The sequence below is a fragment of the Sebastes umbrosus genome, chromosome 2, assembly GCF_015220745.1.
Source record: "Sebastes umbrosus isolate fSebUmb1 chromosome 2, fSebUmb1.pri, whole genome shotgun sequence".
In the NCBI taxonomy this organism is placed as follows: domain Eukaryota; kingdom Metazoa; phylum Chordata; class Actinopteri; order Perciformes; family Sebastidae; genus Sebastes; species Sebastes umbrosus.
The window spans coordinates 18,352,635-18,415,329 of NC_051270.1; the positions used below are offsets into that span (position 1 = coordinate 18,352,635).

Consider the following 62,695-nt stretch of genomic DNA (forward strand, 5'->3'; position numbering starts at 1 on the left):
TGTTTTGGTGAACACTATTTAATCCCCATCTGATTTGTACAATGACTTGTTTCTGTTGGTGCTGTTATGTTGGCTATGGCTGTTTTTGTGCATATATAAATCAATTCAATGTAAGCTGAAATCTAAAAGAATACTTATAATTAATTACAGCGGACAAATGCTGGTGGTGTAAATTTACTGAAATGAACATTTGTACTGTCTTTTTTTAATGTTAATAAAACATTCAATATCTAGTCAATCTGCCCTCTAGTTGCCTGTGAGTTATTATGTAACATGCAATATTGATTAAGTGTATCTATTTGCATTTTAATTTGTGTAATTGAAAGTGAATTCAATTTATAAGTAGAGCTTGGTGAATGAATATAGAAGGACCATCTGCCTGAAGACGGTGGTGTCAGGATGTCAAAATGTCTGTCTACGCATGTAGTATAATATAGTATAGTAATAGTACTATGTCTGTCCGTCTATCTGTGTTCACATCTACTCAGTGTGTATGAATATTAATGTCGTGATCTCCTTACAGAGCCTTAATCCTCCCGGGACAAAGACACCAGTCCATAATCCTGAATCTCCTCCCACAACACCACACAGCAGATTGACTGAACACATCTGATTACATTTCCAATAGTGCTAAAATGCCCTGAAACTATGTGCCGGCTATATTCTAAATTTGGCCCAAATCCTGTCAAACAAATGAAGACAGCACTATGAGCTCTGTTTTTAGTGACGTTCCAAGTTTGGGAATCACAGTTTGAGCGTTTGAGGTGAATTACCCTGGCTGAATAATTTGAAATCTTATTTTAGAAATAAATTAAAGCCCACGTCAGCTATGGACACTTGACCCAGGTAGAGAAGCAGTCCTGACTTTACCTCCTGCTTCCATCTAATAAAGCCCCCCCACCCCATCTACCCCACTGCCCCTGGTCTCTATTTCTCTCTCTCTCTCTCTCCCTCTCTCTGGTTATGTAACACTGCAGTTCTGCAAAGCTGCTGATGTGACAGATCCAAGTACCTACACTCGCACACCCATGGCCTGTGATCAACCAGATCATGCTGTACTCTCTGTGATTGCTGTCCTTGATTCTGTCATCATTATTGATTGTGACATTGATTGCTGTTCCTAAATTCAAACTGATGTAGTGTCATTGAATCTGAGCCACAGTATTTTCCACCAGACCTCTACTGGTATGCTGCTTACATTCCGCTTTTATGTTGTCATCATTTTTTATTCAGTCTGTGTGTTATATTGGATGTCAGGCCAGAGCTAAAGGGAAGGGACAGAGGGAAGAGGGAGACGGAGAGAGGTAGCTGATTTACACCATGTGACCTCGCCAGCTGTTGCTTTATGCTGGTGGGAGAAACAGAGAGGGAGGTGAGGGGCAGGAACAGGGGAGAATGAGGCAGGGAGGGGTCGGGAGCTTGCCGGCACACAATGTGACTGGTGACAATCCCTTCTGCAGGGAGAGAGAGAGAGAGAGAGAGAGGCAGCAGGGGATGAACACACACATACACAGGCAGGGATGTGAAGAGGGAGCTCACACACACCTCTCCTGATTCAGCGGAACAGATTTATTCGTCACCTCGCCTGGCAAGCCTCACGCTGCGAGCCGGCTGCAAAACACAAGACAATCCCAAACACAGCGGCACCTGCCCCGTCCGTCAACCCATCTGTCTGTCTGCGCAGATTAACGGCTCTGTTACAACTCTGACTGCGTGCTTACTGGCGTCTACTGCGTCTGAGAGACGGAGAGAGGGGGGACACGACGTCCAGAGAGACGAGCGGCGAATGTGAATGATGGGAAAACTAAAAAGCGACAACTGCATTGAGGATGGGCCAATGGGTAAACTGCGGGACAAATAGATAACCAAAAAAAAAAAAGACGCTCTGTTTCTGCATCTCTACCTTAGGACCCCCCTGCAGGGATATGTTCATCATTATGGGATAGATGCACAGGTCTGCCCGTTGCCATGGATACCAGCACGCGAAAATTCACAGTGCGGAGATGGTTTTCTATCTACTTGAAGAACAAGGCGGCAAGGAACAAGAACAACACTGGCTTCTGTCAACTAGAGGTGAGTCAAGCTGTTTAGACACCCACGCAGGAGCAGCACAAACTTCTATCAACTAGAAGAATAGTGTATGTGTGTGAATGTGCACGTGATGGGAGGGGGATTGCATCACAGTTGCACCATGCGTGTGAGTGTGTGAATATTAAGGCCATAAACAGCAGCCGTCTCATATCAACAGCCGAGGAGGATGAGTGTGAAGAGTCTGTGCACATGGGAATGGGTGTGGGAAGAATGTCTGTTATTTGGTTTGTTGTGGAGAGGTTCAGGAGTCATTGCAGCATTGTTACAGCTGCTCCTCTGCTTGTCTGCCAAGAATACAGAAAACAGAGGGGCAGAGAGATGCTGTGTTTTGACTATGAGACAGACAGGCTACATGGAAATACAGTCAGAGAGATAAAAAACGCTAACAGGCAAACAAGCAGCCAGGCAGGCAGGTTGATAGATAAATGAATAGAGACAGATTGATTCAGTGGACGGCCACAGCAGTGGAGGTCTATTTATAGCCCAAACAAACCAGCAGGGAAGAGAGAGAGGCAGTATGCCGTTTGCAGCACATCTACCTGTTTGTTTGAGATATAAATAGAAACTCTCCCCTCCCCTGCTCTGCTCTTCGTTGTTGTGACCGTGTGCTGATGAATCATCTTGACAGGCTATCTACCTGTTTGTGTGATTGTTAGTCATTCTGGCTGGCAAGTGTCTGTCTGCTTGTGTTTGTTTACCTGCTTGGCTGACTGTCCACATCTGTAACGGGATGCTTTGATGCGCCATGTGGGGAAGATCTCTTTCACTTCCCTCCCCTTCATGGGAAGGTCGAATATCAGGGTCAGCTCTCGATCTGCATCCTGGTACTGAGGCCTTGAACCTGTGTCCTTCTGGTTGATGGACATCACTCCTGCTGCCCTGATTAAAGAATAAAACAGCAATTAATCGCATAGGGCAAATTGCTACTGCACTGCTCTCTATGGGCCGAAATTTGACAGCATGTTACACTTCAAGCTACGCCCCAATCAATGACATCACAGCAGGTGATTGCTGTTGAAAAAACTATATTACAGTAGCTTTGACTTTACAGTTTTAGTATTATCTTTAAACCCCAAATAATGTGTTACACTCACATGCTATAGAATATAGTCATCTCATATTAACACTGTGCTCAAAAACTCGAATAAACTCCATGCATGATGTATTATCTAATTTACACAAGGTAATCACTATAAACTGATACAGTTTCACATACTGCAATTTGAACCTCTGATCAGAAGTATTACATTTTGTGCATTTCTACAAATTGATGTGAAAATTGAGTCAAAGCAAGTGTGAAATATTGTGATAGAAAATCTGTTGACATCCCTGACTGTTACGTTGGGTGTGGATCTGCACTGTTGCTATGCTGTCATGTCAGCAGGTGATATGCTGTCAGGTTTGTTTCCTCCCTTGTGGAGGATAAATGTGTAGCTCTGCTTGGTTCTGCACTTCCTTCAGGATTTAGACAGCAACAAAAATCTCTATTTTAGTAATTATCTCCATTATTGAATAGCAAAAGGAATTGCCAACAGAGTGAGATCATTTCATTTGTTTCCAATGAGTGTTTTTTTTGTACATGCCATTTCTATGATCAAATGTAATTTTATTGATACAAGTGCATCAATCTAGAGATTCTGACTCTTAATTTCTACAAAAGTCACGATACAAGGGAAACTGTGCTGGAACAATTGGAATAATCTCTCCCTCTGGTGGAGTTTGGTCTTGTTGTAATCAAAATGAGTCTCGAAGGCTGAATTTGAGACCTAATAACTTCCTTTGCTGCTTATTATTTGGGTAAACTGCAACTGGAAAACAAATGTGCTGTGTTACTCAAAGACTCAATAACACTCTCACTACAGAGAGAGCCTCAAATAACTTGCTGTCTCAGCAGAAACAGATCTAGGTGTCAGTTTGATTATTTCTAGCTTTATATGGACTTTGAGTCTCAGATCTTACTCTACTTCCAAATCGAACATTGTTTATTGTACTGATTTCTTCCTAAGGCCTCAAAATGTTCTGACAGTAGAAGGCAACAATTGTACAAACCTGTAAGATATCTAGTAATTCACACAGTATATTACCGGTACGTAAATAAAGCTTTAGCTAAACTACAAACCATATTTGTAAAACTAAAATACTGATGTGAAGACCTATGTGATTGTGTTAAAAATAAAGAGACACACAAAAACAAACAGAACAAACCAACCAACAGATCAAATCAGACAATGTGCACACGGATATGACAACAGTATTAACCCTCAGTTCACCGCAATTTTTTTACCATTTTTCAATCATGTCAAGCTGCACATGTGAATGAAACAAAAACCTCAGGGAAGGCAGTACCACAACAATTAACTAAAGAAAATTGAGATTATCTGTTTTGATTTACAACCATTAACGTTCTGGTTTTACTAACTCCTGTAAGCATTATACTTGATTGAAAGTGGGGTGTAAAGCTCTTAACTTCTAAATGATAACTTAACAGAATTACAGTATATTGTTACACTGACCAATCTAAGTCGTGCCTCAGGTTGGCAGTTGATCATTTGCTTCACTGAGCAGACTGAATAGGCTGAAAAAGGCGGCTTACCCTGTGCATCACTGCCGTGACCTCGGCCCATACCTTTCCAGCAATAACCCAATGGCTCATAAAAAATCCTATGTCTTTGTGTGTATTTATAAGAGTGATTTATGTTATTTTAGGGGATTGATATTGATGTTACATAAACAATATTTCAACTGTCGTTCATCTCATCTTGTTCATGATTCACCTGTCTCTGTCCTTGTAAATAACAAACTAATAGTGACGTCTGTTTCTCTTTCCTCAGGATGACAGTATACTTAAGGAGATTGACATCAGCCACCATGTTAAGGAGGGTTGTGAGAAAGCAGACCCCTCTCAGTTCCAGCTGCTTAAAGTGCTGGGACAGGGCTCCTATGGAAAGGTACAGGATACACATTTTAACCATAATCGCTGAGACCTGAATATCTCAAACGACATCACATGTAAAAGGAAATTAGAGGGAGAGCAGGTTTCTCTCAAATCCATTGGATCACCCTCATGTCTTAGAGAAAGACAGGATGTCAGTGTTGTTGACACTGTAAGGCAAAAGATAACCCATGACACTAGGCCCAATGCTGACTACTGCACTACCTGCAGGCTTACTGTACAGTACTTGCCTGTCTGACCCCGCAGGTCATTACTTAGGTTAGGTGCTGCAGTGGGTCAGCACTTCTTCACATGTACTACTAGTCAAGTCAATTTTATTTGTATAGCCTGGTATCACAATCCACAAATTTGCCTCAGGAAGCTATACAATCTGTACAGGATAAAACACCCTCTGTCCTTTACAGTACGACCCTCTCATCGGATAAGGAAAAACTAAACCCCAAAAAAAACTTTTAACAGTGAAAAACATTGAAGAAACCTCAGGAAGAGCAACAGAGGAGGGATCCAGCTCTTCCAGGACGGACAGACGTGCAATAGATGCTGTGTGTAAAGATCAACAACATAATGAAATTACAACATAGACATATCCAATAGTATTAACAACTTGGATTGTCTGTAAAACGTGACTACAACAGTTTCACTAGACTTCACACATACACTTAATGGCCAAAAGTATATGCACACTCATGTGTGATTGCTGAACATCTCAATAATATGCTGTTACAATAGCCTATAAGTCTTTCCAGGAGAGTCTGGAACCAGACTACTGGGACTTGTTCCCATTCAGACACAAGAGACACTCGGTCAGACCATAGACTGTATCGTACACTGATGTTGGACAATGAGGATTCACAGTCAGAGTTGTAATTAATCCCAAAGGAGTTGGATGGGGTCGATCAGGGCTTTGTTTGGGACAGTCAAGTCCCAAAACGTTTCTTTAAGGGCCTTGCTTTGTGCACAGGGGGTATTGTCAGCTGAAACAGGGAAGAGTGTTCCCCAAACTGCAGCTACAAAATCAAAAGTGCAAAATAGTTTGAAATATAATTATGTGCTCTTGCATTAGAGTTCCCCTTAACTGGAACAATGTGGCTAGCCCAAACTGTGAAAAACAGCCTCAGAAGTACACAGAAGTATCGTATCGTAAATTCGTGAGCCTGGTTTGATAGCTCAGGGCTTGTGCCCTTTTCTATCCATAAGCAATCATATGAGGGAGGAGAGAGGAGATGGAGGAGGAGCCCAGTTGGTGTTGAGGCAGCATGGCCCATGCCCTGCCAGTTGAGGAGGTTTTTTTTTTTATTTTATTTATTTATTTATTTTTAAATATATATATTTTTTCTTTTTTTCCCTCTTTTCTTTCTTTCTTCCTTTTCCTCATAAGAAAATAAAATAAAATGAAATATGCATAAAACAACATGGAGAGAAAAATAAATAAAAAAATAAAAAATAAAAAAATAATTAAATAAACAAAGAAATAAACAAAGAAATAAAGAAAACTTTAAAAAAGCCAACATAGCTGGGCAAGATCAATATCATGTGACTGTGTGTGTGTGTGTGCGCAGTTCACAGTTCACAGTGCAAATCAAATTAAGGCAAGATTAAAACGAATAGTACACAGAAGTTTGTGGAATGGGATGTCCACTTGCTGTTGACGACATACTTTGTGTGTGGTGGTGTAGCCTATTGTCAGTGTTGAAACCATGCATCATTTTCCAATTACAGATTAGCAGTATGACAACTCATGCCACAGTTCACTAGCTTATTTAAATTAGTAAAGACCAACTGAATTGTGAGTGTCACTGTAGATAAGAGGTCTGCACATGGGCAGACATGAAAACACAGCAGATGTTGGTGGGTGGATGTAAGCCACAGGAAGGAGGCATGTGAGGTCAGTTTGCACAGAGTGTGACCTCGGATAGCATGTATAGCTTAGCTGGAGTTTGGTTACTATGTGTAAATAATAGTTGTTGTTGTCTATATCACAGTGAAGAAACGTCCATGTGAATCTTTTATGAAAAGTGAAAGTAGCTAACTTGCACTTACCTCTGCTGGTCGCCTACAAATACAGTGTGAGGGTGGGTGTAATGTTAGCAAAGAGCTTAGTGTCTGAGGCAGAAAGCAGCGAGAACAGGTGGACGGGGCATTAATTAATTAATTAATTAACAGGTGCACATGGCGCACATGGCGCATGCGCAGTAGAGTAGGCTATGTTAGCAACACCTAGAAGTCAGGGGTCAGCAACCTGTCTTTAGCTCCTCTGCAGTGGCTCCCTGTGGACTTTTAAAAATGTAAATGAATAACAGTTTTTTGTTTACATTTTAATTTCTATTTATCATTGTTGTAGGTCTGTGGTACGACAAGAGTATAAGGGCCACATTGAGAAAAAAAAAATACATCTGAGATTTTGAGAATAAAGTCATAATATTATGATAATAAAGTCAGAAGTTTAAGACAAAAAAAAGTCATAATATTATAAAGTAGTAATTTTACATGATATTACAATTTTTTTCTCGTAAAGTTATGACTTTATTCTTGAAATCTCAGATTTATTTATTTTTCCTCAATGTGGCCCTAATAGGCCTACTACTAATACTATAGTACCATAGACCTACAACAATGATAAATAAAAATGACGTAAAGTTATGACTTTATTCTCGTAATATTACGACTTTTTTTTTCTTGTAAAGTTTTTACTTTATTCTCGTTATATTATAAAAAAAGTCTCGTAAAGTTTCGACTTTATTCTTGTAATATTACAACTTTTTTCTCGTAAAGTTATGACTTTATTCTCGTTATATTACAACTTTTTTCTCGTAAAGTTATGACTTTATTCTCGTAATAGTACAACTTTTTTTCTCATAATATTATGACTTTATTCTCGTAATATTACGACTTGTTTTCTCATAATATTATGACTTTATTCTCGTAATATTACGACTTGTTTTCTCATAATATTATGACTTTATTCTCGTAATATTACGACTTGTTTTCTCATAATATTATGACTTTATTCTCGTAATATTACGACTTTTTTTCTCATAATATTATGACTTTATTCTCGTAATATTACGACTTTTATTCTCGTAAAGTTATGACTTTATTCTGTAAATCTCAGATTTCTTTTCCCTCAACGTGGCCCTAATACTCCGTAGTACATTTACACTTTGGCCCTCACTGCATTAGACTTATATACTATATACTTAAACTATAAACTGTGTTACCTTCATCACAATGCTCAAATGTTTTGCGGCTCCAGACAGATTTTTTTTGCCTTATATGGCTCTTTTGATAGTAAAGGTTGCCGACCCCTGACCTAGGCTAAACCCGCTACTTGTGTTTTATTTTTTAGCTAATGCTGTTACACATAGGGTCTTTTGAAATGTTAGTGTTGTGAATTTTTACAAACTGTTACAAAACAGTCAATCTCAGAAAACGTGATGATGATGATGATGATGATGACGATGATGGTGATGTTTCCAGGTGTTTCTGGTGAGAAAGATCAGAGGAGTGGACAGAGGACAGCTGTATGCCATGAAGGTCCTGAAGAAAGCCACACTGAAAGGTAAAAATGAAAAGGAAACTATAGCGTTATATTAGAATCAGAAATACTTTATTGGATCCTGGGGGGGAATTTGGGACGTTACAGTTGTTCTTATGTAAACATAGATAAAGAAAGAAATAAAGAAAGTAAAGTACATAATGCTACAATATATAAAACAGTATTTGTAGAGCAATACGAATAGATAATAAGAAATATGTGCATCAAACACATACAGTATAACCAAAGTGTAAATAGAAAATGCTGAGATGTGGGCTCTATTAAGTGTGCTATTACATGTAAATGCATGCGTAATATAAATAAGACTTAAATAAGAATATTTCTTGAAATGTACAGTTTATGTGCAGTATTAATGCCAGAGTAGTGCACAGTTGAATTATTGCACAAATTAATTGAGAAGTTATTCTTGAAATGAAGAAAATAGAACAAACTGTCTTAAAAAAAATCCTTATATATTATGTTTGGAGGCAAAGAAAGTCCATAGAGGATGTTTTTCTTGTAATGCTTATGCTTCTTTTCATTTTCAAATAGTACTTTTCAATACTGTTGTTTAACCAATTTGTGTGTCTGTAGCATCTAAGAATGTAATAAATGATGAATCTTGACTGAGACACATTACGCTGCAATAACAACTTTGTTCTTTATTGGAAGCTGAGTGGTGATTTGTAAAGATTAATATTGGTTATGCGTGGGAGTGATAATACATGATTGTCAGAGTTCTTGGAGTAGCCTACATTCAGGAGGATTTTGGGAAAAAGAGGTTAGTTTGTACTTTTGGTGCAGATAAACTGAATGGGATTATTGTAAACGAGGATGCACTGTAAAAGCAGGTTGAGATGTCATGTGCTGATTTAGTGTCTTTGTACAAGCTTTAATCCTCTGGAATTTGAATAGTCCTGGTCTCATCCTATCAAGGAGACAGATGCTGTAATAACAGTTATTGTTGCTATAGACTATAGACCAGTAGCACCATGGGGTGGTTTAATTAAATTTGTATGTTTCACTTAAGTAAAAACAGTTTCATCATACATAAAACATTCTCATGATATTCGAGGCTTGATGTGATTTATCCGCACGCAGATAGGAATAACTGAATATTATGTTATTAAACAAATTCTTCTTGACCCACTATTTCCTTCTCAGTTCGTGATCGCGTGCGGTCTAAGATGGAAAGAGACATTCTGGCAGAAGTGAACCATCCTTTTATAGTTAAACTGCACTATGGTAAGTCTGACTGTCTGATGGTCTTTAATTTAGGTGTTTATTTGAATATCTTTCTCTCTGTAATCACAATTTATCCCCATATATAACAACATCCTCTTTTTTTGACAAAAAGAAAACCTGAAAAATAAGTTTAGATAACTTTTTTACGATGCCCAACTTGTCTATTTATGCTAGTTGGAATTAGGTTTTTGTAGGGAAGTTCTTGGCCCCAATACAGCAATATAGCCTCATATAACTTGTGTATAACTGTGTGTGTGTGTGTGTGTGTGTGTGTGTGTGTGTGTGTGTGTGTGCGCGTGTGTGTGTGTGTGTGTGTGTGTGTGTGTGTGTGTGTGTGTGTGTGTGTGTGTGTATGTGTGTGTGTATGTGTGCACGCGTAGCCTTCCAGACAGAAGGAAAGCTCTATCTGATCCTAGACTTCCTCCGAGGAGGAGACCTTTTCACTCGTCTGTCAAAGGAGGTAGGTTTGCTCCCGATAGGCTCCCTGGCTCTTTCCTTTTCGTCACCAAACGAATTACAAGCCTTTAATTTTCAAGGTCTATTAGTATAAAACTTATGTACATCACCAGGAGTGAATATATACTCGCCATCATTCTCCTTGTGAACGCTGTGTTGAGGTGACCCTGGCCTCTATTACTCTCATGCTGATGCATTATCAAGAACAAACAAATGAACAGACCAACTAATTAATGAAAGAAAGAAGTTTTGGTTAAGTGCATATTTAGTTTCACCAAGGAGCCTATATATTTCCCTATTGGGAAACTCTCGCAAGATGGTCAATGCCGAACATTGACCTCAAATGATTAAGGTTAGGAGGTCAACAGGCAGCCGTTGTTGTGAAAGTTTTGTAAGTCTCAGATTTCGCAATTTGCAGGTTAGACACGACCTTATAATCACATTTTGGAAGATTCACAAGGGTATTGTGTTATTTTATATGATGGTTGTGACATATACAAGGAAAAGGTGTATGCACATATTTCTGAAGAGTTAGGTTTAATTAATTTGTTAATTTAAATACTTTGACATGGGAATGTTGTGGCAAAGTGAAAAAATACCTCATGGTTATTTAGAGTTAGTTTCCAACATGGGCCATCCTGCTGCTTTTTAAATATTTATATTTCCTATTTTATGATCTTTTTTTTTTAACCACCTGTCTTTATTTGTTCTAGGTAATGTTTACAGAAGAGGATGTGAAGTTTTACCTTGCAGAGTTGGCCCTGGCCTTGGACCATCTACACAGTCTGGGGATCATCTACAGGGATCTCAAACCTGAAAAGTACTAAACGCTGATTTAGTTATTTTTCTAATTATTTTAAAGCAGCTTTTAATGGGTTTTTTTTCCCCCAACAGTATTCTTCTGGATGAAGAAGGAAACATTAAGATAACTGGTCAGTGCATCCAACTACAAACAATCTTCCATCTTGTCTTTCCATTCATCTTTTACTTAAAGTCAATCTCACCTTGTTCCCCCTTCTCTTTGTCTCTCTGTGTTTCAGACTTTGGATTGAGTAAGGAGGCCATCGACCATGACAAAAGAGCATATTCCTTCTGTGGAACAATAGAGTACATGGCTCCAGAGGTGGTGAACAGGAGAGGGCACACACAAAGTGCTGACTGGTGGTCATTTGGGGTACTTATGGTAAGAATTATTTCATTTTAAAACAATCTTTTACTTTGACTGCCTATTTTCAATTTCAATGTGCACTTGTGATCAGAGCACACGGACACTTTTTCTACTGACTTGCAAGTTTTGTCTGATTGTGCTGTCAACAGCAGCAGGCAGGAATTTCCATGTGAACCAAATACTCAGTTCTTACATAATGTGCCAGTGTACTGGGTTCTGAATTTGGCTTTCTTCTGGTAGTAAAGCTGCTTAATTACCATATCTGGCAGATTAGGTTTCATCACTTTCTGTAATCGTGCATCTGTTGGATTTTGCTTGTTTTGTTTGCTTGGTGGCTTATTTTTGCTAATACTGAAAAGGAGGTTAACATTCACTGACAGCTGACAAACAGATAGCTGAACATTTCAAAATACTCCCTCTGGACTATACAGATTTTCGAAAATACAGTAGTGGAAGGAGCCTATTTTATTAATTAAAAATACATAATTCTGATTATATTTTCATTTAAATCATTGTAATATAGTCTTTGAGGCTAATGGTCAATACCATTAAAATGGTGCTGGAAAGCTGGTTTCCATTCATCAGACTGTTTTACGCCATTGAACACGACAAGTTATCAATTTTTCTGTAAACATAAATAAAGAAATAAAATAGAAATAAAGAAGGTAAAGTACATAATGCTACAATATATAACACAGTATGTGTAGAGTAAAATGAATAGATAATAAGAAATATGTACAAATATCAAACACATACAGTATAACCAAAAGTGTAAATAAAAAATGCTGAGATGTAATTTAAGTGTGCTATTACATATAAATGCAAGAATCATTATGTGAACACGACAAGTTATCCATTATTCTGTATTTTGATTTCTGGTGTTTTGATATTTCTTATATAATAAAAGTATCCAGTCCATAACTAATAATGTTCATATCACAAAATGTATCATTATGTTGCATTTCGATAGCTGGACAGACTGATGTAAGATTCATAGGTCAACACTATGAAATTAAATACAATTCACAAATTTGTAAACAGTTATTACAAACAATTTGTTATTGGAATATGTGTAAATGCGTTATGATCTACTGTTATCTCTATAGGATTTTTCTCTTTGATCATCATTACTGTGAAAATATTACTTTACTGTTCAGGAGTAGAGGTTTCTGAGACATGTCGGCACATACAACTTTTCCTAAAGTTGTTGTAGTTTTGAAGTCACTGAGGTGGATTAAAGTCACAGATTACTAATTGTAACATATGGTTTTGTACTGTATTTTTATACAGACGTATCTATTTCTTGTCAGTATTAATGAAATGTGTCCACTAGCAACATGTTACAAAAACAGGCTGATGATGTGATGGAGCTCATACATATAGTGCACTCATTAAAATAAAATATTAAGGCACAGCTTTAACATTTGTTAAAGTTTATATTGTCAGCATTATCAATTAAAAGAAAGTCTTGTTCTTATGCAAGAAAGTAACTTATGAAACTTGCATTGAACTCAAAAGCTGAGAAGCATCCACCTCTACATTACCTTCCACTGGTCAGCTGCCAGGTGCTTTGACAATTGTTATCTGTTTTCCAGTTTGAGATGTTGACCGGATCGCTACCATTCCAAGGAAAAGATCGGAAGGAAACAATGGCTCTTATTCTAAAGTAAGACTAACTCAAACTGTTAGCATTTATTGTTGTTATTCCTTAGCTTTTTATTTCTGACAAAATCCTTATGGTCTAGGTATTTTTTGCCCACTTTTTTTCATGTGTTACTGATGTTTCATTAGTGTCTTAGTTTCTGTGTACTAATTATGTAACAGTGGTTTTCCTCATATACAGTATGTACAGGATGTTATTGCATTTCAGTCATTCTTAAGTTCTTTCCTCAAAGTGATCAGCTTTTAACTGTTCTATAGTCTGTCTAATGTTTTAAATAATAATTAATTTCTCTGTTATGGTTCATTCAAGATAAGCTGCTTACATAGATAGATAGATAGATAGATAGATAGATAGATAGATAGTAACTTTATTGATCCTGAGGGAAATTCAAGTTTCCAGCATCACAGTTCCATAGTGCAAAGATGTTAGTAAAATGGCACAAGTTAGTAGTACAAAGTACAAAGTATAAAAAATACACCAGATATAAAAATACCAGGAGATGAAGAAAACTGTTAACAATGAATATAGTGCAGGGTAACAACAGAGATACGTACAATTAAAAATGTGAATATAGTGCAGAAGAAACATGTACCTTCTATTATCAATCTCAAAATAATCTACTATACCTAAATAAACTGAATAATAAATGTGTTGCTAAGAAACTGATCCAATACTACTAACAATGTTGATATATGACAGCACTATCAAACATCTGCGTGTGCATAAACGTGTTCCTTGTCTTTTGTGTGCAGGGCTAAGCTGGGAATGCCACAGTTCCTCAGTCCTGAAGTGCAGAGTTTATTGAGAGCGCTCTTCAAGAGGAACCCCGCTAATCGACTAGGTACTGTATACGTACAACTTGGAAAGTGACAGGCAAATATGTTTTCAGAATAAAGGTGGTACATCTACATGATTGTGCCGCCTTGGCTTACTGACTGTTGAGGTCAGTTCTTATATGCAAAATATACAGAAAGGGACAACAAGGCTGCAGATGATAGCAGCAACCTGAAACGAAGTCAGTAATTTTGAACACTTTGCAAAACAGTTGAGTCGGTTAACATGAGACACTTCACACATACAAACCTGGAGAGGTAATGCTATTAAACCTCATCCTGATGTGGTAAAATAATATTCTACAAATCAGGTTTGTTCATAGCGAGCAGTAACCTTGTGAAATGTCACTTTAACTACAGAAAAAATGAAGCAACAGCATGATTTTCACAGCTTCCACAGTCTTATGCTTATAATGTTAAACGATACCATTTATGTCACAAATGTCAAAGCAACCAAACCATCATGGAGGACTGTATTCATGCTCCTGGCATGTTTTATTTAGTTTCTAATTAATATGTTTTTTTTGTCATGCTGTCTGTTTGCCTGATAGATGTGAACAATGACATCATTCTCTCAACTTGTCTGAATCTGTGTGATTGATAGGTGCAGGACCAGATGGAGTGGAGGAAATAAAAAGACATCGCTTCTTTGCATCGATAAACTGGGTTGTAAGTACATTTCATGAAGAATATTCCTTCATCTTCATGATTTTAAGATGTCCAGTGAATTGTTTTTGCAAGGAAGGACACTATTTGCAAGGGTACTGTTAACTTGTATCGTATTAGACACTTGTATATATACAGTATACTGAACAAAAGTGATCACAGGCTCAGTGAAACATAGTTTGCTTGTTAACACTGCGAGTGACAGTGAGAACAAATCTAGGCCTGTATCATAATGAAAGTATATCAGCCACAGCTGTGGAAAAGGTCTATTAGTAGATACCCTGTGCTACTAGCAACAACTACAGTGCATATGGTTGCTCACACATACTGTATATATGTAGATTGTATGCTTACAGTTGCTTCATGTTAGGGTGTTAGCGAGATTTTTTTTTCTATATTCAACAGTTTTTTTGCTTATCATGTGACAAACATACTGGTTTCTTGGAAGTTGAGATGCACTACTCAGATTAGTGGCCTGGGTTAAAAACATTTATTCTCAGGACAACTCATGTGAATCAAATTGTGATGACTATAGTTCCAGTCACTGAAACTCTGCAGCTTTTCATCCACTTCCTCAAGGGTTACCCACAGTCATGAATCATTAAACATCCTTAAAACGGGAAGTGTCAAAATCCCTAACTTCCCCTGTCTGCCTGTCACGCCTAACTTTATCGTAACTAATCCTCTTATGTATAATAGCCTTTCTCATAGAAAGTATGTTCATGCGCTCATGTTCTGGTGACAGACCTTACATGTGAGTAACATTCATGCTGCAGAAGCCTTCTGCTGCATTCCCAAACAAGAGCAAGTAAAAGCAAAGCACTTACAGTATGTAACTACTGTATGTCCTATACAGGATACGTTCAGTTTTTTTAAACAATCTTTAAATAACTGTAGTTACCGTAAATACAAGAGGTGTGATTGTTAACAGGGCGCTCCTGACACTGAGAGCCTCGCTCATGGTCACATTCCTTTTTTATCAGAAATGTTCAGAGGGCTTGTGACTCTTGTTTATCCGCTGTTACGAGTAGTGACGCTCTCATTTCTAACAAAATCCACTATTATCAGCTTTACATGCTCACTAATCTCTGCCCTCACCACCAGCTCTCACTGTACTCCTCGCTACATTACTACCTACTGGTCTCTGCCAAACACCACATTTTCCCATTTACAGATGGTGTTGCTGGCTTGATGTGACAAGCTATCAATAAGAGGCTTATGTTCTCCTCCACACTATGCTAATTAAATCCCTCTGCTCTATCGTGCAGATTGCTTTACTCTGTTGTCCATCAGAATCTCGTTTGACTTTTTCCTCTGTGATCATTAATGTCTCGACCTTTGAGGAGTTTCTCTCATAAAGCTGACAAAATCTGCATCCTCGCCTTCACAAAGAATGTCAATTGCAATTCAAATAGCAAGTAAGAGTGTGCATCACTGGTAGCAGTCTCACAATGTTACAATTTTCCAGTGCTGGTGGCCTCTGTTACAGATATTTAACATGATTGCTGCTCAAAGAGACAGCAGACAACCACTGACACTGCGATGGGGACACCTGCAGGCCATACTCAGTAATGCACTTATGTAAATAAAAGTACAGAATGCCCATACTCTGTATACTCTTATATAACAGGCATACACCTGGTATCACATTACATTACACATCATACATCATACAAGTGTCCTTTTTCATCACTGTATATGAAAGACTTTTCATTATCTATGAGTTGAGGCCACACATTATTTTCTGATCTAACTTTCTTTATTTTATTCTCTTCTTATCGAATTTGCTCTATTCTATGTCCTCCATTAAATTTCAAGATCAGACTGTGTTGTTGTTGACTCGGCGCATGTTTAACATTAACATTTGCATCACTATATGATTAGTTTAGTGTGAGATGTGAGGCAAACATGGATGGGATATTAACATTTCATTTAACCCTAAGAGATCCACTTAAACCATTTTTTTGTCTTTTTTAGGGAGTACAGGAGGTCTTTAGGGGGAGATAGCAGGTCAGCAGTAGATATCACATAGAAGTGGTTTACATCATGTGAAAGCTGGGAACCTGAAGATTAATTTGAGATACAGCACTGTGTGTCAAGTTATTCTAGTCATAAAGCAGAAATGATAATTAATTAATTAATCAATTAATTAAAATAAATTATGAAAGTGTATAAGGGTTTAGACATTATGATAAAAGTATATGATGGTCATTCCCATGCTCTATTATGTCTTCTAAGTTGTTGCAGATATTTTTGGGTTGATACCATTTGTTACACAGATTCTGTGCTAAATTTAACAAATTGTTTTACCCCTCGAGAAATGATAGAAATGATCAATAATTACAAAATGAATACCACATTAAGCCACCAAGACCTTGAGGAACACTATAGAAAAATCCATTTGGTATCAAAAACTTTTGACATTTGGAGATTTCTGCAAGAATTGCATTTTTCGGCGATTGGATGGCGAGCACTTGTGTTCTAGAAACTGCTCAGAAACCTCCTTATTATCAATATACATATGGAAAGCCATCCATCCTCTGAATCCCCTCGGTCTATAGTTCATGGCTGTAAAGTTTCATGAGACTGGGATTATCCTAGAATATGAATACAATCGGGCTCATTGGATCCACAAGAGTCTCAGCTTTACAGTCATACCTAATTTGCAATTCCAAGACTGTTGAGGGACCCCAGTATGCAGAAATATTCAAATACACCTTTTTAGTAGAGGTGAAAATAACACATTTATACTGCATTCAAAAAAACTGCATGTTTTCTGCCCAAAATTTAATGTGATTATTATAAAGTCGGCATGTCTGTAAAGGGGAGACTCGTGGGTACCCATAGAACCCATTTTCATTCACATATCCTGGGGTCAGAGGTCAAAGGACCCCTGAGAAATTGGCTATGCCAGTTTTTCCTCGCCAAAATGTAGCCTAACGTTTGCTAACATGACAGGGTTGGTACCAATGGATTCAGGTTTTTTTTAGTTTCATATGATATCAGTACCTTCACTCTAGCTCTAAAACTGAGCCTGCTACAACCTCTGAAAATCATTAAAGCCAGTCGGGATCGGGTCTTAAGGGGTTTTAACTGCTGTGGAACCCAACCCATCTTCATTGTTCATACTGGATCCAGTGACTATTAAACACAGTAATGTAATGGAAAGAAAGCAGAGTTTTGTTTACGTAACACTTTTCACTAACTAATTTATAAGCATCACTTTTACATTATGTCGTAATTTTCACTTTTAATTATTTTGTAAGTTTGCACCAGATCATGTGTCATTTTGTGGCGGTTGCTGATCAGTGCTTACATTGATCATTGTTGTTGTTTTCTGTAGAAGTTGTACAGGAAGGAATTGAGGCCTCCTTTCAAACCGTCAGTCGGAAGACCTGAAGACACTTTCCATTTTGACCCTGAGTTCACCTCCAGAACGCCCACTGGTAACTGAAACACACAAAGACATACATATTCATATATAAACATAAATGTGCTGAGATAAAATAAGACGAGTTCATTAACTGATGAAATTTATCTTGTAGTTGTTAAAGCTGATGATTCATTTTGACTAAATGAGAAATATGAGAAATATTAGTATAATTGTAAAGTGTTGTGCGCAAGTTTGTATCTGTGTCTCTGTGCCCATCCAGATTCTCCCGGCATCCCTCCCAGCGCAAACACACACCAGCTGTTTCGTGGCTTCAGCTTTGTTGCAACGAATCAAAGTCAGGAGCCCAGCGTTGCTACGGTAGCAGCTTCACGTCAGGAGGTGAACAGCATCAACCCAATGGCGAAGGTACGTGTCTTTAAGAAAGCAGCTCATACTCTGTCTCCACATCTGATTAAATTATATACTTGCACATTGATTGATTGGATAACAAACTAACCATGTAAATAAATCACTGAATTGATCACTGCTTTATGAGTTAACTGACAGATAAACCGACTGGATAATTAAGTGATTGGCTGTTTAATCATGCCGACCTTTCTAAACATTACCCTCATAAATCACACTCAACTATTACTACAGAATCTGAAGCAAAGCAATTATTCTCTCACCTAATATACGACTGACACATTTCACTATGACAGATATATGAAGATGTATAATAGAAGAGTGTGTGTTTGTGTGTGATTGTTTGTGTTTCCCGCAGCATCTCAAAGGTGATGTGGCCTTCAGTGACGTTTATGAGCTGAAGGAGGAAGTTGGACAGACAGCGACTTCTGTCAGCAGAAGATGTCTGCACAGAGTTACTGCTGTGGAGTATTCAGTGAAGGTAGAGGACACTAAACTTTACTAGAACCTTTTTAGATATACAACAACATAGAGTGTGCATGGATGAGGCCAACCCGGAAGTTAGCATCACCCTATGACAAAAAGACAATGAGATTTTTCCATTAGATTTTGGATTATTGCAGAAAATACACTCGGTCGCAAACAAACGTTTATGATACGTATATGTTTTGTTCAGCAAGATAATCTCCATGAATGAACACCACTTTTATGATTTTTAGTAAAAAGCTAACGTTAGGCTTTAAACAAACTACACCACAGTCGCATGACTTCACGTCACCACCACTAAGCTAAAGGCGGACTAGTGTTAGGCGTGATGACGTTTAGTAGTCTCATTTAGCGACTTGTTAGCAACCGCATTTTTAAGACATGTAAAAGCTTCAAAATTCACAAGTGGGATATTTACTGACGTATTTTATATCGTAGAACAAAACGTTAAAATCTCTTAAGCTTGTGTTAACCACAGACACAGATTTCAGGCATCTAACTAAAAACCCATTCAAAAAACCCATTGACGTCTAGACAAGGGAACTGGAGGTTCTAACATGCTAACTCATTTGCAGGTTTTAAGACTCATTCCTGCAGCACTCTATTATGATATTCACATTATAATATTATTAAGTATTTTTGAACATACATAAAAAGCATTTACAGTTTTTGTCATAGCATTTCATAGCACAGTCTGACCTCAAACACACATCTAAATCCAATCAACAAAATGTAGCAATTACATTATGTATACGGTGGGCTAGTGATGCATTGTGGGAAAGGATGGGATTATTAAATTGAACCACCTAAACAACATGCTTTGTGCATCACGGCCATCCTGGTGATTTAGAGGTTTAGAAGTTGCATTTGCGTGTCTTTCTCAACATATCCTGTGTGTTTCTGTGTTTGTGTCAGATCATTGAAAAAGCGCGGAAAGATCCATCAGAGGAGATTGAGATTCTGTTAAGATACGGACAGCATCCAAATATTATCACCCTGAAGGATGTAAGCGCAACGCACCCACACATGCTTTTATGTGATTCTTTGTGGAGAAACTCAGTTTTACAGATCTGTCAATTAAATCAACTAATCGATTAGTCGACTAGGAATTTCTTTGGTCGAGGATACCCTAGTTTTTTTTAATAAGCCGTGTGTTTGTGTGTTATAATCCTGTGTGTGTGCTTTTACCATTAGGTGTTTGACGACGGCCAGTGTGTGTCCCTGGTTCAGGACTTACTGAGAGGAGACGAGCTGCTGGACAGAGCTCTGACGGTGCCAAACTTTACAGAGAGAGATGTGTCAGACATCGTCTGCACACTGTCCAAGACTGTGGAATATTTACACTCACAGGGGGTAAAGATATTTGTCGAAACCTTTAACACAAGACTTATTTACATCATTAGACTTGTTTACACTTGCTTGCAAAATACTGTTTGTCTCTTTGGTTTTTGAAGATTGGGTATCAGTTTGAGCAACCACTGAATCACATGTTAACTGTGTGTGTCTTTCCCTTCTTCAGGTCGTGCATCGAGACCTGAAGCCTAGTAACATTCGCTACTCTGATGACAGTGGACTCCCAGAATGCATCAGGATATGTGATTTTGGTTTTGCCAAACAGCTCAGGGCTGAGAATGGCTTGTTGATGACCCCCTGTTACACAGCTACGTTCATGGCTCCTGAGGTACAGTACATCAGTAATCATAATGAGAAGATCTCTCCAACACTTAAAATAATGAATCACAGTAAATAATCCCACCAGGCACTCTATTGAAATGACAACTGTGTGTTTGTGTTCGTGTGTGTGCAGGTTCTGAAGAAGCAGGGTTATGATGCAGCCTGCGACATCTGGAGCCTGGGGATCCTGCTCTACACCATGATAGCAGGGTCAGTTCAAAGTTTAAAAGTGAATGTAATGTCACCACTTTCTGCTAACGCTCCCCCTGCAGCTGTAAACAAGATGTGCTCTAAATAAACTCCCCTGGTGAAATAACAGTGAAGACAATAAGAGACAAAGTGTTTTTTCCCCATGACAAATCAAAGGTTATTGCTTTTTATCTTCTCTGCAGTGGCTTTTTACTGTCTCTAGATTTGTATGATGTCAGAGGTTTTAATTCATTAAGCGTTTTATTCACACCAGTTGTAGATTTTATTATAATTCAGCTGACTTTTGAATTGCTCTCTGTAAAATTTGTATTTTTATTGGCCCAGTTTCAGTCCGTTTGCCAGCAGTTCTGAGGACACAGCGGAGGAAATTCTGGCTCAAATCGGCAGTGGGAAATTCATTATCACAGGAGGGAACTGGGACCTGGTGTCAGACTCTGCCAAGGTTGTTCTTTTTTTGGGTTTTTTTGGAGATAGATACACATGAAATGGTTTTGTTACTGACATCATGGTACTGTCTAAATATACTAATATCACCTATGCATATGTTTAACAGGACATTGTGATGAAGATGCTCCATGTGGACCCTCACCAACGCCTGACTGCCCCCCAGGTACTATTAGTCCCTAATATGACTTAGTATGCTTTATTATGCTAATTTAGATGTCTGCTACTGTAGGTCCATTGATACTATTTTTCATCCTAACTCTGTTTTTACTTACAATCTGTTGACCGGAAACATGATTGAATATATATCAGATTACATACTGTATGTTAGCTTGTTGTATTTTTTTGTATATGAACTTTAGGAGCAGTTTTTGAGAAACGCATCAGGAAATAGTTATTATAATAATCACTTTTGATGTCCATTAGGTTCTTCGTCACCCCTGGATCGTAGACAGAGACCAGCTCTCTGACAAAGCTCTCACCAGACAAGATGCTCTTACTGTCAAGGTCAGACCCGTGTGCACTTGTGTGTGTGTATACAGAAAATATCATCAGAACATCAGACCAAATACTTGTTATTATGTTTCTGTTAGGGCTGTCAATCGATTAAAATATTTAATCGCGATTAATCGCATGATTGTCCATAGTTAGTCGTGATTAATCGCAAATTAATCACATTTTTAATCTGTTCAGCATGTACCTTAAAGGGAGATTTTTCAAGTATTTAATACTCTTATCAACATGGGAGTGGACAAATATGCTTGCTTTATGCAAATGTATGTATGTATTTATTATTGGAAATCAATTAACAACACAAAACAATGGCAAATATTGTCATATTGTGTGCTGACTTGATTATGATTTGCCCCAAACTGCATGTGATTATAATAAAGTTGGCATGTCTGTAAAGGAGAGACTCGTGGGTACCCGTAGAACCCATTTTCATTCACATATCTTGAGGTCAGAGGTCAAGGGACCCCTTTGAAAATTGCCATGCCAGTTTTTCTGTCCTCCTTCCTTTGCTGTTATTACATGAGTTCATGTAGGCATCAGCAAACTGCTGTAATGTGTTTCTGTCCGTCCATCAGGTGGCACTGTCTGCCATGTATTTAGTTGTTGGACAGATTAGACCAGTATTAATATGATATTATATATAGTCTCCTTTTGTTCCACCAGGGAGCACTGTCGGCCACCTACTCTGCTCTGAAGCGCTGCGCTCCTGCTCCGGTCCTGGAGCCTGTTCAGTCCTCCAGCCTGGCTCAGCGGCGAGGAATGAAGAAACTGGAGAGTCCCAAAGTTAACTCAGACCCTAAAGAAAAAGAATAGCCTCAACAATCTGAATGAAACTTGAAAGAAACTAAACATGCCACATAATTAAAGAAGACGTACTATTTTTGAAAAGCCTAAATGTTGTTACAAAGTGCTCCTTTGGACTAAGCCTAATTAACTAAAGCAGTCCACTAGCACTGGCATCAGGACTAGTTTCAGTTCACTTAATTCAAAGTGTAAATTTTAAACCTTTTAAATTTTAAACTAATCTATTACTGTGCAATATAACATTCATCATGTGCACCTGCACATAAAATGTGACTTTGTCCGATCCCTCAGTTGTCCTGCGGGTATTACAAGCTCAGTTCAAAGTTTTTTCATAGTTTGGTCATCGCTATTAAAACTGATCTGCAGCTGATATTCAAAGACACATGGACACACGTTTACATCTTTTTGGTCATACATGGTCAGAATACAATTAGAGCTGTATAGTAGTGCAATATACACAGACAAATTGTCCATTCCTGTAGAAGCTCCAGCAGCTGAACGTAGGGACAAATTAGTCTGGTCACCGAAATCAGAAAAAGCATTAATCAGTGCCACAAACAACATGCCAACTAGTCGGTTTACTTTAGTTTTCATATTTAGCACATACATGTATGTCAGCAGGAGTTCATGCCATGCATTAATACCGTCTTCCACATGAATTGCTCTAGCATAACAATTATTTGAATGAGGTACTCTCACTCTGATTATTACATTTTTTCCTACAATCAATCCTCTGAGTTCTACAGAGTTATGCATGTTAAAAATGTAAATATCCTACCAAAGGGAATCATTAAGTTAACTATGCCATTGAAGTCTTATTGTTCATACTATGCTTAATAATTTCACTGTATGTATTGTTGTCTTCCATGAATACCGCCTTTGACTATTGTAAAATGTGTTGTTAAATGTATCACTGCTGCACAGATCAGATGGAACAGTGAGCTCCGGAGGTATTTATGTTGAACGTAGTTTGTTGTGTTTTTTCATAACATATTCCAAATGTTATTTGGCTTAAGAGTAGTCATATAGATGCAGGGAAACTCTTTGGTAAATGTCTCTGCAGCCTGTACTACTTTGTATTATTAACCCAGCATTCAGTGTGATAGATCATCTTTCAGTGTGTGTTCGAGTAGCTGCCGGTACACTTCTGTTTGCTGTTAGTGTCTGAAAGCCAAAATGTTTGAGAAGCACTGTGTCAGAGGATTGTATATATATACTGTCTATTGCTGCTGCCCTGATTGTATCTAATAAGTTGTGCAATCACAAATACGAGGTAAGACTGAACAGGGTGTTTTGCAGACATGAGTAGCACACTTTGCGTTGTACAGTTTACCAGTAGGAATGTAGATTATGATGCTCTACTATGAATACATACCTACTGGTCAGAGGTGAAACAAAACATATTGTGACGTGTATAACCAATAAGCACTGTAGCAGAGATACAGTCATTCTGTACATATTATGTTTGCCGATACACAGGCTGTATGTGTTGTGACGCGCTGCACAACTGTGAGAGGTGGAGCTGGGACAGATGCAATATGCAATATGCAGATAAGGTTGTAGATATTGTGTTGTACAACAAAGGTAAAGCTGTAAATATTGTTTAAATTGTACATATAGTGTTGTACAACTATCGGCAAGCAGTAAGGCTGTATATATTGTGTTTGCAGATATATAGAGATTGTACATATTATATTGTGTTGTGCATCCATTGCTCAGAGTGTACATACTGTCTATACCTGGCCAATCACTGGAATTATTGGCTAGAATGCCAAAGTTTTACAAATAAAGGAAAAGAACAGAAATGGCACTGAAATGAGTAAAGAGTTTGTTTAAAATCATATTTATGTACCGGCATGTATTTACTACATTTTCTAAATGACAACAGGCCTTTTTCACAGCAAACATTTTGACTTGTCATACAGGAAAAACACAGGTGGTACTAATACCATTAACGATGGCTTTGTTCTGATCTAGTGTCCCAGTAAGTCTTGTGACAGTGAACCAGCATGCACAGGAGAGTGCTGCAGGAATGAGTCCTAAAACCCGGAAATGAGTTAGCATTTTAGCACATCTGGTTCCCTCGTCTGAAAGTCAATTAATTTTTTGAATGATTTTTTAGTTAGATGACTGAAATAAGGTCTGTGATTAACACAAGCATAAGAGATTAAAACATTTTGTTCTACGACATGAAACACGTCAGTATGAATATCCCACTCGTGATTTTGCAGCTTGCCTAAGCACAAATGTGAAAAAAAATTTCCCCAAATCGGTCAAACATAAGAAATATGATATGATAAGGTAATGGATGTATCTCAGAAACTAAGGAGCACAATCAAGTATTTGGTATCTATGAACTCATAACAAGTTGAATATCAAAGATATGCACACATATGTAGTGTGAAAAAAATATTTCATACGGAAAACATTTAATAAACGCAATGTTAGCATTTTCCCAAATTTTTCAAAAATCCTGACATTGACAATTAATAAAAGTGTGATTTTCAAAGATGCACTGGTAGATACTTGCCCAAAGTACATATATACGTGCCAAATTTCAAGACTTTTGACTAGTCAGAACAAATATTGTGGCATATTTCTTTATCATGGTAAATATAGTCTTAGCACAAATGGGTTAAAATACTATAAAGTAGTAAAATAGTAACAATTACTTTCAGATATAGGCCTAAAATTATTTTGAAATAAACTGAAAATTTTGTCTGATTGGATGGATTAAAATACATACAAGAGGATGACTAATAACTATGAAAGGTGGAGGAAATCACTTGCTTTGTCTTTGATTTGTGTGAAATGTAGTATTAGTCGGTTACTGTATCTTTCTCTCTATCCATGATAATGTGGCAGAAAGCCACTAGATGGCAACCAATCACAGCCTGTGCTCTCACTCTCTCTTTCTATTTCTTAGCAGAAGTTGTCCCTTAATCCCCAAAAAAGAAGAAGCAAAGAACACTTTAATTTATATCAACCACCGGGCTCACACTCTGTTCCATAAAAGCTTTTAGCAGGCGCTGAGCTGATGTGTCAGGTGGGTGTGGCCGGCTCATCAGCCCTGACATTTAAGTGCAGTAGTGCTCAGAGCAAGAGGGATTGTAGGATATGAGTAGATACAGATGACAAGCCCCCCTGCGATGATGATTGCAGTGGAGTGACAAGAGGAGACCAAACAACAGATAGAGGAAGGAGAAGGTGTCGGGAGGGGAGTCGTGAAAGGCAAAAGAAAGAAGAAGAGCTTTGAGAAACAATAACTCAACCCAACAATTACAGCTTTGTCAGAATTTATATTATCTTTCATGAAGGAGGAACTTCTAAATGTATTGTCTCATCTTATTAAAACACACGTCATTTATATTCTGTTGCAAGTTAATATTGCCACACTTGCTTCAACAAATCATTTAATCTTAGTTCGACATACAATCAAATAGTTCTCGTGTCAGGTTTTGGTCTTTAGTCTTCCTTAAAAATGAGCACATGCAAGTTAAATTAATTAAAATAATGAAAAGATAACCGGGTTTGCACCTGGCCATTCTTTAACCAGACAGCCAATGTTCAGGTCCTTGTAATACCAAACTGCCTAAGTGTCCTTGAGCAAGTTACTGAATGATTACCCACTCTAGAAGTGCTGTTTTGTAACACGACGTGACCTCTGACCTTTCTGCAAAGGGAAGAAAGTGAAAAGACATTTACGCTGTGTTCCAAATCACACTTTTTACTTTTAGTACGTACTGCAGCTGCCCTTACAAAGTAATTACTGTAGCATGCAGTTTGCATACTGAGACATACTACTTCTTTATAACATTGTGCCTTGAACTTTGACCCTCTTGCTCATATATCCGCTATGCAAAGGATTGTGGGTCAGAATAGCATGAAAAGCATGCTGTTTGCATACTGTAGTAGGACATCCTGGTATTGTTGGCATACTGCATTTGACATACTATGTATTGGGACATAGTAAATATTTTTCTGGTGTACTAAATAGTATGGTAGTATGGGTATTGGAATGTACTGTGAGTGTGTTTTGCAGTCTTCCTCTCTCTCTTAAAGAATAAAGAAATTGTGTGTATGCTTCATATTTATATAGTGATAACAGACGCACCCCTGTTAAACGTTATTGACACAAAATGGATGAAGGAGAATATAAATCAAAGACACTTCAATCGCTTCAGTCTGTTGGTAGCATTGCAATCATAGCCTTGATTTATTATTGGTCTGTGCAATAACATACAAAACTAGACTTTCACACTGATGTTTGCAAGGCCTGTGATTTCACTCGCTCAACTGGTATTTATTACTCGTCATTCTGCAGAAATTTGACCAATGAATAAGGTCTCTTTTGAACTTTTACGGCAGATGTTGAAGCGTCCCCTCCCCATAATTTGGCTGATGTTTCAGTTTAATTAAAATGTACAAGATTGCTCAATATTCAAGATGAAGACAAAACACCATCAGATCAAGTGAAGAAATGATTGGCAGCAATCCGTAGAATATGTAGACATTTATCCCTGCGATGAACTAAAGCTCCACATGTCTACTCCACAACTAACAAGCTTCAACTCATCATCTGGTACACATTTCAATTTGAGTACTACAGGAGGGACAGTCATACTGCCCTTACTGTAGAACAGAATATGTAGAATACTGTAGAAAAAAAGTGTTAAGTACTAATTTCTGCATCCAACATATAAGAAGCATACAGGAGCAAAGGGTACTATTTATCATAGTTGGTAGAAGAAAACGTTGTCCTTGAGGTTATTACAAAGATGTCATGCATCACATTATAGTTTGCAGGATTAAAAACTAAATAGGTGATGCTTATTTATTCAACAGAGCACTACAAAACTTGGATTTGACAACATTTGCACATGATAAATGGAAATACTGCAAAAATATTGCAATATCTATCACTTGACTACTGCTGAAAACAAAATTATTGGACTATTATCAGTATTTGTTTTCTGGAACACTTGGACAACACTTTATATTTCAAACAACCAGATGGGAAATGATTTTCAATGTTGCCTGTTAATTTATGAGCGAAGTGATTAGACATAGTTCTCTGCAGAAAGCAGAGCAGTCTAGTGGAAGGCCATCTCCAATTTAACATTTTCTGTGAAGGCAACAAAAGCTTATTAATGTTTCGCATTTAGTTATGGAGGATGACGCAGGGTACTGATGTGTCTCCAGCCGTACTGGCTACAACATAAGTGAAGATAAAGATGGACGTATGAAGAGCAGATGACTGATTGAATTGGTTGTTAAATGTAAATTGCAAACACTCCCTTGTGTATCTGTATCTGTTCCTCTCAACATTCCTCTTCAGTCACACAACAGTTCTGAAGACAAGCGACACACACACTCTGACAGGGACGGAGATCCCACCACCTATGGCACTGGGTGCGCACACACACACACACACACATACATAGACCCACGGACACCCTGTGGCACTACAGCTAGACCTGCCACTCGGACGTTCACCGAATCAGACGGACAAATCTCTAACAGACGGCTCCTGACAAAGAGATTATCACCGTGACAGGAGAAGTGTGTGCAGCTGTGGGTGGTGGAGTTTACAGCGGGGAGGTGGGGGCGGGGAGCGAACTCTTTGTGCATTCACACATTTGGCTCTTCTCTCTCACCGTGCCGGCGTTCGGAGTCAAAGTCAAACTTACTTCAGTCTCTGCAAGATACGCACTAATTGTCCATCTTATGTGTGTCTGAGAGACAAAAGAGAAACACATATACAGTAAACATTGACATTGAGTTATTTTATTGTGTATTATAGGCCAAAAGGTCAGTTACTCTACAGGACAATGGTGTTAACTGGAGGATGTCGTGAGATCAGAATAAGACATTTGAAACATGCAGGAGGTTACCTGAGCTTCTGCTAAACACTATCATACTCTACACAGACACATAAAGGATTTTTACTGGATTAGACTGAACTTTTATTGGAGATACTGTACGTCAAACTCATTTTGTGTGTCTGAGACACTTGTTTGCTTGTTGTTTTGCTCTACAATACAGTGCATCACAACGTGCCTCACTAATAGTCAGTGAAGAACATTTCAACCATCTACATAAAACATGCAAAGTCCCTATATAAATTGTGCAAAGAGATGTTCAATCCCTTTTTATAAAGAAAAGTTTATGAATAACCCCCCCTGCACAAATAGCCTCTGAGCTCCTTATGCATGCTGTGTCACACATCACCATCATCAGCAACATATATCCAACGCAACCTTTGCAATAATGCAGCCAATTTAAGCAGTCAATGCTCTGCCCACTAAGCTCCATCGCTCGATTGCAAGCTCTTCTGTACAATTTCTGCTGTTCATATAGGATTTCTAAAGCAGGCTTCACTGCCAACAAAACTTCAGAAAGGCTTTGTAGAGGCATGCAATGTACAGCGCAATTTTTCCAAATCACCAATACATACATGTAGGTACAAGGGAATAAGATATAAAGTTAAGAGATAAGGGGATAACAATGTCAAAACTAAATAGAACCTCTACTGTAGGTATTTTTTAACTAAAGAGTACCTATACAACACTCATTGCATTTAGAAAAAAATGTGCATGTAAATGAAATACAAGCAAATCAATACGAGTAACTAAAGAAACACATTTGAAAGCATGCCGTTAAGCACTGCAAATACAGGAATATCAAGCAAAAACAAAAATGCTGCAAGTCAACAATGACAAAATGGATGTTTCTAGGGAACACCAAAAAGTGATGAACGCCCTAATTACTAAATGTCTGTCTCTATGGTTACTATCTTTAGTAATATCAGACTCATGCAATCACAAACTAAAATAAACATTGTTAGCTCATTATAATTGATGAGTGGTCAACTTCAACAAATTGTACGTTGCATGACATGCAGTGTAGGACACAGACTGTATGTGTTGTTATATTGGTGAACGTGTTCCTCATTTGTGTGTGTGTTTTATTTAGTTGCATCGTTTTCTAAATATTGTGAAAGATGTTTTCTTTATGTGCATGATTTTTCTTTAGTTGCAGTGCATTGAGCTCTCTCAGCCACCGTACTGTATGAGGGCCACAACATTGCACACCTTACTTTAATTATATGTTTTACAAATAAGAGGAACTAAAGAGGGACAAACAGGATAAAAACAAGAAAGAGAAGATGCTATACATAATGTCTACACTAATGACTTTCTTTTTTTATTCTAATCATTTTAATTTAATTGCAAATTTGTAAATCTACAAAAACGGATGAGTTCAGAATTATCTTTATTACATTAATAATTTATAATCACAAAATATTTAACCAAGAATGCCACCAACATGTGCTCTAATTGCATAAAGGTACCAAGCAGCCACTGTGGATGAAATGGTTGATGGGACACAGTTTGACATTTCCTGGCACAGTTTTGAGCAAACCACAAATTGCCGCAATAATGGTGATATAATCATGTAATCCAAACACAAATACACTCGCGAGTCAAAGGTGCCAGTGGAGGATAAGTGAAGCTCTGCAGAAAGTCAATTAATCTTTGCAGTGGGTCCCCCCTTCCCTCCACCCTGCTTAAAAGCTTCATTTACCTCCTATGGAGAAGAGATAGAAACACCATTAGTGAGATGATGGCAGGACTAGAGAGGGGAAAGGAGAATCTCACAGTTGGATGAGCTGAAACAGTATAGGCCCCCGTCTCCTCAAAAAGTGTGTGTGCGCGAAAAAGGCGAGAGCATCTTCTGCATGGGTGAGCTCAATTAGGTGCTATCTTGATTATCAAAGGTAGTGGCGTACAACTTTTAAGACGGAAGTGTGCCTCAAATGCTGGGGATGGCAAAGGGTGGGCTGACCTGCAGAGTCCGACTTAGAGAGTTGGACAGATGACAGTGGAGACGTGGCTGAGGGGCTTCCTGCAGCAGAGAGGTGCTATGCAAGGCGTACATTAGGGAATAAGACCCAAACCATTATTTCCATATCTAAGCTGATGTCTTTGTGCATCTATGTGTGTGTGTGTGTGTGTGTGTGTCAAATGGGACCCCAGCTGGATAAATGATATTCATGTGTGTTTACATGCACGCGTTTGGGTGTGTGAAATGCCAGTGAGCATATAGGCTCTGCTTCACTGAGCTCGGCTGGCTACTGGAGCACAATTGGGGGTCTCTCTGTGTGAAAGAGGTCACAACACACACACACACACACACACACACACAAACACAAATAAGGAAGTTTGGCTGAATACTCAAGACTCCGATAATCAAACAGTATGCAAATCAGCAAGTTCCTTTTTCTATGCAGAGACAAACAATCCCCATATGAATGCCCGAGTTAGAATAAGTCGCTCTACGGATGCTACTGGAATTAATGTAACATATACATATCACAATATTGTTGCTTTATTTTGTATATTTCTTGACATTTAAATTCAAGCCACCTGAGCTCACCAGTTTTGTAAGTCAAGGTGCAACATGCTCCATCCTCTCCCCGCTGATCTTAATTACTGTTAGGTCTGATCTCAGGGCAGCAGGGCTTTACTTGGGTTAATAAAGTTGCTGTTAAAGGAAGGTCAAGTTTAATCGGCAGGCAGAGAATGGATAGCAATACCCGGGGCTGAAGACGTGAAGGGGTGAAGTACAGGCGGCAGGCCCAGTCTCCATCTTGTTAATTACAAAGAGCTTCAAGTGTCGACCCTGAGGACACATACAAGCCAATAACATGCGTGCCGTTCAATATGTGCTCTATTACATGCTCCGTGCTGCTCCTTCAGGGGATAACAGGCCCCGGGCTGACATCAGGATTGTCAAATTAATCACTTAGGAGTCTGCAAACAGCACCAAAGACTAGCTTCTCTTCATGTGAATCTCTCCTGCCATGTGAATGCGTCTGTGTGCCTGTTTGCACTAGTCTAGTGTGTAAACAAATGTTTTGTCCCAGTTAACTAGGTCCCAGTCGGACCAAACCTATTTGGCATTGGTCCGCTGATGCCGGTGTGTGCACGCGTTTTGGTCGCAGCAATAGCCTGTATATGCGGGCATATGTGTGTGTTGTGAATGTGGCAGCCGGGGGATAGCATGCTGCTGTTGCTGACACTGGGCCTGTCTGCCTGGTGTGCCCCTTTCTGCACCAGTAGAGCTGGCACTGCCTCCTGCCTCTGCCCAGCCGACTCGCAGTGCGCCAGCTGGGCGCTACCAGGAGAGGCCCTGCAGAGAGAGGACGCAGGTCAGCCGTGATAGAGGCATACAGAGAGAGAGAGAGGTGTGAGCGGGAAGGTTTGGATACAGAGAAGGGATACAAACATACTGGGAGAGGGAAGGGACAAGATAACCCCGAGAAATAACTCCTTACTTTTACACTTTTTGGAAGTACCATCATTATGACCTTTTAGATTTTCTTCTGTTTCTTTTTTGTTTTTTTACATTGCACCTATATTTTAAATGGTATATATACTGTCATATACTGACACTTTGTCAGACCTCTCAGTGGCAGTAAACATGTGCTTAATGTTGTGAATCAAACAAAAACATTTGCTTAGGATTAGGCAATAAAACCACTTAGTTAGGTTAAGGAAAAAACAACATGTTGGCTTAAAATTACTACGTTTTTACAGTACAAATGTGACTTGATGTTGTGAACACGAGACACAAACAGCGGTCTCCTGGATGAAAGCCTTGTGTTTGTTCTCATCCACCACCCCTCCTGCCCGCCCTGTGTGTGTCTTTCGCTCTTTATAATACTCTATAATAATATACTATAATAATCACCGCAGCACTTTCGCGTTTACTGTTGCCGCGGATTGGTTTACATTGTAGTTAAAGGAAAGCCCGGTGCGTCTGCTACCACCGTGAAAGGGTGCCTTGTGCAGCGGTATTGAACGCCGACGCCTTTGATAAAGCGTCCGTATGTGACACCCTGGGAATGAGAACGGTCTGGTAATTCATAACATTTATGTTATTACTTGTACTTCTCAAGAGCTCTACCTACACTGTATCTGTAACAAGCTGCAGAAAATTACTTTACATCTTTGAAAAATCTCCTTTGCTTAATTGACGAATTATCTTGCATATGCAGACACATTTTTATCAGCAAAAGTCCAGGTTCAGGCAAAAACACTTCTAACAATTAGCTTCCATTATTTTTGTTTATTTAAATGGACTCAAACTTATCAAAACCTGTAATGGATACAGCTGCTTATCCAATCCTGCTGTACATAGTAGTTAGACTGTCAGGTTGGGTAAATAAGCACTAAGATAAAGATGTGTTGTATTGTGGGAAAATAGGTTGTTCCATTTAACAGGTTTATTCCAGTTCTATCAGTCAATTAGGCCAATTTCACGTCACCTCCTCTGTTTGCATATTTGTCGCCTCCTTGCAGCCTGCAGTGAGGTGGGACAAATGAGGATTCATCTTTGTAACAGCTGATGTAAACTACTATTTGTAAAGGACACAAAGGGTTGACAAAGATGTCAAGAATCTTTGTAAATTGTAACTACAAAGGAATTATGCATCTGCTCCATTCTGACATTTTCAAATGATATAAAAAGAGGTAATGTAAGACACATATGCTCATTTGGTGCTTGTGAACAACTCAAGAGGAGTCAGGCTCCCTGTTTCTTGGTTTGCTCATCCATGTGTAAATAACATGTTTTGCAATGTACAGTGATTAGGGGAATTAGAGACCTGCTTAAGAAAATCACAGTGTGTGCTCATCCACCAGGAAGTAGGAGTGCTGCTATGTACAATGTCAGACATTGACGCTGGGCTGTGTGATTTTTTCACATAATGAGTTATTCACATAGTTATTTAAACTAACTTTTAATTATTTTCTTAAAAGTCACGTCTTAAAATGACCAACTTAGTTTTATTTACATCTTGCATATGCACTTTTGTAAAATTAAGCAAGTGAAGCTCTAACTGTGGCTTCATCCCACATCCAAAATTGATGTTTCTTGAAAGTTTCAACTTAAAAATGGATGATAAAGAGATGGTAAAGTTTGCAATGAACTAAGAAACAGACCAGGTAGGTGTAGCATAACGATACTGATCTGGATTTAGCACTCTCCAGCACTCTTGTCCCTCTGGTCAGTCTACAAACTACTTTATCAAGGTGACAAACAACAGCACAAGCATGTCAAAGGTCGCTGACCCTTTCACTAGAGCCTTAATCAGAGAGATTTGCAGAGGACTAAATAGAACAAAATCCAGGTGAAGTTCAGCATAACCCAAGAGTGCACAAGAAAGTGACAGAACCAAGACTCAGGCAACAAAACCACTTAGTTTGGTTTAGGAAAAAACAACATGTTTGGGCTTAAGACTAATACGTTTGCACATAATGTGATTTGACGTTGAGTACACAGGACACGGATGATCAGTTGATTATAAAGTGGAAGTGAAACGTAACGGGACATGTACAGCGGTCTCCTGGATGAGGGGCTTGTGTTTGTTGGACTCATCCACCTCCTCTCCCACTCGCCTTGTGTGTCTCTCTCACTCTTTAAACTACATCACCACAGCACTTTCTCTTATCATTTACTGTTGCCGGAGATGGGTTTACATTGGACTTAATGGAAAGCTTGGTGCGTCTCATAATGGCGCTAAAGGGTGCCTTGTGCGGTGGTATAGAAGGCTGACAGCCGTGAGAAAGTCTCTGTATTTGATGCCCTTGGAATGAAAACGGGCTGTGTATTCTGATGCCTTTCTTTGCAGACCTGCAGGTACCAAAACATTTCTGAATATAGAATAAAAGTGTCTAACCCATGCTTGATGAGGAGGAAACACTTCCGACTGAGAGGGGAATCTAACACCAAGGAAGTTAGGAAGTTATTTTTGGCACAACATATAGATGCCAAATGCATGTAACCCTGCTGGCTTAAAGGACAACAGCTGGTCGCCAACACCTCTACCGTCACATCACTACTGTATGTCGTCCTATAGCTCAAACCCAACTGTGCTGGCTTTGACTTTGCGGAGCCGCTAGGCCGTCCCTTAAGGACAAGAATCAATGGAGAAGTCATTACACCACTAAGAGCAAAGGCCCTAAACACCCTCACCTCCTTTCTCCTTCTACTCCTACCCTCCTGCCCTACCACAGACACTCTCCGAGCACCCCACCCTATAGCCCGCGCCTTCTCCAAAGCGGCCTCTCTCCCGCCCCCTTCTCCGCGGGCTCTGGGTCTCTGGCTGGGGCAGGCTGGCACAGCTGTGCCGGGAGCCGTGCTGTCACAAGCGGTTAGGGTGACAGCCACTCACACTTCATAATGTCCCTCTCACAGGTCACCGAGCGACAAGCTGGGTCACCTCGCTCCAGCAGGCAGCCCCAGGGGAAACAGAGTGCCCCCCCACCACCACCTCTCCATCAAAATCCCCCCCCCAACCCACCCTCCATCCCTCCACCCTCCATCCCTCCACCCTCCTATTGCCCAGGAAAATAGAGAGACAGGAGGGGGCAGGTGGAGGGAAGAGGTGCTCTATTGAGGCTCCAAGCAGCTCTCCACACCGGAGACTTCGCCAGGGTCACGATTAGGGTGGGCACGCCACTGCTAGTTCCTCTGATATAGACGATGCTGGCAGCGTAAGTTAGGTTCAGTGCGAGCTGCTTAGATGGTAATTGTAGACCTCAGAGGAATATGATGATGTGCTGCCACTCTTGATACTGTAGGTCTTTAGGTAATGGTGTGGAACGCGATGAAAACAGTTGTCACACAATCATGTCGTACAACACAGCTACATCAAAGTTAATTAGATCAACTGTGATAAAAAGTTGTATTATTCATAGGAGGAATTCTGTCTTAAAGTGGGTTTGATTTTCTTGTCATCCTCCATATGGGTTAGGGGATGGTATGAACTTGGTAATGACCATAGGAGAGCACCATATGCTCCTGACGTCTGCCATCCAACTGTCATTAATGTGCATTACCTCTGCACTCAACCACATTGTGAAGTCTAATCTGATAGCAATACTGAACAGACAACATTAAGATTCACATTAATGGGCTCCCACTGACGGCCCCTCTAATTGGTTTGCCATTTTCACCTAATGCACAGCTTTCGGGTCATTTCTATGCCCATCTGAATATGTCAATTGAAGTGACTTGCCCTTAATGATTCTTATCATATCTGTAATATTAAATTACCTTTAAATGAAATAGTTAGACGTGAAAAGGTGTAGACTGTATGCGTGAGAACTGCACAGAAAGCCAGAGAACAACAACAATGTGTTGTTCACCAAAGTGTTTTCCTTCTTCATGCACTAACAGACGGCAAGTTAAGCATGTGAATTTGGGGCCAGATAAGCTAATTGGATGCAATGCCTGCAGTTGGCTTCAGCTGTGAGTGAGAGGCCTCATACCTAATTCCCGTTATTCAAACAGTCACACCCTGAGAGCGGTTAATTCACTGAAGGTGCGCACACACCCACTGAACAATGTGTAGCAATTAATTTCGCTCTCCCTCCCACATCTGGCGCTTCGGTGTGACCCTGCCTCTGCTGTGCCGTGTCGCTCAGGCTGGGCAAGCCTCTGCAATTTCACACGTAGAGGACCCCAATGAAACGTGAAAAGAATATGTGGCATTGTTAAATTGCATTAAAGAGTTTAAAACAGTAGATATGTGCACCCCCCCTCCCCTCCCCTTCCCTCCACGCTCCCAAGAAAACAAAGCAGTAAATGTGCTCAAATGCTCAGTGACGAAGCGTGACATAATGTAATACGCACCGAGGGTGCGTTTTCACAAAGGGGAAAATTGCATCATGATGCCCCATCCAATCATGATGTATACAACTCAGGAGAGGGAGATGAACTTGATGCCACAACAAGAGTCTCGCTAACTGGACTGTCAGGCGCCTCTGGGTCACGCATCAACATGTCCCAATTTATTTACTGTATTCACATTATCCTCAGAGTGAAGCGCAGAGTGAATCTCAACAAAAGTCAGAAATGCAATTACCATTGAAATGATTAGTCAATTAATTAATTTATTGAGCTGATGAAACAACAAACAACAATTTTTCTAATCAATTAGTCATTTAAGACATTTATCAAGCAGCAATTATAAACTTTAACCGTTTTAGCATCTCATATGTTGTGATTTGCTCTGCTACTGTGTTTTGTATGAATATAAATTAAAAATCTTTGTTGGTTGGACAAAACAAGAAATTTGGAGACGTTAAAGGTATAAACAAATAAACAGCTTGCACACTGCAGGGCTCCAATGTTCATTAATTTATGGCTCTTCATCAGACTACTTGAGTCTGAGAGCAGTTGTGCACGAAACGTAACTGTGCAATAAATTAGTGAACATTAGCCCTGCAGTGCGCAAGCTATTTATTTGTTTATTCCATGATCTGCTCACCTTAAAGGGGAACTACGCCCATTTTCAAAATTCATACATGTTATTCATATGGTCTAAGACAATCCAAAACATATAAGTAAACATGAACAACTCTCTCCCAAATCAAAAAAGAGCGCTAAAACTCAAATTTGTGATGTCACAGGGTATAAAGTGTGGAACTGCTACATAGACAATGAATGGGGAGAGATGTTATAGATGACACTGAGAGCACCCAGGGGAATGCTCTGAGCATATGGGAACATTTTCTGTTTCACAACTGAGAACACTATGTAAGGGATAATGTACAGCATGCCGGTCATTGTGGTGAAATATACCCCGACAGGGCGATGCGGCACGCCGACACGAAGCGGAGGGGTCTTTGCATCGCCCTGAAGGGGTTTATTTCACAACAATGACCCGATAGCTGTACATTATCCCACTTATTACACGGCTACTTACTAAGAAATCAACAATTTGACACAAAAATGGTACTCCAGAGTCCAACATCAGAACTGTGCCCATAGCAACGGTCTTTTATACATAGTAACGGTCTGCTATATATATATATATATAATGTAATATACTAGACTGTAGAACGCTTTGATTGAACAATCAGAATCGAATATTCAACTAAGCCGCATAATAAAATAGAATAAAGCTCATTTGGGTATAAAATAGAAAACAAACTTCCTGTGGGTCAATAAAATCAGGCTCCCATTCATTGTCTATGGAGCAGCTCCAGACTTTATACCCTATTACATCACAAGTTTGAGACTTACCCCTGGTTTCTGGCTTTGAGAGAGAGTAGCTCATGTTCAAAAATATAGAGTGACTTTTCCTAGGCCATAGAAAACACATATTGGATTTCTTAATTTTGGTGGTGTTCTCCTTTAAGCTCAGCACCTGCCAGTTTTTTACATGTTTTACAATGTTTTTGTTTGTACTGTGCATACACAAGTGGACGCACATGCATCTGCACTTTTCGCTCACAGACAGTTAGTGGTGGTAATGGGCAAAGCAGTGTAGCAATGCACCAACAAAGGCAGTACAGAAGACTGCTAGCTACTAAGCATGAAAGTAAACATAAAATATTTTTTAAAAATCATCTTTTTATAATATTTTATGAAGACGGAAATTCACTCAACGCATTTGTTTGACATCAAGTTTATACCAGACGGCAAACTCCGGGTCTGAAAAGTGAGGCCAAAGTGCCTTAAACTTGCATTATTTCTAATAGCCAGCAGGGGGTGACTCCTCTGGTTGCAAAAATAACTGATTGTATAAGCCTATGCGAAAATGACCCTACTTCTCACTTGATTTATTACCTCAGTAAACATTGTAAACATGAGTTTATGGTCTCAGTCGCTGGTTTCAAGTCTTCTTCAATACAGCATGATGTTCATTTAGTAAATTATGGTCCAATTTAGAGTCAAATAGACCAAAAAGCAGGGGATGCTTTAGGGTGTGGCTACCTTGTGATTGACAGGTCGCTACAATGGTGTTGTCCGGTCTGGGAGTTGTCCATGTTTTCATCTTAGAACTTTAACCCTTTCACAGTGTGTTTTCAGTTCATGAAAGTTATTATTAACTTTTTGGTCAGTTAAAATGTCCTATTCAGCGTTCGGTTGTACTTAGCTCCACTCTCTCATGTCACTTCTGGTTGCAAAACACCAAGATAGTGATGGTCAAAAACCAAACCACTTCTTATACAGTCTATGGTTTATACTCGTTTTTGTGGGAAAACACATTTGTTTGAAAACTCTATTGTGCACCTTTAACTTGGGCTCAGTGATTGTGATGGGCATTTTTTACTTTCTTTCTGACTAATCAATTAAATGATTAATCAATCAGAAAGGAATCAAGAGAAATCGATAATGAAAGCACAGGTAACAGAAGCTCATCTGTTGATTTTGAAGTCTGCATTTACTTTTCATATTTACTTCTTCTCCTTTCCCCGGACACACCATCTCCTCCTCTACACCCCCTCCCTCTCTCTCTCTCTCTCTCGCTCTCTCTCTCTGTGTGCCACTGTGCCAGTCACCCTGCTCTAGGGCTCTGGAGATATTTCAAACATATCTGGGAAATCAATCTTACAGCAAACTGAAGGAAAACATCGAATGTCATTGAGCAATAAGTATGAAGCCTGTCAGAGGTAGAGCTGAGGGCTGGGCCTGCGGCGAGTTAGGCCTGCCAGTGTCCCAGTGAGAGGCCTCGTCAGCTGGGCCCCCTGCCTCTTCACAGAGGCACACACACACACACACACACACACACGCACACACACACACACACACACTGACAGAACATTAAAATGCAGTTTATGCTGTTATGGCATTTTTGGTTCACACCACTTTCACCTCAACTATACGTCCCTAAAATGCAATTCTCATATGCCGTGTATTGTTTCTCTCTTTTTTTATCATAATCAAATCAAGTTTTGAAAATAAACTTGCTGCATACGGATTATTTAAATGTTAAATGTGCAAAAAGATGATTGATTGTGGCACAACATAGGGCTGTACAATAAATCAATTAGGGCTGCAATTAACAATTATTCTCATTATCGATTAATGTGACAATAATTTTCTCAATTGATTAATTGTTTTTGTCATAGTCCATTACACTTTCCCAAGTCCAAGGTGACGTCTTCGTATGACTTGTTTTGTCTGACAGTCCAAAACCAAAATGATATTCAAGTTACTGTCATAAAAGACTAAAAAAACAGCAAATACTCACATATGAGAAGCTGGAATTTATTTTTATTTTGGCATTTTTGCTTTAAAAGTTGTTGGTGATTTACTTTTTTCCCGAACTGTTCCAGCTTTAAATTAAATATTATCAGGTATCTACTTTAAATGGAACTATATTGTGACAATTCCATCACATTGTTAACTCTGCCAAGGCCTAAGGCCTAGGAAGGAGGTTATGTTTTCACCAGTGTTGGTTTGTCCGTTTGGAGGATTACTCCAAAAGTCCGAGATGGATTTGAATGAAATTGCACAATGAACAATCCATTCGGTTTTGATGGCGATCCGCCTTCGGGATTTTTTTTTTAATAACTCCGATCAGCCTGTGCATTAACACCACAGGCTTTAATACATGTGCAGTGTCACCCAGCTCTATGCTTCTGCCAGCTTTCTTCATCAAACATGGTGACATTACAGTTTACTTTGACCAAGGCATATTTGGTGACTGAGTGACGACGACGCTTTAGGTGAGTTTTATTTTGTTTCTGACCACTTCCACTGAAGTGATTTCACAATGCTCTGCTATGCTGCTCTGCCACGTAAATCTGATCTCAACATAAACAACATGTGGATGATGGAGCAAGCTGAACGGCATACGGGGGGGGGTATATGAAACGACGTACATGAAACCTGCCTTGGCGGAGGTCTGCGCTCTCCGAGTGCACTTCTAGTTATCATTATAAAAACGTCTGATGTCCAAATTAATGATTCCAGGCAAATTGTAATAAAAAACAAAATTCTTCTACACGTGAGAATAGTTTTGTCTCATATAACTACTAGGATATATACTGAATTTAACCATCAAACCCAGCCCTCACAAAAAAAACGCCATGCTCTGAATGTGGATGTTTTAGGGGTTATCCTTTACATCTAGCAGAGGCTCTCGGGCAGTTACGCAGACATGGGAAACATGAGAGAGGAAGATGGATTTCAGAAGGCAGGAGGGGAGAAGGGCAGGAGAAAGGGAGAGACCAGGCCCAGACAGACAAGTGAAGGGAAGCAGAAGTTGATGAAACAAGATGTCACCATTGATGGGTCATTACACCCAAGTAAGCATGGGACACTAGCTGGGCCTGCACTGACCCCCCCCCGTCTCTCTTCCTCTCTCTTTTTGTCTCCCTCTCCGACAAGGAACTACATATTGCCTCAGTTTCTCACTTACACTTTTAAGGCTCTGAGGCGATTATCCTCACGGTACGAAAAATCACTGCAGTCCAGTGTCACGGCGCTCCTAATTGGCCCTCTTACATCCCCATACACGTGTGTTTACATCTCCAGGTCAATTGAATTAGGCCTTATAATGAGCCTGGGTGCTGAATATCTAACGCAACTCAGCACATTGAGGCATAAACCGGCACAAATCAGGTGAATCCAGTTAAGAGTGTTTACACTTTACAGCACATGCATCCAGTATTTGTCTCGCGGTCCCTTGTTGCACCCATCCTGTTGCTCATTATCAAGCCTGCCTGAAGATCAGGGCAACGGCGTCTATGATGCCACATCAACGGGTCGAGGATATGAGACCAAAAAAGCGACACTAATCTACAAATCCCTAGTGTGAGAGTTTAATTGTAAAGCTCAACCATTATTTGTTTTAAAGCTTACTCATTATTTGGCGACTACACACACACAATGTCCATATCACACAGCCACTGACCACATCCCTGAGATGAGCTAGTTGGGACGTGAGGATGCACGAAGTGAGATGTTAATATATGGAAGAACTTTAGGTGCTATTATTACGTAAAAACAAAGTCTGGATTTGTTTGTGTGAGGGATGAATTAGTGATCTGACAGTGATTTAGAGTGATAATGAAGTGTTTGTTTCTGTGGATGGAGCCTGGATAAGCTCTGTGATGTGAATACGACAGAGTGGGATAAGGATTTGATGGTCCTTAGGCTGTTCAGTGGCAGAGAACATAGAGGTTATCGTTTAAGTATCAGTGCTGGAGCAGATACAGTAGAGCCACTCGACTGTGAAATGTAAGGTTTTATGTGTGTTCACTGTCCTGCATCAGCTATACATTATTCTGATTGCACCGTATAATGAACAGAATATAGACAAAATGAACATAAAGGCTAATTAACGAGCTTTGTTTATTTACTTTACATGCAATTAGTTCATTCTTATATGTCAAAAAGTGTTCATTGTGGATGTAGATGTGTTATGTTCAGTGTTTGTGTGTTTTCTACATTATATATAAGCCAACAAACATTACTTTGACTCACAAAATAAAACCATGTGTAATGTGCATGCAACAATTTGACCCAAAAATCTCTAACCCGAGCCACGCCATCTCTATCAATCAAATGAAAAATACCAAACTAATGTAGTCAGTGTCGGATAAGAGTTTCAGGTTGTCGCAGCCCAGAGGGACCTCACATCAGCCTTCATGTGTGCATTTAGACTAGTGAGTGGAACTAAAACCTGGCCCGCGAAACCAACACGCCTGGGCTCCACTGGGACACACGTAAGCGACAATAACAACCAAATTAACCATGCACACGCAGGCGTGTTGAGCTGATATCGGTGAGCCGGGGCTCAGTCAGTCAGTCAGTGGCCCCGGGTCCAATCTGGTCCACTGATTCCAGCGACTACAACGAGCCATCATGCAGCCAGGATTCTCTACTGTGAAATTAGACCGGGGTGTCAAAGTGGAAAAACCAAATAAGCATGAGGTTGAAACGCGGTATCACGCTCTCTCGCCTGTCTCATTCCCGCACCTCGACACCGTCAAACTCGATAAAGAAGAAAATTGTCCACGATCAGAGGTATCTTGGTTTCTCTGTTGTGACTAATGTGCCATCTTTGCCTCAAGCTTGTTGAAATACTGTCTCCTTTAACTTGAATTATTAAGCCATGCACACATCTCTCAACCAACAAAAGAGAACAATGAAAGCAGTTTGAAAACCAGAGTGAAACTTATTTTCTCACTTTTCTAAGCATTTCCGATTTTACGTCAAGGTAACAAAGGTCAAGAGATATAATGAACAACTGAGTGACTTTTTTAACTTCCTCATTAGTGTATTTCTATGTATTTCTTTGTGTCATTTTTACATTTATTTTGACAACAGAGGGATCCCTTGTTGGCTACATTCTATCAGATATCTTTCTGTCCACAAGCAATCCTCCTTTGACCCTCGACCTGCAGCTGCCTTCATGCTGGCAACTCTAATAGCATCCCATCCACAGAGACCTGACTAACACTGCTTGATCCACACACACACACACGCACTGAGACTTAGTTGAAACACACAGAGGTCAAAGGTGTATTATAGAACAAAACACACATCAACAATCACATTTCTCCCCACCGAAGGAACTTTTTCATGCTCTTAAAAAAAACACACACTGTGAGGAACAAACAACACACACACACACACACACACACTGACACCTCTCCCTGTTACCTTAACCTTTTGGGCCTTCGCTGTCTTGGTGGCATCTGAAGGTGGAGACTCCAATTTTAGTATCCATGACCACACACACTCACACAGCAGCTGAAACAGTCAACATGGGATGGCAGAGAGCTGGTCTACAACACTCTCACCACACCAGGCCTAGTTATACTCTGCCTGTTTGAGGTACACTGATTACTGATATTACATACACACACACACACACACACACACACACTACCTTCACTGCAGGGTATGTGTAAACTCACCATGCAGAAGCAGGTCGCTGCATTAAACACAAGCATATGCTAGCAAGGAGTCTTGCTATGATCTTGCACACAGCACTCCACTAGACTGGGCTTCAGTACGCTACACTTGTCTGTATTCCACTGCATTACGTTGGGCAGAGCAGGCTAATGGTAGCTGATGCACTGCCACCACAGTGTAACAAGTGCAGGGCCTTGCTAGCAGGATGCTATAGGCTAGGCTAAAGCAAATCAAGGCCTCCTGCAGTCATTGGTGTGAGAGCCCATTTTCACAGTTCACACCCGACCTGCTAATGGCTGATCATTCATTCACGCTCTCTGTTGATTGTGCAGGCAGGGGGTTGGCCAATCGTACAGTTCGCTAATGTACCGTACATAGTGAGGATAATCGGCGAGAGCAATAAGCATACTAATGTTCTGTTGGCCATGAAAACTGAGGTCTGGTAATCTGGGAATATTTTAGAGCAGGATCATCACATGAGTTGTGTGTGAGTTGCAGGTCGGGACGGTAATGGACATTAAGTTTTGATCGAACTTTTAAACTTTCAATTAGGGAAATCTAGGATGCACAGTACTGAAAAGTGTATCATTGTATCGTGCCCATCTCTGATGATGATGTCACAGTTTTAAGTTTTACTGCAAAAGGCCTTCCACCATTTTTGTAATTTCCAGCAGTGGAGTTTTTATATTATATTCTACACATGACACTGAACACAGACCTCTGTTTCTGCACTCACTGAAGGACATTAACTATTTAGTTTGCAGTAAATATTGAAAACATGCATGTATTTTTGCATCCATACTTTTCATTGTTCCTATGGCAGGTTGATGTTTGATTGATCTGTAAAAACAAACCGAAGATACTGTATCTCTGGAAACTCTAGTGTGACCAGTTTTGGCTGTTGGCACATTGGCCTACAGTACAGTATCCAGAATAGTTTTAGTATCAATCCTGATAGAATAGGGCTAATATATTTCTAAGCATTTTTTTTTAACAATACATTGTCACCCTTCGCGAAATCCACTGATGATTTTGTAATAGAAATAGAAAAGAAAATACTTTATTGTCTATTTAATGCATACAAAAGGCAGACATTTGCCATTGGTTTGCATGTGCAAAAACTGATAAATAAATGAAAGGAATTTTTCCAATTGCCAAACATTGACATCTTGCATATGTGCTCCTGCTGAAGCCAGTTTCTGCACCAAATCTCATTACGTTTCAGACTTTTCAACACTGGGCTCTTTTTTTGGCAAAACCTGTTCTATGGCGACACAATAAACTGGTTAGCAATCTAGAGCAGATTGGCATTTTGATGGTGTGATGCAAAGATTGAGTGAATTTAACTTATACAATAGGCAGGCTGCCAGGGCATAGAATCAGCTGACTGGGGCGCTGAATTACCATGAAAATACCATGTGAGATACATACAGTGATCACAAATGATCTTTTTTACCCCCACCATTGTTAACCTTTGCTTGCATGCTATATGAAACTCAAACTATTTGACCTGCCATGGTTGTAGGTATGCTGCTCTGGGTCAGTTCAGTTCATGAAAGATACAGTCAAAAATGCATGATCTCTTTTCACATTTTGCTCTCTTCTGTGCTCTATTACAGGAATGAACAACCATGGAGGGCAGAGAGTGTTGAGGTTTTCATTTTAAACACCACACCAGCTGATTTGCTGATTAGCACAACTTAACGCAGAGAGGAGGAAGTGATGAGTGAAATCAGTTAACGTAGTGTAGTGAGAACTCAGACTCTTGGCCCTCTATGGGACACGCTTATTTGAGCTGTATCATCTCAATTATCCAGGCCCCAAATAAACATTTCACATGAGACTACACAACATTTTTGGGATCTTCTTCACTTCAAATCTATTTTTGTCCCACATTAACTGTTTTAATTTGATCATGAATTAATCCTGTTTTTTGTCATTAGACTGCTATGTTGTGTTTTGAGGTGATGTCCTTAATTTGAATGTCATTTCTTACAAAGATGTATTTTTATGAACTTGTTTAATGTCTTTATTCCAAGGCAAATTAGTTACTTGTTAAGAAACACACTTCTAAAATCACCAAAGTTTTTGCGTAGTTAGAAAAATGAAGCCTTTTCTAATGTGACAGCTAATCTGTGACAGTTAGTAAACCTGATTATGTTACTAATTAGTGAACAGAGGGGCAGAGGAACTAACCCTCACAAATAAAAGCCTTTATATATTAAGGCAGCCTGCCTCAGGCAGCATGGGGCTGTTAACAATAAAAGCACATTTCACTCCCTATAATTAACATCAGTGTATACAGAGAAATACTGCACACATTCTCCACAGCTCCCTCGCTTTCACTGTATTTATAAATTCTAATTGACATTAAGCCTGTATCAGTTTAGTGTTTTCTGTGTCAGTAAAGAGCTGTGAGGCGTGCTGATGTGAAACATGTTGCATCTGCCTCCCTCACAGGTTTTTCACAGTGCATTAAGGAGAACCTTGTAGATTCAGTCTTTGAGATCACACCGCATTTTCTGTACGACTTCACATCCTTACCCTGTGGATGAGCTCCACTCCGCTAGCCTGTCCATCTGGATTTCCCAGCTCATCCCAGAGAGTCCAGTTCTGCCAAACATGACAAACTTCCTCAACTAGATTGGATTACAGCACAAGAGGGAGCGTGCAGCCACGGCCTCAGACTTAAATGCTCCCAAGGCTAAAAAGAGAGTGATAGAGTTAGTGCCAAGGAAGCATAATTAATGTTGTTAATTGGGCCTTTCCTTACAGTGGCGACTGATAGTCCACTCATAGCCAGCCATGGCTGCGGGGCCACTGCCATGCGCTGTTAATGACGTGTGTCCTGTGCTTGTCTGATCTCATACAGTTGCTGGCCTTTCCTCAGACAACACTCAGCTGTGGTCAGAGGAGTGGATGCTCTCTAAAACTAGGGGTGTAAATCACAAGTTTCATCACGATATTATATGGATTCTTTGGACAACGATACAATATTTGCTGATATCACAAAGTCTGTCATGATATGATTCCGATTCGATTCAATTCAAGTGCCTGCGATCGATATGAGATGATATTATATGCCCATTTACAGTCGGTCACATTTATATCAACTCACAAAAAGCAACTAAAATGTGATTTGAGGAAATGGTGACATAGACATGCCATGGGAATTTCAAAATAAATGCATTTCTTAAAGATGACAATATGTATCGATGTTTTCACTTTGCATCGATGATATTGGATCATTGAATTGATATTTAGATCCAGATCGATTGTATCATTACACCCCTATCTCAAACAGCAGAAACTCCTCAATTCTGTTCAAACAAAACATGTTTTTCATACTTCTCAGGCTCATCGTGTTTTAAGATGATCTTCTCGTGCTTGTTGAATGATGAATTGAGTCATAACAAGTCCCCTCTGTGTCCCTTCTGATTCAGCCTTTGTCCACTACGAGATGGGTTTAACCTCCTGAACCTGCTCTCTCCCAGAAGTCTTGCTTACAAGCCCTCTCCTCCTCCCTCTGACCCATGGCTTAGTGACATCGGATGGGCAACGAGGTGTAAATCCGCTGCTCTTATAGACCCCTGCCACAGTTAAGTCAGGTGTGACACACAAGCCAGGGAAAATGTGTTGTATATCCACTTGCACTGAGATTTGTTTTGATGTTTCTAGCGGCTGTAGAGGTTAAAGGATTAAAGACCATGTAACAAGGGCCGTCCTGGTTGTCTAATGGAGAAGCGTAACTGCAATATTCCTGGTTTGATTTCACCTTTGTTCTATACTCCACTCTCTCTTCCCATCTTTCCTGTCTCTCTTTACTATACGATCAATCATCTAATAATGAAAATAATTCCTTAAAAAGGGTTGTATATGAAAATTATAGATTAAATGAAAATGAACAGTCCATACATGGTAAATACTGCAAAAAACTGTCAGATTTCAAACTTTCTGCACTAAAATGGAGTACTATGGATTTATGTTTACTGGGAAAGACTTTTTCTCATGTGATGTACAGTACATTAATACAACACCATTTATTCAGGTTAAAAAAAAGTATATCTGAGGTCTTGAAAAACCAAAAAGCAAATCATTTTAAGTTTAAGGAAAAATATTTTTGTTGATTTTATAACTCCTGAACTCCTGTTTTTCTGGGCAACATCACACCAGCAGGGGTCAGTAGTGCACTGCTATCAAACCAATACTCTGCTAAACAAACCAATATGCACCAAGCTTTCACATACTGATTATCTAAAATATATCAAACATATATTAAAACATAACACAAAATTAATGTTTTCCATATAGTGGATAGTGATACTAAATATGCAGTAATATCAGTTGGAATTAAAAATAAATAAATAAAACATATTATTAAAGATAATTATTTTCATGCTTACAGCTCAGATTAAAAATGTGGATGAGGGTCAGTAATTCCTGGACTTTCATTTTTAAATCATAATGAACTTAACGTTATAAAGCAAGCGGCTGAGACGTCACTGATGCACAAAGGTAGAGACAGACATTACCTTGTAATTGTTAAATTTAATCAGCATTTATAATATTCCCCTCAGTGAATTCAGATAGCTCATGACGTTGTGGCCTAAATTTAAATTTATTTCCACATCTAATTAGATACCATTAGGGTGCACGTCTAACTATCTATATCTGCTGTCTCTGCATAAGGCTGTTGTTGTTTATCGTGCTGTATTTGCAATGAGTGACAATTAAAAAATAACAATGGAGAGATAAAAAACGAGGGCAGACTTTAAAACAATCACGTCATACTTAGGTAAATAAAGGCCATTTAGCTACATGTGCACATAGATCAGTGTGCTGATATGTTCCCTGGTCAGAGGGACGGGGTGGCAGCTTAGTGTCCAACATGGGAAGAGAGTGACACACTTTCTCTCTGTGTTTTCACCCTCAGGCAGAGAGCTAATTAAGGAGGGACTCTGGTTTTATTTACTGTCAGCTCCTGGCCCCTGGGTGTGTGTTGGTGTGTGTGTATGTGTGCGAGAGCGGGACTGATTTTGCCCTATCTGAGACCGTTCTCAGTCACACCAGTTTAGTTGGGCCTTGCCATTTTGTCCACATTCAGCCAGCGGCACTGTGATAGTGGTAGTGCTGACCGCTATCCTTTAGCTAAAGCCTCTCTTAGAAGGGTATATCTCCACAGCGATGCAGGGAGGTGCTGCAATGCTGCGGGGGGAAATGTAATTACTATGCCCTCAATATGATACAGATATCACGGATATATCAAAGATGTGATGTGGAGATTCACTGTATCAGAGTGGGGCTTCACAGTAGAAGCTAAGGAGATCGTTACATCATCTTTTAATCATAATTCAATGAATATACAGTAGGCAAACAGTTTTTTTCGAAATATTCTAAATAATCTTCTAAATAATCCAGCTGCTTTTGCAACAACTTACACATTAATTGTGATTATTAAACATTAAAAAAATCTGCTTCTCTTTGTCTGCATCATATCATACTGCATAGTGAGTTAAAATGTCCAAATCAACCTAATCAGTGGACTTCTTCCTGACTTCTTGAAGTGTGACTAATATGTTTTAAAGTCAGTGCATGTCTAAAGTAATGTATCATCATGAGTGGACATATTTTTAGAATATATTATATTTTAGATTCAATCATAATTTCAACTTCTTGAACAGATCCCTTCTTGAAATGTTCCTATAATATGCTTTAAAGCCATTCCATGTCTAAAGCTCTGGATATCATCATGATATCAGTATAAAGAGCACATGTTTTTCAGCATTTAACATATTTTAGATTTTAGTTTTGCTTGTTGTTATGTCACTTGGAGGTTTGCAGAATGATGTCTGTGCAGAGTTAGACAACTAGAAGACATTTCACATTCATCTTCTGAAGCAGGAGAGTTTCTCTGTTCTCAGCTTAAGGGACCAGTATGTAAAATGTAGGGGGATCTATTTGCAGAAATGGAACATAATATTAATAAAGTATGTTTTCTTTAGTGTAAAATCACCTGATAATAGGAATTGTGTTTTTTTTAACTTGAAATGAGCCGTTTATATCTACTTAGTACACAGTAGCACCGAATGGACAAACCACTGCGTTAACTTTTCCTGCTTGGGCCGGAGTCAATAACGTTACTCGCTCCGGAGTTAACCCCCGCCGTCACTCTGTTCAGCTGCTGGGAGACAAGACACAGGAAACCTCTGTTGGTCTTGAGGAGCTGCAGCATTTATTTCTGCACAAACTGCAACTTCCACTTTACATTCACTTGATATTCTCAAAGCTAAACTAACTCTTTCTTCTGCTCCATTAGCTCACTTGTTCTGTTATTCTCCAAATGACCTACGCTACTCTTACAACAACTGGCTCTAGAGATGGCCATTTGCGTTTTCACATCGGATGCCGCAGTTCTCCTACATGCTTGGCACACGGGAGAGGCTGCAATCTGCAACTTCACCGCTAGATGTCGTTACACCGTTCCTTTAAATCTGAGGTTAAGACGTGTATGTATAAGCATTATTTTTGGGACATCAGAACTAGTTAGCCAGCCAGGGTCTAAAAAGCAAGTGTGATGTGAAAAGTTGAAAACTCCTGCACACATATACTGAGAATGGAGTGGCGTAGAGACTTTTGAAAAAATATATATTTGCAAATTCATAGATTTTTGAATGCGGGAGAAGTAGACATGCCTTTATAGATTTTTAACTCGTTAAATCTTTTTTTTTTTGCATAAAAAAATCGTCAGACACAAAATTATTAAAATGAGAGTATTTCTATTAACAGATGGTTAGTGGGGATCTTGCTCCTGGGATGACGTATTTTTGTAGGCCAACCAGGAAGTTGGCATCGCCCTGGTTCTTCTCTTCTCTCTTCTTTTTCAATTGGGTTTTGAATTATTGCAGAAAATAAGCTCTTTGGCAAACAAACATTTATGATACTTACATGTTTTGTTCAGCAAGATAATCTCCACAAAAACACCGCTTTTATAATTTTTGAAGTGTAAATTAAATCACCAGAAGTATAGAAGCTAACGTTAGGCTATAAACGAACTACATCACGGTTGCATGACTTCACGTCACCAACACTAATGATGACGTTTTGTAGTCTCATTTAGCCACTTCTTAGCAACCGCCTTTTATAACACAGAGAGAGAGTGGAGATATTTACTGATATATTTTATGTTGTAGAACAAAATGTTAAAATCTCTTAAGCTTGTGTTCTCTTAAGACCTTAATTCAAGCATCTAACTAAAAACCCATTAAAAAAAAAACACTGACTTCCAGACGAGGGAACCAGAAGTGCTAAAATGCTTACGCATTTCCAGAAATATCGTGGACAGTTTAAATATTACTTTGGTACGTAGTCTTCCCTGTTGTGCTTGCATTCTTACATTTAAATTAAATTTGATACAGGTCTACTAGACAGTTGACATTACGAAGGTTACAGATCCAGCCTTTATATCTACCAGTAACCTTATGGATTCAGATTTTTTTTAATTAACCTCACTTCCTACCAAGTCAAGGATACAGCACCAGTCTAATTCTTCATTTTTGCTTTGATTTGAAGCTGTATTCTTACAATATTACATGCTATTCTCTACTGCCACTTACAACAAATACCCACTGTCTGTGTTGACTGTGGATGGTCATTTGTAGTTAAGCTGACGGTGGACATCCTCCCAACATCCGCTGATGTTGATCAAACAGAACCTGCAGTCCCCCACTGGCCCCAAGCTGATTCAAACAGTACCTCAGCAGGACTCTCTTTACAGGGTTCCACTACAGCTCCATTTGTTGGTGACAGCGCTGCTGCAGAGGTGACACACCACAGTGACAGGGGCAGCCCCCCCACCCACACCCCTCCACCCTCTCCACCACCATCCACTCACCCAGCGGTGGTGCCCCAGTGGGCCCTGTACCTCGGCCACGTCAGTCAATAAACCGCAGGTGGCCACACACACATCATCGACAACCTGGAAATGTTGAGGGGAACGACAGGACGGGAGAGGGAAAGTGAGTGAAAGAAAGGAAGTGATAGATGGACGGGTGGAGAGTGTTTGAGTGGTATCCGAGCAGCGAGCACAGTGAGGAGAACTCTCATTATGTGCTGTTTTGTCTGACAGCGACGGTGCTGTAGCTGTTATAGGGAGTTGATGACCCAAGTGACCCGGAAAGCAAGGCGTGGCCCACACAGCTGTGGTCACCGTGGTGATCTCACACAGTGTAATTAATGCACACAATCGGAGGTGTCTGCATACGTGTGTGTGTGTGAGCACGCGTGCAGGGGTTTGCCTGCTTATTACAACCAAACAGTGAGTTACAATCTGACAACAGAGAGCTCTGGGTAATTTCCCATCATGCCTCATCAGGAACAGCGGGGGGCCAAGAGCCTCGCCACATCAGCTCACACTCGGACCTGGGTAGAAAATTACCATCATTAAACAGCGATGTGAGAGAGAGAGAGTGAGAGAGAGAGAGGGAGCCAAAAAAAGAGAGCCTGTGATAGACAATGGGATAGTCGGAGACAGAGGCAGAGTGGAAGACAGACACTTCGTCAGATGAAAGGAAACAGTCAGACCACAGTAAATGCCAAAATCATGATGCAGTATTGATCAAGGTCTCAGTATCTGTGGTCCACAAAAAACAAATCTATGATACAATTTCACTTTGACAAAAAAAACCACACAGAGCAGAGCTTTACCAGTTTTCTCTGCCCGTCTTTTTCTCCCTCTCATTAGCGAGTGGCTGAGATTGTATTGGATTGAACAGTGACTCTGTATCGATCCGGTCAGCCCTCTGAGGACTAATGTAATCAAGGCTCTCCGCTGGTGGTGGAGGGCGAGATTAGCAGCGGGACAGGTGGGAGAATAGGCAGGAGTCAAACACCGAGGATCTCTTACACGTGACATATATTTACAGTTTATATATTTTATTGTGCAAGGTGAAAATGTGAACAAACAAGTACAAGGAAACAGAAACACAACTTTCTACAGTTGTGGAAGAAGTACTGAGACCTTTTACCGAAGTAAAAACAAGACAATAAGACCAGTCCGTCAAATACTGATGCTTTGTCACGGCGTTCTATACTGCCAAACAAGGCATCCTTTAGTGCTGGAATGAGACCCACTGGGCTTTCCATTAACTACAATGTAAATCCATCCGCAGCAACAGTAAATGCACAGGGAAAGTGCTGTGGTGATGTATTATAAAGTGAAAAAGAGACATACAGGGCGGGCTGTTGCCTTACGTTTCACTTTCACATTACAATAAGCTGTTCGTTCATGTCCGGTGTTCACAATGTCAAGTCACATTTGCACTGTAAAAAATTAGTAATTTTAAGCCCAACCATGTTGTTTTTTCCTAAACCTAACTAAGTGTTTTTTGTTTAATTCCCAACATTAATTACATGTTTACTGCGACCCAAAAGTGATACTGAGGGTTCATTAAGCATGTGTTTGGTGCGACAGAAAAAGTGACACAGAGATGTCTGACAAAGCGTCAGTGTGTGATGAGAATGTTTTGATAAGCTATAATATACTTAAAGGAACAGTGTGTAACATTTTGGGGGATCAATTAGGAGAAATGGAATACAATATTCATAACTATGTTTTCATTAGAATATATCATTGTGTTTCCATTAGCTTAGGATGAGCCCTTCACGGAGTCCGCCATGTTGCTCCACCATGTTACTACAGTAGCCCAGAACGGACAAACCAAACACTGGTTCTAGAGAGAGTCCGTCATGTTTTCTGTTACCTGAAGGCGGCTAAACCGTTGTACCACCAGCCGCCGTCTGACTTCCGTTGCTCCTAAAGTAATGTTATTATGGTAAGGATGGCCTCTGAGCAAGAGTAATGTCATTACTACGGTTTTGCACTCGCCGGCTCATGTTACTCCAGCCTTGGAAAGGGAGGAGTGAGCGGAGGGGTACTCATTTGGTTGTAATCTGCAACAACATCACTAGATGCCGCCAAATCCTACACACTGTGCCTTAAAACTACCAAAAGTAAAAGTACTCATTATGCAGATTTACCCCTTTCAGAATAATATACATTATATTATTGGATTATTATTATTGATGCATACTTTATATACTGTCGGGTAGTGTAATCTATCATAATGTATTTGTTGATCATATTTTGTATTAATAAACTGAATCTGCAAAGTAACGAGTAACTCTAGCTATCTAAATAAATGTAGTGGAGGAAAAAGTATACAATATTTGTCTGTAGTAGAAGTATAAAGTAGCATAAAATGCAAATACTCTAGTAAAGTACATGTGCGTTTCTTATTTTTTGGAGGTTACACAGAGTGAAAGCAACGCTTCAAGCAAACAGAGGCAGTCTCTTGCTTGTCAAAATTCAATCTTTGTTTCATAACTGAAATACACACAACATGATAGGTAAAAGATTTGCGGCAAAGCTCCGAGCTGAATCCCAGTCTCTGATGTCTCATCTCAAGCCTGCTTAATGTAACAGTGACACGCAAATATTTGAGTAGAATCTATGAGGAGATATTAAAAAAGTGGTTAAAGACATATCTGTAAAATCACAACCACGCTGTGAGCTGAGACGAGTTCTGGTTGTTCTTGGAGGAACACGATGTTTCCTGACAGTCTGTAGTCCCGCAGCTCCCCGGCCGTCTTGACAGCTCTACTAGGCCCATGGCTCCTCTTAACTCCTTCTGTCTTCCTATCTTTTTCTCAGCCCAGTGCTGAAAGTGTTTACCCTTCCATCCTCTACCATTACCTTCAGTGTCCCTGCACATATGTCTGTTACCCACCTTGACTCCCTCTTGCTTTTCCCCCCCTTTCTAATCCCACAGTGCTCTTTTATTTTCTCCTCTGTCTCTCTCACTTCCTATAGTTCTCTTGTGGAAATAGGAAAAAAAAGTAGCATCACTTGATCACTTGACTGAGTGTTCACCTGGCTGCTCTGCTGGCTAGAGATGAGAGGGAAGGAAGAGATAAAAAAAAAAAAAAAATGAGATGGAAAATAAACAGAAAGAAGAGAGAGAGAGACCCAGGAGGAAAGATGGACATATGCAGACCAGAATTTATGTTTTGTTGAGGAACAGTCATACTTTGCCCAGCAGCCCCCGCCTCTCTATAACACATATTCTATCTTTTATAAAACACACACACACACACACACACACATTTCCCATGTAAAGGCCTACACAGATGCGCTCTTGGTGAGGAGGAGAGAGAGAGAGTCTTTGCATGGATGACCCAGTTGGGCTTGTGCCAGTTCTGGAGGAGCCTGGAGCCAAAGTGTAAACCTGGAGACACACACACACACATACACACACACACACGGACACACACACGCACGCACACACACCATCTGGTCCCGTGCCTTTTAATAACTGAAACAAGGCACAAGATGTAGGCAGCATGGTGCATGGTTTCCCATCAGCCTGGCAGCGAGAGAGAGCGGTAAGTAACAATAGCAACAATAGCCCTGAGAACAGTAAATACACAGAGCATTACAGGTGTAGATGGAAACTCAGGGCAGCAGATAAGGCCTTTGTTTGCAGAAAATTGGAGAGTATACTGCTTTTATGAGTTTCAACACACAGGATGTTCAAAAAGATGCAGGCGCGCTTTCTCGCCATATACCCCAGCATAAATTCTTTCCCTTCCTTTGCTCTCTCCCTCTCTTTTCTTCATCTCGGTCTTTCTCCCCCTGCTGTGTACAGGAGTCAGTCTGACTTTTGATCCTGACATCTGCGTCTTGCAGGAATGTCTGTGTGCTCTCTCTGCCCTCTGATGTAGCTCCAGGAACTAATGGAATGTGAAAGAGACAGACGGGCTTCTCGTCTGAAAAACACTGCCCTCTCTCCGTACACGTGTGCAGCTATATATGTGTGTGTGTGAGTTGAGAGGTCACTCACACACATGTATCTACTGTCTGCTTCAATCCAGCCATTTCCAGAGCATCATCCAAAATAAGATGAAATGAAAAAGGGGCGAGACAGGGGAGGAAAGCAAATGATAAACGAGTTGAACACCTCAATTTATGATTTTTGCACATGGCGACGTGGAGCGTGGTTTTAGATCGGCTAACCTTTGAGCCGTAGTGTACGGGTTAATCCCACAACTCTTTCACTTTCTCTCCCTCTCTCGCTCTCCCTCATTCTGCGGAGAGAGTCTGAAGGTCTAAAAGGGTGTTTACAATTCACTAATCTGACTTCAAAACCAGCTTAACTCTGGGAGACATCAAAGGTGCGCGCGTGATGGCCCCACTGATCCCAGTAAGGGGGGGATGTATGATAGACTGGAAACATAGTGAGAAGGGGTGGGGGGGAGAAAGGGGAACGAGAGGAAACTAGATATTTCTAAGATCTTGTGATGACTGTCTCACTTTATCCAAAAAAAAAAACAACTGTTCCAGACTTATGATAAGGCTTAGAAATTAAAAGCACTTGGATCGATTGGCTCTGGATCAATTAATTCAATGAAATAAAGAATAGAACCACATTTGTTCATTAATAAGGTTCGTAATCTTCGTGACACACATCTCAAAGTAGCTTTAAATTGTTTGTACCCCAATAATCTATGCACACATCTGGTTTTATCGTCTCTATCAAAGTCACTCTTGATAAAAAAAAAAGGGCAGCTGCTTTTCATAAACATATTCATTAAGAATTGAATTTTCAGATATTGTTCCAGGAGGTGGACATGGAAGTCTTTGTCCCGGCGAGGCTAACTAATGATGAAGAGCTCATTTAGACGAGACTTGCATGAATCTATCTGCACAGGAGAAAACGCAGGCAAGGTAAAATTAGCCAGTAATAAATGAACATTGTGGAAATACATCTGGCATTAATTGTCATCCAAAGGTCACGGTTCATTAAATCACCATTAAAGAGTTTGACAAAATATATTTGGTGCTCACTGAGGTATGCCGGCTTTGTGAAGTAAAATATATAAATAACTGTAATAACTATAGCGGTGTTTCTGAGACCCATTAATATCAGATGGAGAGGAGAAGCCTATTCTGTTATCAGGGGATTTGGCGCTATTAACAGATGTATTTTTCCTCCTCCTTGAACACATAGAAATAATGCAAATTATAATAAATTGTCATGTAATGAATAGCCAAAAATGGGGACAGTGTGATTTGATGGAGATGAGCTGATGGCGCTCGTATTAGTTATTCCGTATGTGTGCTGAATACATCTCGATGCAAAGTTCCTTTGTGATTTCAAGTTTGTCCCACATTTCTATTGAGCTATCAGGGACGGACATGTGAGACTGCCTCGAGCAAACATCTGCTCACACATTTACACATATGTATAAACATACACAGGCTGACATACATGCCCACGCTGGACCCGCTGGAGCCCAGACACAAAACAAAGAATACAAAAAAAAGGATGCAAAAGAGAGTGTACAGTATGATGGGAGGAAAAGATGGAGAGAGGAAAGAGAAAGAGAGGGAATGTGTGTGTGTTCGTGTGTGTGTGTGTGTGTTAGAGAGAGGCAGAGCAACATGAGACAGAGAGACTCGGGTGGACAGACACTGATTCCCCCAGGTGCATGTTGGGTAAGTCTTCAATAATATGGAGTGACAAGGAACAGAAGGAGCCGATTTCTCCTCATGTCATATCCTCTTTCTCTTCTCGCTTCCTGCTTCTTGTCAACAGGACTTTAAACTGGTGTTTGTTAAATTGGATGTCAGGGTCAACGGAGGACTTTGTTACATCGAATGCTTGTCTGTTTGTGTGCGTGTGCGAGCCTGCGTGTGCATAAATGTGTGTGTGTGCGTTCAATGCAGCCGTTTAAATGTGATAACATGTTGTCTCTTGGTATTAGAAGGTCTGGGCCAGAGAATACTGCTGAAATACCTTAACTTGGGAAATTTCAAAACAAAAATTTTGATGTTACAATATTACACCACGTGCCATTTAAACACAAAAGCCTCCATGACACTGATTCACTGAGAATCCCCACTGTATTGGATGGCGAAGCCCCCGGAGCCTCCGCTGTTCAGCCGTGCCACTGTAGCAGGTCTACCCTGCCTTTCCAGGAAGCCTCCGATGAGCAGGAAGCCCCTGGACATCTCTGCTAATCACTCATCCCTAAACAAGCACTTTCTAAATGACCTTAGAGAGAAAGAAACAAGAGACAGACAAACCACGGAGCCAAACAAGGCCCCCAGGCCTCTAACCAATTTAAATCCCAATTAGATTTATCACATACTCTCAAGAGGTAGGTGTGCGTCCGTATATGTCTGTGTGCATGCGTATGTTTGCGTGCATGAGCGTGGATCGTCAGACAACCAGCTCTTCCGTACAAACAACAAAGGTCATTCCCTGTCTGAGTCGGTGGATGTTATTGTTCCGATTAGTGTGTGTGATTTTGTTTTGACTGTGTTTGTTTCAATCTTGGAAGCGGCTGACCTTTGACTGTAAAAAATAGAGGATCACATTATTGTCATTGTCAGAAGATTTTCAAAATTTCTTATCATGCCACGGCAAGTCAATACAAATGATAAAAAAGTATACTGGTAAAAAGAAAGTGTCAAGTAGGGTTGCATAAAATCATGGTGAAATAGGCGAACTCAGCTTTTCTTTCTAACTTTCACTCACTGAAACACCTCATAGCCTTCAGCTCCCATCACAGGAAAGATCAAATTGGCCTCAGTTATTTTCAGAATCTAATCATACACAGATGGTGTAGGGTATTTTGTGTTTAAACTAGTTCATCTCAGTCTTTTAGATTCAAATCGCAAGCTCGATATATTGCAAAAAGAGTTGTACATCCCCCAAATTTCCACAGTTTCAGATTGTTTATCATATTTTCATGTTCTTTGTGGTAACAGCTGCTTGACAAAAAAATCCATTGGCCTATTAATGCCTTTTGATAGCTCCATAAACAAAAGCACACACATACACTGACAGATGGCCACTCCCCCCCTTCACCCCTTACATTAAGGTCCCCGTGGCAACAGGTCAAAACAGGTCCCACCTGACCGGGCCATTCCTGGTTCACAGGTGAGCCCTCTCTTTTCCTCCGCTTCTTCTTTTTCTTTATAGTCATGTCCCGCATCTCAAATGAGAGCAGGTCAGCATGTGCCTGGTTACTTCTGCGGTCCAGATGGGATTCAATGGTGAACGATGACGTTCTGCGGTGGATGACCCATCTGATGTGACCATAATGCAGCTAGAGACGACTTTTCCTATCCGTTTGATAACCACAACAGAGAAGTGAACGCATGCAGGTGCACATAGATGCAAAAATACAGCCTCAAATGTATGCTGATGATATAGTGTTTAATCTGTGAAATGGCAGCTACACATGTATTTAGTTGAGCACTGGCCTTTTGTCATAGCAGGACTGAATGAGGTTTTAGTCAGCCTTGTGCCTCTAGGTGGCAGTATTGTCATATCAACCTCTTCAACCGGCCTCTCTGTGCTTCAGCTCACACAACTCCACAAAAAGATCTCAACAGTCCTGATCCACAGTAGGATATTATGACTGCTGCTGATCATCGTAATATTCAATACTATATAAAATATGTCCCAGAAGTTGCCACAGGGCGATTCTATATGTGTGTGATCCTGCTGTTGTCAGAAAAATTGATTTACTCAAAACCCCTGACTTAACATCCAATGGACTGTCCATTCTACCAGTGTTGTAGAAATATATTACCAATTAATGCTGTTCGAATGAAACTCCTAGCTGACCTTGTGGAGTAAAAAAAACCTTTTCATTAAAAAAAAATACTTTTCAGTTGTTCAAGAGAACGCACTGTACAGTACATGACACAAAGGTGAAGTCATCACAGTGCTGCTGAGGGCAATAAAAGCAGCATCATCACAACCATGAAGTCATCTACATCCAAGTATTTCAGGCTCTATACTGTGTGCATCCCTCTTATGTTATATGGGCTGAAACAACGTGTTTTGGTTTGAGGTCGGTGGGAGCTTTGCGTGCCGAGCGAGCAGCGCTTGTTTCCAACGCTGAGAGCGAGCTAGAAAGAGAGGCAATAACAGCCGCATGGTGTGTACAACACACAATTAGACTCATTATTGTATCCTGGAGATGAGAGAAATGCAACGTGGGCACTCTCCTGCTGTGCCTTGGCACCCTTTGGAGACATTGAATCATGTACATCATGTAGACATTTCCCACAACAATACAGCAGAAGCCCTTCAAACAGCCTGCCCCATTCATGCACTCTCTCCAGCCAGCCAGGCACACAGTTTACATTTGTCAGTCATTGGCAAATGGTATTTAGGTATCTGGCCAACTCACCACTTCAGGTACAGGCTTCTCAGCTACAGGCCTGTTTTCCATCCTGGGTTTGGGGTATGAACATCCTGCATCGGCTAATACAAAAATATACAAAAATATATATTTCTCCATGTTTACAGGCCTCAATAGTATGCACATGGTTGACAGTGGAGTTACCTTTTATACTGTAGTTTGGGTATTTATACACAGCCGCCTCCTTGTACCCTTGTTTTTCCCTCCTTCCTTTGGCTGCGGGATCGTAGGTGCACCTGGCCTCCCCAGCAGAGTGCTGGTCTGACAGCTAACGCTGCGCTAGCTATGTCACGGTGTGCACTGATTGTCTTATCTGCCCATTTATCACAGTTGAATTGGAACCAGCCTTGCCTGAAACCTGCTTTCAGACTTTGTTCGGGTGACTTGGGATGCATGATGCTGCAATCGTTGAGCTTTCGGAAATGGGGGTTCCATTGCAAATGTATTCAGGGTTATTTTAACATACCGAGATACTTCACATGTTTCATACTGTATTTCACTGGCCTGAGATGATAATTACAATTAGCCTGCCAGTAAGGCATGGCAGCAGGGAACTGTGCACAATGATCTTGTACCCATGCTGTTTCAGCAAGCTGACACAAAATGACTTCCTGACAAGTGTAAGTTTCTCCCGCTTCAAATAGCCTCAAATGGGATCTTGCATGATTGTAAAACCTAAAAAATGCATCAGTGTGCAAGAAGTGCCGGCTCCACGAGGCTGCCCGCACAAGCTGTTTGCACACAAACCAGCTCTGATGTCTTCTGTCAGCCCTCATTTTGGTAAACACTGACGTCTACGTGAGGAAACGGAGTGACAGGTGCATGATTGAGGTACTTAAAAGCAGACACTCTCTCCTCCTGATCTCCCAGGGTTGCTGTGATTCTCCTCATGCGTTTCAATCCTGACATTATATGCATCAGCTCTCTTTCATCTCCCGCCACATTTTTTATTAAGGTCTCGTTTAATTGATGTAATGCACCTTTTGCAAGCTTTAGTGTTAATTGCAAGATCGTAATAATCACCTCGTTATCATTCACAGAGGCAGAATTGTTTTGCTTCTTCATTAAAAAAGAGGAGTATCACTTCTTAAGGGATCCAGTGCAAACTTGTTTGATTCTGTCAGGCGGGCGGCTGCATGGCTTCACACGGACTTTGCCACCTTTTCAAAGACTTTGCTTTATACGAACAGGTCCGCTTAAACGAGATCTGTAAAAGATAAACATTAAATATGCATCCAGATCTTCTGCTTGGGCGAGTGGACTGAATCTGTATGAATGGCTAATGTGTTGCTGTGACGGCAAGCAACTAGATTGATCACTCATTACGATATCTGCTCCATTGGCCATTAACACCCGCAAGGAGTCTAACCATGGGCCCCATCACACACCAGGGTTAAATTGAGAGTGAAGAAGTGAAGTGTGCTTGTGTGTGTGTGTGTGTGTGTGTGTGTGTCTGTGTGTGGTGGTGGGGGGGGGGAGGAAGGGATGCTGCATGATCCAAATTTGGTCAGCTATAGGCTGACAGTATAGGTGAGTGGGTTCAGGTGTCCTGGTATACATAAAGTGTACAATACAGTTTCTCACCGGGGATACCGTGCTCTGTATTTATCACATTTAGGCCACAATACTGCAGATAAAAGCGTAACCATTTACCCAGATGGCTCTTCAATGGAGGAAAATCATATGTGTGATCATATTCGACTGCAAACTGCAGGCGTCTGCGCTCACATGTGGCCTCGCTTGAGACTTTCCCTCCCGGTGGCCTGTTCACCTCTAATCCAAGAGTAAGAAATAACAACACATGTACATATAAGAGCGAGTCAAGGGGCTTTCCACACCCAACGCCGCAGGGATGTTGTCAAAAGAACAAAATTTAATAAACCTGTCCATGACACCTGCACACACACTTTCTCTCTCTCTCTCTCAGCGTCTCTTGTGTTTTTCTCTTTCTCTCTATCACACACACACCTGCCTAAGTGAAGGATTTACGTGCATTACACACAGTACATTGAACATGCCAATCATCCAACAGTGCAGCTGTCTGTGTGTTGTCTGTGAGCTGCTGCATTCCTTTAGAAATTAACTGTGCACCTCAAATACTCTCTGACACGCAGCTCTAAATGCTAACGTGGGGACAAATGTCGTGACAAGCTGTTCCATCAGTTGCAGGTCAAAATCACTCAAATAGTTTTTAATTAGCATAACTGAATGACTAATGCTGACCAAGATTTTAAATTCCTGCCGTAATGATTCATTCAGTAACACAAATGAGTTGCTGTGCTACTGTGTAGTCTCACACCCCTTCACCGCACTTTAATTCCAAGATTCATTTCAAGATGTCATACCTTTTAAGATAAACCTGATAGTCACAGACAACTGTTGTAATTTATGTTTCTGAACCGCAGCTGTCAATAGTGTGGTTGTAAATCCACAGGTGGATAAAGTATAAAAACTAGCTACATGTATAAGTCACAAACCAACAAACAGAAACTCATTAAATACATTTGTAATAAATTCCAAATAGTATATTGAGTCTATTGTTTGTGTGATGTCTTATACTATCACACATTTGTCCTATTTATATCAGAACAGACTGAAAGATATTTTAAAGGTTGTAGTGGTAACATTTTGATGTAGACGAATAATCAAAAAAAAATATATCCACAGAGCTTTTAGAAAATAAAAGTATGGCTTTTTCTAAAAAAATATATATATATAATGATTGTGAATTAATCATTTAAACATTTTTGACGGGCCCAAAATTAATGTTTTGTTTATCTCTGTGGGAGATATCTAACAAAGCCATTGAGCCAATAGTATAACGACATTGGCATCACGCGATATCTCTGTGTCGTCAGCATAGACTGTATATAAGAAGTGGACGTAGTCACTGTGAAGTCACCCATTGGTTTGTGGACTGACGTTTTGAAGACATGAGTTTGGCATCTTGGTTTTTGGCCGTCGCCATCTTGGGATTTTGTAACCAGAAGTGACACGAGAGGGTGGAGCTCAACACAACCGAACACTGACTACAACATTTTTAGGCGACAAAAAAGGTTATAATCAACTCTCATGAACTGAAAACACACTGTAAAATAGTTAAAGTTCTGCAACAAAAAAATATAGAAAACTACAAAACCAGACAAC

The 62,695-nt window shown here is 39.9% G+C and overlaps 2 protein-coding genes and 1 long non-coding RNA gene across 5 annotated transcripts in view; 2 read left to right on the plus strand and 1 right to left on the minus strand.

The window, feature by feature from the left end:
- rnaset2 (ribonuclease T2) overlaps positions 1 to 242 on the plus strand; it is an 8,239-nt gene extending 7,997 nt beyond the window's left edge. For all 3 annotated transcript variants that reach the window (XM_037754458.1, XM_037754465.1, XM_037754469.1), the window contains one exon: positions 1 to 242. This exon is cut by the window's left edge and continues 1,415 nt beyond it. The gene's annotated coding sequence lies outside the window, so the exon portion shown is untranslated.
- A 1,726-nt stretch (positions 243 to 1,968) lies between these two features.
- On the plus strand, positions 1,969 to 24,350 carry rps6ka2 (ribosomal protein S6 kinase, polypeptide 2). The gene is made up of 22 exons (XM_037754448.1): positions 1,969 to 2,073; positions 4,923 to 5,039; positions 8,522 to 8,603; positions 9,744 to 9,824; positions 10,205 to 10,284; positions 10,994 to 11,100; positions 11,175 to 11,212; positions 11,321 to 11,463; positions 13,044 to 13,114; positions 13,864 to 13,952; positions 14,549 to 14,613; positions 17,954 to 18,056; positions 18,264 to 18,409; positions 18,768 to 18,890; positions 19,811 to 19,900; positions 20,090 to 20,248; positions 20,415 to 20,576; positions 20,703 to 20,779; positions 21,104 to 21,221; positions 21,333 to 21,389; positions 21,650 to 21,730; positions 22,400 to 24,350. The coding sequence occupies exons 1-22, from the start codon at positions 1,969 to 1,971 to the stop codon at positions 22,547 to 22,549; spliced, it is 2,244 nt and encodes a 747-aa protein (XP_037610376.1). The 3' UTR covers positions 22,550 to 24,350.
- Positions 17,928 to 43,495, minus strand: LOC119479184. Its single transcript, XR_005204634.1, has 3 exons — positions 43,273 to 43,495; positions 22,421 to 22,532; positions 17,928 to 18,060 (listed from the first exon to the last, which is right to left on the minus strand). It is a non-coding gene; the product is annotated as an uncharacterized LOC119479184 (long non-coding RNA).
- Between the last annotated feature and the right edge of the window lie 19,200 nt (positions 43,496 to 62,695).

Bases quoted from the DNA above. Each gene is read 5' to 3' on its own strand.
- rps6ka2 (XM_037754448.1), top strand. From the start codon at position 1,969: ATGGATACCAGCACGCGAAAATTCACAGTGCGGAGATGGTTTTCTATC. The intron at 21,390-21,649 runs GTACTATTAGTC...GATGTCCATTAG, and splicing joins AACGCCTGACTGCCCCCCAG to GTTCTTCGTCACCCCTGGAT. The intron at 21,731-22,399 runs GTCAGACCCGTG...TTGTTCCACCAG, and splicing joins AAGATGCTCTTACTGTCAAG to GGAGCACTGTCGGCCACCTA.